Raw genomic sequence first — 72,089 nt, 5'->3', positions numbered from 1 at the left:
AAATATTTTGGTGGAAATCGGCTTAATCGTCTAGAAGCCTTAGTATTTTTGTGTATTTTATTCATTGAAGCTTTGCTGTGCTTTGCGGCATTGATGAAAAGCTGGAATTCCATGGACTATTTCACGGACTATTTATCACGTAGGGAGATAAGGGTAATTGTGGAGTTAATAATTTATTATTAACTTTTGATAACATTTCAACGTGGCGCGACGTGACGTGACGCGACGTGACGCGACGTGACGTGACGTGACGTGACGTGACGCGACGCGTGTGTTAGACAAAAGCCCCAAAAGATCGGTGATTTCTGTTGATATCAGCAATAAAACTATATAAAACGGCAATCTTTATCCGATACTTCCAAAATACTGAATTCAACTTGTGAGCGTGATACGCACACAGATTCCAGACATGACGAATTTTACGCGCTCACACATAACGCGGATGTGCGCTGGCGTTCGCGTATACGCTTACTGCAAAAGTGTGGATTCATCACGGATTAACAACGGTTGGCTGCTGTACAAAAGTATAGAAAGAGTTGTTGAAATTGAAATTACTCACCTATTCTCGAGCGTTATATCTGGTGTCCATATGGATGTAATTGGCGCATTAAAGGTGTCAATACCGTCGTAATCTTCGGGATCCCATCTAAGATATTCGTCAATCCATACCTGAGTGATGCATTGTAAAAAAATATGGACCTTTAAACATTTTCGGGTAGACCTGAGATCACGGTTATTTGATGTGATCATTTATTAACTTTTCGCACAAAACATTATAAATGTTCAATTCTAGACCTGGACAATATCAACAACTATCACACTAATACCGTATGTTCACATATTTCCATCTCTTTTTAACACAACTTTTCATTTTTTTCAACTTTTTCATCTTTTCCTGCTTTTTGTGGTATTTTTTTATTCTATAACTGTATATTTGTGTGCAAATTGAGGGCGCTATTTACGTATATTTAAAAAATTTAATTTAGCCAAATAATATACGGTAGATAATTTCTAGCATTTTATGATAAAAAGTATTTTGAAAGTTTCGTTGCTATTTGTTACTCTTTTTCTGACGTTTTAATGACATTATTCCAGTGTCTACCCCTTGTAAAGATGAAAATACGATTTTTAAATCTTAAAAGATAAATAGCGCCATATGTGTTCATCTTTTCTTTAAAATGACGTAGTTTTACATGCTATCAAACAACCGTGTGATGTCGTCATGCCGTGGCGAATATAAGACAATCAAATTAAGGACAATCAGGGCACAGCGTCACCATCAGGTCAATAACTAAATTTGTACAGACGCTATCACGTGGAAATGCAAACGCACCATCAAGCGCTAGATTAAAAATAAATTGTTGAGATATCTATCCCATTCCATTTAATTAAGATAGACGTAATCCTATTGACCAGGATAATTGAAGATTGCACTCTCTCATTTTAGCCACAGACCGCAGACAGTTTAATTCATACAATACATACAAGAGCTTATGACTTAAAAAGACCGCCACTTGATGATACTTGTATTCATAGCATGTTGAAGAATAGCGCCTAATTTGCATAAATCCAAAATGGCTGCTTTGCAGGGGTAAAAAGTTTTACCAAAAATGTCAAGTATTCATTTCTCATTTTCATAATTTATCTTATACGTCTTCAATTTTCTTTTTTCTCTGACACTCCCTCTTTTTCTCTTCGTTTTAATCATTTTTATAATGCTATTTAATGTTTAATTCTTAGTCATTGTGAGTGGCCTAGTTCGTAGACACATAATCTGATTGGACAATCGCATGATTTCTGGTGCCGTCTATCAGGCCGTAGACAACCCTTTAACGTCATCATGAGTGTTGATAACGCGTAACACGCTTGTAGAAGTGAGCGTGTGTATCGCGTTGTATGCGTCGACTGGTGCGGAATACTCGCATGCGCTAGCAGTACGCGCAACAGAATACGTGAAGTTGTAAACAAGTTTCGTTCATTTTTTAAATGGGGGTTTATAAGATGGTAATTTATAAAATAATATTTAACTGACTAAGAATGAGAATAAACGATAGGGATTTTTGTTTTTACTATCCTCTACCTATGATAGACGACAGGCAGGTCCAATATTTTTATCATACCGGCTGCGCCGGCATCCACTACTCAAAATATTAGACCTGCCTGTCGTCTATCGCACGGTAGAGGATAGTAAAAGCAAAAATTCCTATAATCGTTTATTCTCTTATTCACGTACCGCTTTTAAAGACGTTCCAACTGACAAGGTCTGCTCTCGTGTGTCCTAATGAAAAAAGTAAGAAATGTTGTTGTTATGTTTTTGGTGTTAAAATTTCGCTTCAATAACAAAACTACTTTTTTGTATTCTTCTTCTGATGAAACCCCATGGATGTGGGATGATATATCAAGAGAACTGTTTAAAATCTCTGTTTACTATTTTTGATATTTTCCATTACGTTTCACTACCTGAAGAGAATTGATCAAAAAATGAAACAACCGTTTTTATTTTAAAAACTAACATTACCAAGGCTAGAAGGCTTCGAATTAACAGTCTGTAGGTCACATTTGTTGTTGTTTTAGCATCAATCACAGGTCGGATATCCTTCACATATTTCTGGAAGAGATGGTGATGTAGGTCCGCTAATGTTTTGTTTCGGACACAGCATGCTAGATAAAGAGAGAATGTTGAAAGACAGTAATTACCAACAGGTAGCATGTTTATTTTATAATTTATTATATGTGACCCGACATAAAAACTGTAGTATGTAGTATGTTGATTTTGCCTCAATTTTGATATTTCCCTCATTCCGCCTCATTTACTCATGTTGGGTCACAATTTGCAAAAATCTTGAAAAAAGTTAGGCCATGCTGCAAGTCCGCCCCACCCCTCCGGCTCTTTAAGTAATGATTCTTGCAAATAAAAGTTACAAAACGATCGTCACATGGTCAGACACTGTTTGACGATTTCTTCTTTGTCGAAGCAGTGAACATGCTGAAGTATAGATTCCGCGGTCAAAAAGTACAGGTCGTAAATAATCCCTGTAAAACGTCGACATTGAGCATATTTGATTTATTTTCAGCCAATATGTGTCCAAGATATGTTTCTTTGATGCATATCAAAACTGAGATGGTTTCGACAAAATTATGTGCAGAAAAATGATTTTAAATCTGTTTTAGCGGACTAATCGCAAATATCACATATCAAATATTGAACAAGTAGTGCCAAGATTTTTCATTTCAAAACTCGGCTAACACTGCCCTCCCCCTTCGGTGCCCAAGACTTTGAGAAAAACAAAATTGTATTGGATATTAAAAGAAGCGTTTTGCCATGCTTTGTAGCTAAAATAAGGATACATTTTTGTTCATCATACAGATAATCCACAGTGGAGAGTTATCGAGTATTGAAAGCCTATTTTTGACAGGTTTCTTCTCCAAACTTGTCGCGGTGATAATTTCATAGTGCCAAATTCGGCAGCTTTGTTGCGGATTATGTACATGATAGCGTAAAATTGAACTGCGTTGAGTCATACTAGGCATATTGTAAACACGATAGATGACGCTTGTTTATCTGAGTGGCATAGCTCTATACTCAGCGACGAAGCGTCATATGACCCCCCACCGAAATGACAATTTAAATTGAAAATAAATAGCAGTTCGAAATCGGAACTAAACCTAGTATAAAATTTGACCCAATATGAGGAAATGAGGTGAATTGCCGCAATCACCATTTTGCTATGTGACCCGATATAAGTAAATGAGACGGAATGCGCAAAAAGTCATTTTGATACACAAAAATGTGTGTGTTTATATATATAAGCACGAATGTGAAACAAGGTCAAAATTGATCAAATTTGGCAGCAAAATGATCTTTAATCATTCATAACTTTTGATAGGAATACTGTTGTATGATGGTTGATTTTGGTATCAAAATGTTCATTATTTAATACAGATTACAAAAATATGAATATCGCAATTTTGATATTTCCCTCATTCCGCCTCATTTACTCATGCTGGGTCACATATGGTTAATTAATTACTTAGTTTAGACGCCTTTTGGCATACCGGTGCCCATTCTGGACAATGTTTTGTTTTATATCAGACCCTTGAGATGTATATAGTGTCTTCTGTCGCTGAATAGTTTGTTTCCAAACCATGTTAAGTACACAAACACATGTTTCTGATTTACCTGTGCAATATTGCAATGGGTTGTGACGCTATAGGTATAGTAATTTCAGTCGGATGCACGATTACAAAGCAAACAGTGGATGCATGGGAATTAACAATACTGAGTGAGGCCTTTGCTTCTGAAATGAGAACAATAGTCTGCAGCATTGTTGTGGTAAATAATGACTTGTTGATGGTACAACTCATTGTTGCTAATGTCAAACTTGTCATAGTAATTGTGATTTTATCACACAAGTAAATGAGAAACATGTGGTTTGGACTTAACATGGTTTGGAAACAAGCTCTTGATTTGCACAGTGTTATCGTTTTTATTTACATGAACACGAAAGTACTTTGAATGCACTATGCTTGGTACGATACATTTAGTCAACTGTATGATCAGTGCCTGTCGTGTCAATCGATAGAGTGATAGAGCTTGGACCATATTATACATGGTGCCTCTCTAGGCAGTGGCGGCACCATGATTGTTATTCGGGGGGGGGGGGTGGGCATGTGGGGTAGAGTTAATTTTAGGGGGCAAAATCGACAAATTTTGCCCAAAATTGCCGCAAAAAGTGGAAATTTGCGTAATTTGGGGTTTTTGTCTCAAATGTTGGGGGTGGGGTGTGGGCAAAAAAATATATTGTGGGGTTTCCACCTTGCCCCCCCCCTAGCGCCGCCACTGTCTATAGGGTCTTACCATTTGAAAACAGCTGCAGTAATATCAGTAAAATGACCTTAGCTACGCGTACGCTGTCCATTCTCATTTGTACAATGTGCTATCAGAGCTGCTGTCCACTTTTACTAAAAATATAAAGAGTGATATGACACAGATGTTTTTAAAAATCCCTAGGGTTTACCAGGAAATTGAAATGAATTGCCAATTAGATTATTAACATTGTCTTCAAATTATGAGCAGGAACGCTGTTTGTCCGCAATCAATTCGCTTCTTTGATAGAAAAGCGGAAACAATACTACCGTGTATTTTCAAAGTGGAAAATAATACTATGTTTTCAAGCGGGGTGACCACGTTCTGGCATAAGCCTTTTGGTTCGCTCCCCATGATATTCCTGCTTTAAAAATCCAATTGTATTATAATTTTCATGGTAATAAATGATGATGTAGGGCCTACACACACTGGCTATAAAGGTTTTGCAACATCGCTGATAAAAGAAGAATTCGACAGACTCTAAGGTGAACATTCATCCAATATCTTGTTGATTTAACATTAACATTCGTCGTTCATAACAGACCATGCGGTCTGGGCGCGAGACTAAGAATCTAGAGCTATCTATATAAATTGCGTTAATGGGGTTAATTGTTTTAATTAAATTGATGACGAGCACACTTCAAACAAGTGAAATATGCAATTATAATTATTAAAATGATTTATAGATATGGTTTCAGACCTCACTGACCATGAGCACTGATAGTGGAACGAATACAATGGGGAAAATGGGATCCGGCGCTATACAAAAGTGCATAAAATGTCCAGATGCCTTTAGAATGGAAATGTAAAATTTTTGGTAGCAAATGACGCAATTGGTTTCTGCAACGTATCAGAAAATTGGTTATTGAAGATGGTTGCACGAAAGTGTTGCTGGAAGAAAAATAACAGTCAAAGATGGCCGACGTCTTAGAAGGCTCTTAAATTGAGATTGCAATAATATAACAAGGTCACGAGGTTACTCAATAAAGGATATAATGATATGTAAACACATAATGAACACATAACAATGGTTTGGGGGGTTCGAGCCAATTAGGTTCCTCGGGTAGCCACGCGACCTTTCCTTTATCAAAGTCTTTCATAACTTGAAGAACATTTGTTTTCTAAGGCTGTTGATTTCTTCCACCAAATACATCCATGAATCATTCTTCCACCACCGTTTACCTGATGCATTGCAGAAAGCAACAGTCCGTCCTAACATTCGTCGTTCGTAACAGACCATGCAGTCTGGGCGCAAAACTTGGAATTCACTATGTTTACGCAATATCCTGTAACTTCTATTGGAAACGTCCTATTTCTAAAATCTAAAATTCCCAGGAAATCTAAATATATGAAGATGCTGGAAGGTAAAACAGTACTACCAATAATAATGCTCTTCATACCTAGAAAACTTTCCAGATATAAATCATTCAGGGACACCCTGTAGTCATTAGGGATTTAAAAAAAATGATGATATTGATTACATGATGATATTGATACATAGCATGCATACTATCAGGTAGCATGTTATGTTCCTATATACATGATATACCAGCCGTAAACTATTAAAATATATAGTTTATAGTCCATTTGGCTTCCACAAGAAAGGGACGTTACTTTGCCGGCGTTACTCCGCACGTGTACGGATGTACCACCTTTGATTGCGCGTGTAAGAACTCCAGTTGTTTGAGTCAACGTTCGCGAGTTTTTACTACGCGCATTGGAGCAAACAATGACGTCGCTCTCTCGACAACACCGATTTTGATCTACAATTTAAAAGGACGAATACTTACACCACAGAGTTACCACACTTACTTGTGTTTATGTGATGTATTCATAGATAAGTTGCTGAGTAGCTGCACAAGCAATCCAAATACGTCAAAACGACCTCTTAAAACAAAATCACCATGTTCTTCTATTATGAAATGATACATCCAACTGGCTTAGTGAGCAGCGAAGTACGTTGCAAGGAAGCACTTTTATGTTATCGATCGATGATTTCTAACCATGTTACAAGAGATCATTACATACAGTGCGCGCAAAAAAACACCTTATTTTTTCAACATTCTGTTTACACAATTAAACTACAATACGGGTCACTGAAATACGCAAGATAATGTAATATGAAGAGATCAGTTCCAAAAAGGCTCAAAATGCGCTTTTGGTCAAAAAGAGTTATTGGTACCAATGTAAAGTGTTACATCATTAGTTTCATGGAATCAAAACCTTTTTTTATTTTTCAATAGGCACTCAATCCCATTACAGGTTGTGCCTCGAGCTTGATTTTTTTTCCTAAAAGGCGCTAACTCCATTTCAGTTTGTTCCAAAAAGTTACTAAATCCAACTGAACAATCACTGTATCACTGAACAATCAGTAGGCCGTTACAGACTATAATTGCATAGGACTATTCTCCTGTTGACCAACAAGGCAACTATTGATCAAAATTATAAAAAAAACCCATAAGTATAGCACTTCAAATGTAAATACACCAGTACACACCCAGTAACCACAAACAACAATTTTGGGGCAACATGGAATGATTTGACAGAATTCTCGTTGACAATTTTCTGACAAAAATTCGCAGATTTTTTTCCCATTTTCAAGTTTTAGGTGAATAAATATCTTTGCATTGTTGCAAATAAGGACATTTTGTAATCAGTTTGCTGTAAAAAATATTACCAGTGCCTTACATATTGTGTGGTCTGTATACTATGTTTTATACAGTGCGCCAACAACGCCTATGCAATTAGCGGATGGAGTCTGATATGCGTAGTCGTATAGACATTACTAATACCACCACTTTAATGGCTCGGAATGTTTGTTTGATAAGAAAATCAGTGGTTTAGAGGACAAAAAATCATCGCATTATTTCTGTATTTTATCAACTTTCACTGATCGGAGTACAAAATAAACTTCATAATGATAAAAAAAATGCGAACAATTACCCATGCCTTATTTAATTAAATAATTAAATTAGCCTATATTTGAAGCCATGATTTCTCAAAACTATTTGCGCATCGGAAGGGATAGTGATCATACCTGGCACCCATTATCACATTAATAACATGTCAACATACTTTACGTTATTTTGGCCGGCCTGAGCTATATATTCCTGTCAAGAACCGGAACATAAGAAGTCGTCTATTTTAGTTCCGTTGGTTTCATCTATCATATTGGTATTGTGCCTGGCCAGTTTCAATGCCTTTGCAACGTCGGAGAATAAAGTACACAAGCCTGAACTCGCTTCATAATTAGAGTTGGCATTGGCAATATGATTTGAAGATCGATCTATTATGCTAATACTCACCCGTACTTTTGGCAGGTTACATAACAGACCCTAGAAAAGACCTTTTCTAGGGTCTGTGATCACAGGTAGTCTGATCTCAATGTTTCTGTTTAGGCAGGGGCTATTTAAATGTGCTTTTTAACGTACGTACGTTCGTGCAGTGAAATTTGTGCAATGACTCCGTGCTTAAGAGATGGAATATAGAGGCTTAGTAGAGCCTTTCGTCCGGTCACTTTCAAATAAAGTCAAAAGAAACTGGAAAGAAGAAGAACATGGGAAATGAGAGAAATAGGAAGAGAAATTTTAAAATACGGTTTAGGAAATTTACGACAGGGCGTCAAATCAATGTGCCCTTTTTAGAGGAGCCCCCCCACCTCCTTGGATCCGCACCCTTACTTAGACTTATTTGCTCAATATTTTGAAGAAAATAAATGTTATTTACAATAAAAGTTATGGTATTATCAATTAATTGGATATTGAGGTATCGGCCTTTAAAAATATTATTGACAAAGTTGGGAGTAGGAATTACTTTGAAAAATGTCTCAAAAAATACAAGATGCCAGTTATATTCCGGTCTAAAACTATCAGACAATCTTTTTAACATTAATAACATCACAAAATTGTGCAAACTTACCCCGGGCAGATTTTTGGTCATTTCTCTATTTACGGCCCTACCCAAAAGTATCTCCTTTTGACATGACACGTCACATATTTAGTTTATTTATTTTTAGTTTACGAACTTTTATGGTAAGATTTATTGGGCAAATTAGTGAGGGATTTTCCTCACATTTCATTAGAGAGAAATGTCAGAAACAATCGCTGTAGGAGATTTGTTATACATACATATACAATATTTTTCCGTATAGTTTTAGTCCCAGCGAGTTTCAAGCCTTACTGTTACATTCTGATTTGGTTATTGTTTTACAATGACATAGCCAACATCTATGTTTTCTGGTCCGTCAGCAATTCTTCCAAAAATATGCAATTATGTCTTGTTGTGTCGTCCTTCGGGTAGTGGAGGTCATGTTTACTTTTCAACCTGATCAAGGTTGCTATGAGACCCATTAAATGAGGAACCTTGATTAAAATTTATGTGCTTAAAAATTGCGTTATATGTACAAAAAAAGTGTAAAACTCAATTTTAATGTTGTTATTTTTAATACATTCTAACAATGTTCATGATTCATCCGTTAGTACTACTAGATCCTCTCTCAAAATGAATATTGAAATTGCACAGAAATTCAATCAAGCAATTAGCATTAATGCATTTTAACCATAATTAATATGCCACGACGCATAAAGAGTTGTGCAGATGCTATATGTAGAGTACTTAGAATGCAGTGCTTAAGGGCGAATTTCTCGACGGGTGGCTTAGCAATTGGCTTGTCTAGCCTCAAGGCTTAAGAGGTCGTAAGACCAGGCTTAACTGAAAACGTATTTCCCGAAGCACGGCTACCATAGCCTCGAGGCTTCGTTAGCCCGTGGGCCAGGCTTGTAGGATTAGCCCCAGGCTTCAGTAAAATTTGCATTTCTCGAAATCAGTCTTCTGTAGCCGTAGTCTACGCAAGCCTGTTAGACCAGGCTTACAGCGGCTTTTCTTGGCCCTGCCTCAGAGCAGGTCTTAGGTCGTTAGCCTTGGTCTATTTCAATTTACAAATTATTTAAATTGTAACGCAAAGTTTATCTTTCATATTTTTGACGGTCTTTCAATTAACATGAGTAAACAGTCGCGTAACTAGGGGGAGCGGGGAGCTCTTGCCCCCCCATGAAAAAGGTAAATTAGGCCTACTTCTGAGAGTTAATTAACCTCATTATTTGGTCATTTTAACCTTAAAAACTCAATTTTCAAGGTTAAATAAATTGCATTTATCCCACCTTTGTACCATTGGCCTATATGTCACCAGCTTTAATACCTTAAATATGGCATTTGTACCATAATTTTTTTTCAATCCCCCCCCCCCCCCCCCCCATGTAAAAAAGAAATCTACGCCAATGTTCCGGGGACACATTCCAAGCAGATCCCATAACTCCTCAGACCCACTCCACCCCTTACAAACCCAAACAGCATGAACGGTGCCTGCCCCTCATTTATTATGTTTGCCCCCGCTTGGCTTTCCCCCACCCCACCCCCAAATGAAAATGTCTAGTTACGCCACTGTGGGTAAGTAATTGTTCGATTTAGTTGAACATTTCAGCATTTTATTTTAGTGTTCATTTGAGTTAGTTGAATTTTTTTAAGTAGCTGTTGTTATCATAAGACCTACTCATTTTGAATGATGGTTTTTTAACAACGAATATAATTTAAAAAAAATTCTTTCATGATCATCATGATCATCATGATCATCATGATCATGATCATCATCATCATCATCATCATCATCATCATCATCATCATCATCATCATCATCATCAAGACCTATGATACCACCTGTCCCTATCCAAGCCTTAATAGTTTGATACTCGTACTTTTCATAAGTAGGCCTATTACAATATTATTTTGGAGTGCCTATATTATACCAGGCTGGACATCAATTTAATACAATAGAAGAAGGACAAAATTGGTAAAGATATAGTAAATATTTGACACGAAACAATAATGCATGCAGTATTAAAACTGAATTTACGGATAAGATGCATATAATATTGTTATATCTTCTGCTTAAATAATTATAAATATTGTACCAACAGATAACTTCATGTGAGATCTGAGAAGACTACTGATATCAGCAGTAGATAGCACGTTGGTTGCTTTCCTTTTTAGGGGAATCACAGATTCCTTTCCTTTTTGGGATGCAAAGAAAGAATCACGAGTATAAAGCATAGACGTATCATTCATACAAGTTGGACTCATAAAAAGTCAAGTGGAAATAAAATAATACATAAAAGACACAAAAACAGACACAATATTCTTGCATCAAGTTGTGTACGGTATAAGCCCAAGCACAAGACCGCGGGTCCAGGCTAGTCCATACAGGACCAACGCAATATGTAGCACTATTATCAACGCCGTCAGGCGTTGGTCCTTATAGATTGGTGCTCTACCCCCAGCAGCGCAATCGAATTACCATAAGCAGTGACTTGAACCAACCCAGTTAATGACAACGTAATAACTCCAAATATGGTTGGTAACCACGCCCATCATTTAACCGCATCTGTTATGTAACTGGGACGAGTACGCTAGTCATCTCAATCGATTGATTTTGAGATTGCATGGATCAAAACACTTCACACTTTTGAAGTAGCTGGGTTTCGATAGACCAGCAGTGTAGGCCTAAACTGTGATATCATATTAATTTATTTTGTAAAATCAGTGTTATTTTATTAGTCTGGTTCTATTTTGGAAATGTGCTTATTTAAGCATCAAGCGGCAAGTTCGCGTAAAAGCTGGCAACCACATTGTTTTGTTTCATTCGGGTATGCTGAATTCAAAACTTTTGTCAACCATTGGAACTCCGTGACCCTCAAAAAAGACCCTCAAACACCCTACATGCTCATAGTCATATAGGGGGCAAACATTAAACATGCTCCAAATTCACTAAAAACATGTCAAATTATTTGTCTAGGTCCAAGGATTACAAAAGTAAAACATATTTGCACGTAGGACATATAGTTACCAAGTTTTGAGGCTTGACAGGTCCAAGGTTAATTTGCATGCTAGGGGTGAAAAAGTAAAAGTCACTCCGATTTTCGAAAAATGGATGCAAACTGTTCTTCAAGTTCAAGGGATTCTTTGATTAATCACTCAATCGTTGTTTCATTCAACCAACATCCGCCCAATAAGTATTCAACAAACAATCAATAAAACAATCAGAATCATTTAATGAATTATTTGATATGGAGGTCATCCAATCAATCAATATAATATAATAATATAATATAATAGAATCACAATAAATTAATAGTCAGTCTGATGAAATTAAATTTGAACTACTCATCAAGCATCAATCAATAATCATTCGTTCGATCAATCGATCAATTATTAACAAATTACATTGTAGTCTCGCAATTAATGTACCGTATCTTGGTGTTAAAATATCAATCAATCAAGTAATCGAGTCAAGCAACCACTCAATTTATAATCAGTCTCTCAATTGTCTCTTCATGGTCTTACACTAGGATCCACAACATGCTCATCTATAATTAATAAGGGCACAATTCTTTAACCCCAATACATTTGTATAGTCATTGAATGACCTTTGAAAATTTGGATACAAAACTCATACTCTGAAACTTGAGGTCAAATTTGCACTATTGAGTATTTAATTGAGGTTATTGAACTATGTCATTAGGATGAGGCCATTGTGGTCCATAGTGTTTGATCTGGCAATCTCAATCAGTCAGCCAAATAGTTATTGACCGCTCATAACTTCATCAATCTCAAATTAATCAGTCTCTCAATCAACCAATCTACCAATCATTCATTCTATAATTCAATTACAAATTGCATTCGTTTATAATTCATATGCATGATATTCATTCATTAGTGACTGATTAAGCATCAATAATCATTAATACTCTGGTTCTGATATGATTAGTCTTTGATCTAAAATCTCTAAACAAAAAAAGTAAGCAAGCAAAAATGAAAGAAATCATAATTTCTCGATATAAGCTATATAAGCCTGATCAATGGCAATATATAAATCAATCAACGAAAATAAAATAAATAAATGAATAATTAATGAACACACATTAATAATAAAACATAAATGATGATACATGAAATAAATGTAATTATAATTATAGGCCCGTATTAAATAATGAAAGAAAGAAAGAGAGAAGGAAAGAAAGAAAGAAGGAAAGAAAGAAAGAACTTGCTGAACTTCTTTTTTTTTCAAGAAAAGGAATTAAAGTAAATAAATGAGTGAAACCCAAAGTTTTTATGAAGCGTGTGTCCTCCAATTCTATATTTTTCTTAAACATGTTAAACGAATAGGCCAACTATCCCAATTAATAGAGGTTGCGCATATGACGTATCATACCGTAAATATGGCGGTATACTCAAACCCATTCAACAAAAGCATGATTGCAATCTACCGAGACAGTTCGTCTCACACACATAACAAATGCACTACGATCAAATAGGTTTATGACAACATTTGATTGAATGGACTGCACTGCAATCAATAATTTCAAGCACAACCTTTATACAAAAATAGTAAGGAATCGAGGTTAACCAGGAATATTAAATGTAGTGATGACAAAAGGAATTGATTGTGTGCAACCTACAGGTCAGTGAACTGAGGGTAAGAAGAAAACCGAGTATTATAACAGGATTAACACATGCAACTGAAGAGGGTTAATAATCAATTTTGTTACGCAATACTGGTGTCAATCCCAAGCTGGAAGCTAGTGTTCTGGTAGCAGGTAGGCAAGCCACACCTACTGACAGCTATTGATGATATTTAGTCAATCGGATTGGCTGAATATCATTAGTAGCTGTCAGTAGGCGTGGTTAATCAGTTTGAGATTTCCCTCGACTTTCCAGGTCAGGATATGTCTAATCTAGAAGGACCCACGCCTGACGGCGTGGACTATCGTACTAAATGGAGCGTGGTCCTCCTTGAAGGACTAGTCCAGGCTAGTCTTTGTGCCGGGAACATTGCGATAATGAGACGGCAACCTTGTTAGTACGGTAAACCGTGAGGACCACAGCCTATGTACATCTACCTCCAACAGCCTATACAATTAATTGCAATTCTGGGTAAAAACCACATGTGCCTGCTAACGGTCAAAAAAATTTTATTGCATGAGGTGAAAGGGCTTTGGTAGTAGGTTACAAAAAGTCACATCAAAATTCCTCCGGAGCTTGTTGCCATAGCAACGGCAGTTTTATGATTTTCGTGATTTTTGCTTATTTTGGGGTGAAAATAAGGGAAAATATGTACTTTTCTGAATTGCTCCTGACTTTAAATTTGAGGTCACATTAAAAAAGCAACCTTACCACCATAAAGTATTCTCTTTGTGCTTTCCCCAGATGCAAAAAATATTTCAATAATATTTCTCCATGTGCAATTTTAGGGCTAGGCAATATTGCCAATTAAGCACTTTTGAAAAAATGCAATTTTTACCCTATCTTTGAAGTCTAAAAACCAATTTTGCTTGAGCACCCAGAATTATTTCCTCTTTGATGGTACTTGAGCAGACATTGCCCCTTTCAAATTTGGTAAAAAATCTCTGGGGCTATTTGACCTGTAAAGCCAGTGTTGCCAGAAAGTTTGATAATTTTCAAAAAATGCATTTTTCGAAATAATGCATTTTTCTACATATTTACTCATGTAACCTTTAATACCACCAACTTAATTGAAATATTTGCACACTTTGCACACATGATTAGACACACACTGCAACGGAAGCAACACTTTACGGATGGGGACAAGTCCTGTCCTGCAAAAACCGGTATTGCCAGAAAATCTTACTTCATTAATCCAAATTTCCAATTTGTGCATTTTACAATATTATGTATTCGGTTAGGTTTATACTATCAATGTTAGTTGAATATAATGTGCATTTAAACATCATCTGATACAATACATGTTCAGACACATGGGCAAGTTTCTCGCCAGGTGGCTTAGTAAGCCTTAGGCTTAGGCGACCTTGAGGATACTATAGGCTAAAGCCTAGTTTTGACCCAAAATAGTAATTTTTACATGGACATTTATTTGAAATATGACAAATGCATCTTGGAAAGTGTATCAGTTTATTAAGATGGATGTTAAATCAAAAAAGTGACCTATGATTTTGACCTATGACCTCTTGTAATTCATAAGTAGGCCTAAAATGCCGGTTTTCAATGACATTGTTCATTTTGGGTAAAAATGGACCCTTTTTACCAATTTTTTAGCAATTTTTTGCATTACAAAAGTTTTAAATTACACTTAACTTTATTGATAAATAGGGCTTCTTTAATTTTAGGCTATTGAGAGAATTCAACAAGTATGCAGTTTCCATGGCAACGACCATTAATGCTCATTTTTAAGCAAATATCTGTGAAATAGAGCTAATTTCCCAGTAAAATTAGTAAAAAATTGGCGTAAAAGGCCGTTTCTTTGTAAACTGGCATCTCTTTGAATTCTCCTAATAGCTTAAAATGTTATGCCAATCAAACAATATTTTAGGCTTTATGATAATCCTGTTAATGAGAATACACGAAACTGCTGATTCTTGATTACGAATCCACAAGGCATAGCCGAGTGAACTTGTATCAAGGAATAACAGTTTCAAGTGTATTCGCTGATTTAAACCATTGCTTTATACTAACAATACGCTCTAAAACTGTGGATTCTTGCATAGAAACGTGTCAAGTGTTCATTCGTAGAAAATAATCTTCAGTAATGAATAGACGTCATAGCAATGGTTTAAGTACATTTTCCAGACATAATTTGTGTGATCTAGCCTGTAAATATATCAGATATTTTGTGTAATCTATTATGAGAATGATGAGTTTTAAACCTGACTCAACAGGCTTTCGTAGACTACATCTACGCAATTTTTAGCGAAACATGGCACACAAGGCTAACAAAGAATCGAGGCTATATTGTAGATGAATCCAATTTCATGCATTCCTACACCTCAATGGCAGCCATAGCTGGCCATAGCTGCCCCCTTAGGTCTATCCCACCTGAAATGTGAAATGATGTGGCCTTGGCAGTGGCGGATCCAGGGCAGTCAGAGGGGGGATTTGAGAAAAAATAGAGAACAATGTACGAAATGGAGTGGCCCTCCCGTCACACTCGGGCCCTGCATATTGGCGGGCCCGCAGTAATTTTCACATGCTTTTAGGACGAGGACCCGCCTTCAAGCAATGCCTAAAATAATCGCCTTTCCTCCCTTTTCTCTTCTCTTTTTCCCCTTCCCCTTTCTCTTCTCTTCTCTCCTTTTTTTTTTGGAAGGGGGGGGCGGCCGGAATGAGGGGGCCGGGCCCACTGCCCCTCCCCCAAATCTGCGCCGGGGTCTTGGCGGGGGTATGAAACTGCTCTTCCCTTCCACCCAATGATCATACCATGATACTTTTGAAATGGCAATTTTTAACCAAATTGATAGCATATAGGCCTACACATACAGATAGAAAATTATCTTGAGGATTGTGTTAGAAACAAGGGGAAATCGGGAAAATAGGGAGTGTTTTTAATGACCCACTAGCTTCTTCACCAGTTGGATTATTATTTGCATTGTAAACATGGTAAATATTGTCTGCACGGTTGTTTCGATGTGATGTTACCTTTCCACCCTGGACAAGTATATCTTCAACAGGTCCTGTATCAACGTAAAAGTAGAAGTCAAATTGATGGTATCAGAACGGATGTCTTAATTTAGGAGAGAAATTCAATAAGGGTGTCAAACAATGCAAATGTCAATATTGATGCCCCTATCAACTTCCCCATGGGAGTTTGAAGTTTATATTATTGTGCGTATCATTAATTTTACATGGCTACGTTTTCAAACAAATGCACGCATGTTTGACGAACTCAAAAATTACGGGTAAGCCTGTGGGTAAATTAATTGTCATATAATCTGGCAATACCATCATTGCCTAAGTTTCAAAACCTGTTTGTGATGGTGGTTAAAAAGGGTCCATTTTTGCCCAAAATGACCAAAATCATTAAAAACCTACATTTTAGGCCTACTTATGAATTCCAAGAGGTCATAGGTAAAAATAGGTCACAGAAAAATATTGTGATTTACTTTTTTGATCCAAACGTCCATCTTAGTAAGCTGATACACTTTTTAAGGTGCATATATCATTTTCCAAAAAATTTCTATGTAAAAATTACTATTGTGGGTCAAAAGTAGGCTTAGTATCCTCTAGGTCGCCAAAGCCTAATTTACTAAGCCACCTGTCGAGAAACTCGCCCATGTGTCTGAACCTGTATTGTATCAGATGATGTTTAAATGCACATTATATTCAACTAACATTGATACTATAAAATTAATTGAATAAATAATTGTAAACTGCACAAATTGGAAATTTGGATTAATAAAATATGATTTTCTGGCAATATCGGTTTTTGCAGGACAGGACTTGAACCCAGCCTCAAAGTGTTGCTTCCGTTGCAGTGTGTGTCTAATCATGTATGCAAAGTGTGCACATATTTCAATTAAGTTGGTGGTATTAAAGGTTACATGAGTAAATATGTAGAAAATGCATTATTTTGAAAAATGCATTTTTTGAAAATTATCAAACTTTCTGGCAACACTGGCTTTACAGGTCAAATAGCCCCAGAGATTTTTACCAATTTGGAAGGGCAATGTCTGCCCAAGTACCAACAAAGAGGAAATAATTCTGGGTGCTCAAGCAAAATTAGTTTTTAGACTTCAAAGATAGGGTAAAAATTGCCTTTTTTCAAAAGTGCTAAATTGGCAATGTTGCCCAGCCCTAAAATTGCACATGGGGAAATATTATTGAATTTTTTTTTTCATCTGGGGAAAGCACAAAGACAATACGTTATGGTGGTAAGGTTACTTTTTTAATGTGACCTCAAATTTAAAGTCAGGAGCAATTCAAAAAAGTACATATTTTCCCTTATTTTCACCCCAAAATAAGCAAAAATCACGAAAATCATAAAAACTGCCGTTGCTATGGCAACAAGCTCCGGAGGATTTTTTGATGTGACTTTTTGTAACCTACTACCAAAGCCCTTTCACCTCATGCAATAAAAATTTTTTGACCGTTAGCAGGCACATGTGGTTTTTACCCAGCATTGCAATTAAGTCGCTGGTTGAAAGGGACGAGGTTGTCAAGCGTTAAGCCTACAAGGCCACTAAGACTAGGTTGAATTTGCGTTGAAGAAATCCGGCTAGAGTTAAGACTCGGGCTTCGAGAGCGGGCTAGGCTTAGTAGCCTCAAGGCCACCTTAAGACTACGGCTTAATAAGACTCCTGTCGGGAAACTCGCCCTAAGTGTCTATGTCGGAGAGAAACAGAAAATGGCACAATCTGGGTCGATTTATATTTATTGATGTACTGGATGACATAGTTTTACATACCAGAAGACTTTGAGGCTATATTGGTCTGTTCCAAACAATAAATGAGAGATTCGGGCGGTGTAACGAGTTGGCTAAAAAATATTTCATATGATGAAATTGTTTTTGAATTGTCTAAACAGATTTATGTCAAGCCTGCTGAAGTGTTTCTAGACACAATACAATTCATATTAAGTATAGAGGCCATGCAGCCAAAAGTGCTCTACTTAACAATTTCGTAGGACAGATTTTTAGGCAAATCATGTATCAAAATGAAAATCTTGTCTGCTTTGTAATTTGTAACCAGCGAATTCTATTCCATTTTCATGGCAACGGTTGCGCCTTTTTTTAGTGTTTTTGTCCAGTTTTTAAAAAAATTATTTTGTTGAAAAATGACTTATGCATCATGGAAAGTTTATGATTGTTTGAGATGGATGTTTGGATCAAAAAAATTAATCACAACATTTTTCTGTGACCTTTGGTTTTTACCTATGACCTCTTAAATTAAAAAATAGGCATAAAATGCCTGTTTTTAGTGATTTTGGACATTTAGCCAAAAATGTCTTTATTTACAAAAGTTTATATGCAATACTTCTTTAATTTTAAGGTATAGGGAAATTTATAGAGAATTCAGTTTGCATGGGAACAACCATTTACACCTATATTTGGGCAATTTTCGTGGCTTTTTTCGTATATGCATAATATGTATAGCGTGACTCCATATGTGATTACGTGTAGTGTAAACTGTATAGTATCCTACGATTATTGTAATTTGACTTTTTACAATGAGGCTATTTGCCTACTACAAGGACACTTTTTATGCCAGTAAGAGAAGTGTGACAAACACCTCCACACGCAAACATTCCTTCGTTTCTAATTATAAGTTTTGGTTTATCTTTTGTTCAGAAACCAAAAATCAAGCGATTAAAAAGTGGAACAGATCCAGTCTGCAATCACTACACTATTGTGCTGGGAGGACACAGTAGGGTATATAACTGTTGTGACGATAATTCAGTCAATAATTGATTATTGATCATAGTGCGGAAAGCTATGGCAACCATTCATCAAGTGAACGTTTTTATATCCGATTCTGTGCATCAATTGCACTGAGTGAAGCAAGGATTTGTTTCTCCGTTAATAAAGTCTTCACTCCTTGCTAGCCCTGCGACTGATGTAGACCTACTCAACTTTGGTTCATGATGAATAGTTAGACTGGTAACATGATGACGATTATAATGTCATCATGTCTTGCACGTGATTCATATTCAATTTTACTTATGCGATGTAACTCTGGTAAGACTTTATATTAATACATACATTATGTATTTTGATCACTTTAACGTAAATTCCTAATAAATTGTTATACTTAATTTCTGTTTCATCTGATTCATTCCGTGATAGTCATTCCCGTTTCCGTTCATTCCCTCATCCCTTGGGACTCCAAATCTGGTACCTCGCTCTCCTCTCCCATGACTAATTCCCCAATTTAAAATTCATAACATAACCATAATTGTATAATGGTATATTGTGCTAAGCATAATTATTATCGGATATCTATCACCGAGGGCAGTAGTTGATACTCTATCAAATCCGATGCAGTTTTACTTCAGAGAAGTCTGTCGTAAGTGGCATACTTTCATTTCACAGTATAATCACCCGAGGCCTATATTATGCGCGTATATTGAGGAGGGCTTTGTTTCTTTGTATGCAACATAAACGATGCATGGTGGTGAGATGATATGATTATGAATTAGCTTATTGTCCCCGGTATTAAAGCACAACCCATACCAAGGCACCCTCTACCCCACCTATACAATGTATTACCTCCACTTCCCTAAGTGTCTTCCTCTCCTCCTCCTCGCCTCCCGCTACATTCGATATCTTAATTTTATGCTAACAAATTATGCTAAGGTTAAACCAATGGTTTTAAAAGGTTTGTTTTCAAAGAGGTCCTTGTGAAATTGGAAACAAATACATTACAACAATATAAATACAACTACTGTATGTTATATCAACCTTTATTCAGGAATGCAAACTACAAAATATAAGCAATGCAAGAATACAAGGAAGAACAAAAACCAGGACAAAATCTGGACAAGATGACCAAATTAATGCAGGGTGACATATTATACATTAGCAAAAATACACAAGAATATACAAACAAGCAGAACAACACACCAGGAATACCAAGCAGGACTGAAAGAACCCAACAAAATGGCAGAGCGGCGGGTGCGATCACAAACTTATGTGGGGCTGATCTTCGGAGCCCCAGGCCGGCTCCTGCCTAGCATTCCAGATCGTGTAACTAGACAGGAGGGCCATTTTGCTGAGTTCTTTCATGAATTTCTTGGACGGTTTGGCTCTGCCTACAAAAGAAAATATCTCGACAATGCGTCCAACATTTTCCTGGGTAATGAGCCCACGTGATCCGACTTCAAAACATGTCAAATCACAAGTAAACCCATTATCTGAAATATCGAACACAAGGTCAAGGTATATACTTCGTTTGTTTTCGCTCATGGGCTTTTGATATGTTGGTTTCAAATGACACAGTTAACTCAACAAGATGGATGGAATTGTCCTGCTTATTTTGGATGACAATGTCAGGCTTGAGTTTAGAAACAATGACATTAACTGGTAGGGTACAATTACAAAAAACATGAAAGGATGATAATAAAAAGATAAGTATGACATGTTTAACCCAATCATTTTAAAAGGCTTGTTTTTCAAAGTGGTCCTTGTGAAATTGGAAACAAATACATTAAAACACAATAAAATATCAATAAAAATACAACTACTTACAAGATAAAATTAACAAAACCAAAATCTCTGTTTGTCTATTAAGTGTGCAAATGCTGGATAAAACGGAATCAAGAACAACAAAATCAGTAGCAGTCAACATACTTTTATGTAAAATGTATGAAGCGTGTTTGGAATCAGTATTATTTTAGAGAGATCGCATTTAGTGCATCAATAATAATTGAGTAACATCGATATAATTACATACCCAACAACAGCAGCATCAAAACACCAAAGTGTGCTGAACTTACGTGTATCACACTTAAGGATATACTATGTATTGTTGGTCGAAGCAGCAGAAAAAAAAGTAGTTCACAGCATCTTGCGAATCGTAGTGAGCTTTAGCCAAAATTGCTATGCTCAATTTATAGCGAGCGTGTAGAAGAATTCAAATATCACAGATATACTTTTGTAGGTCCTGTGGTTCTTGAGTTATGTGGTAAAGAGGGCTGAAACAATAACAACACTTTTGTAAAACGTACATAACTCATTAACAACAATAAATTATTAAGCAAGTTTTCAAAGTATATGATTTGTAGAATGACCTTTTGCAAGACATGAAAGTATTATTTTTCAATAATATATTGATTCAGAAAATGAAAATCGGCATTTTTGGCTGCTTCGACCAACAATACCTCGTATCCATCTAATCAAGTGTAAATGATGTTAAAATATCTTAAGTCCAATTATATACAGGACGCACTGTGTCTACAGCAGGTAAATAATTATTTTAGTACAGGCATAGCGGAATCACGTGTATCGTCTATCAAGTATTGCAGTTACAAAATAGAGTTGACTTTTCAATTCGCTCCTAATCAATGATAACTATACTATTGTTAGTAACGACCAAACAAAATTAAATCCTATTGTTGAGGGGGACAATAAAATAAGCAGTGCCTCACTGTCTCTATAGAATTCCTAAACGATAGACCGTATGGTTGCAATTAGATGCAACCATGCGGTCTGATTTGAACCGCTCGCTCTCTTGTCCTCTCTAGGTGAGCCGAGTTTTCCATGTAGAGTAGTGTATCTGCTAATTCACATGATAGATCTTTGAAAATAATATAAGAAAATGATAAAAAAAAATCCTGTTATCGTGCGAAAACCAAATATCCTATTCATATTGGTTTCTCTAAATTAACGCTACTGTAAGGCTTGCACTTTGAGAGAATATGGTAAGCTCCAGTCTGCGCATTGAAAACATAGCCTGCGCATTGGAACCCCCCCCCCCCGGTTTTTCAGAAGTCATTAACATTTTTATGCGTAGCCACATATATCGTACTGGAGTGGAATGTAGAAAAAAACACCAGGAACCAAATCCACTGCTGGTATTTTAATTATGTTCATATACATTTTATTTTCCTTTCTGTGTGAAAGTTGTGTTCCAAAATGCGGTCAGGAAAGGGTTAGCTTAGGTTGGGTTCCATATGCTACCCTCTTGAACAACGGGAGTGCAGGATACCTGAAAGACTTTTAAGTGCCAAGTGCAAAATATAATGTAAAAATATTGAAACAAGCCTTTAATTTGGCCAATCTGTTTCCAGCTCATTCAAAATATCATTATACTCATCGACACTTCCCTGAACAATAAGAACACCGAGGTAAAATGTGCAGACAATGGTAAACAGGCTGAATAAATACAAAAGTAAGCGGTCTATTATCATAGATAAACGCCGCCACTGAAGATGTTCTGATGTTTCTACATTCTTTATCATGATATTGTCCGTCATGTATTTTAATAACTCTACAGTTTCACAAGATTTTTGTCGTTCTTGACCAACAGAATCTCCATTGCCTGTACTGGTATCAACTTTTCCATTCTCAAGAATATCATGCCCATTAGCGTCATGATTTTCAGGGAAAGACCTACTTACGAAGTCTGCCGCGAGGTTGACGTGGCTTTGATACGAATAGGTAGATAGACACAGAAGTCGGGGAATTATTTCCAGAAACACTCGTTTCATCCATCTTGGCATCGGTTGGGATATACCACTCACGTGCATGACGACACCAGTTGAAACCACAGAAATACATACCATGGCAATCATGCATATGAAATAGGTACCTATCAAATAAATATATCATAAAATATGATAACGCTGGTAATATTACATGACAACGGCTGTAGTGTCATTTTCAGATTTGCTTGAAAATGTGGAATGTGGAGATGGGTGAAATAAACTCACCTGCAAATTTTATTTTTTTTCCAAAAGAGCGTTTTTGACCTACGTAATTTTTTGTGATTGGAAATCCCCATAGACTTTGTATACGGCATGTTTTTGGCATGTTGCCAAGTTCATCAATTCAGCATAATTTTTGTTTAAATGTGATTTTCTCTATTTTATACCCACTGCATAAATTTATTTTATTGCAAAAATGCTACTTGATAAAGGATATCATTTTTTTCCAAGATATTGGTCTGAACAAAGGAGATAATAAATGGTAATGTTAGTACTTTTTTAAATTGTCTTGACTTTTTCCAGAAGCACTTTTAAGTGTTTCTGGAAAAAGCATTACCTAAATTCTACAATTTTTTTAGCTAACTATAGGTCCAATTTCAACAAACAAGGTGTCATATGAAAGGTAATCAAATCAGCTTTTTTCAGTTAAGTGTTTCTATTTCAAGTTATAGGTGTTTCTAAATTTCCCTAAAATCAAAAATGTAGAAAATATTTATCTAATAAATTAAACACTTTATCCAAAAAAGCTTGCGAGAGAATTTAGATATATTAAGCTTATACACTATCCCTGAAACTTTGTAAACCATAGCATACTCCATGTAGGCAAACAAATATAATGTGGAAAAATTTAGGTAAGTTTAATAAAATAAAAAAATACATAAGAAATGGTAGAATTTTTATTAAAATAGATGAATTGAAGACATATCTTTAGTTTGTTCTAAATTTTAAATGAATACACAATTCCAATTAGCTATTGTGGCTATTTTGCTGCAAGCTTGATTAGCCGTTCATACTACCTTGTATTTCCATAATTTGCATATTTTGATTATGAGTTGGCACATTTTTGTAGTAATTTTTAAATTTATTAATTGTTATCATACCGATTACGGGTGAATCATCAGAGGTCGGTGGCATATTCTCGGCGATCAACTGTTGAAACACGACCAAAGCCAACAAATTGGTGATAGACAGCGTGAGCTTCTCTCCGCAATCAGGTGGCAGATAAAATACCAGCAGCGACAGAATAGACAGGAATAGACATGGCAACACCATATAGAAAAGGTAGAAAGCTGCGTGTCGTTTAAATACAAGCCGATATTGTATTTCTGGGTACGGCTCTGGACAGCAAAGATATGTCGTTACTATACGTCTAGAACGGACAGCTACCATATCCCATACACCGTTTTTTGCATACCTATTGAAGAAGAAAGAGACAAACAGAATTCCTGATTTTCAACAAAAAAAAGACATTACTCGTATTCAGAATTCAATTCGATATTTGCTACAAATAATACTGTTTACACGTTCATACTAGAGCCCTAAGGAATATGAAACTGATTTACCTATTCTGTGAGGCATCGGCGCTCCTTTCTGGTTCCAAGTTGATGCCAAATCCATCGTAAGACCAGGAGAGGAATAACATTTCACATACTTGGGTGTCAAATGGGAACCACCGAACCCTAACGTTGCATGAATTCATGTATATGACTGGAGCATACCAGATAATTGTACCGTCTGAGAAAAATCAGAGCTCTCGTACCGGGCTTCGTCCTCTCAAAGCCAATATCGGCACTGCAAAATACAAAAATGGAACGGATCGTGTCAGATAACTTTGGCAATCTATTATATATTTATGTGAGATGTACGATTTTACAACATTTTAACGTATTGAAAACAACGTTCAAATATCTACTTTCATTAGACACATTAACAGCTAAACATGGCAAGTTTATAATATATGCCCAATACAATTCACCTCTAAACTTTTTCTAGCTGTCCGCGATTTCACATGTTGGACAACAACGTCGTATAAAACGCACGTGTAATATGTAGAAATATGCTGATTTTACGACATGTTAAATATCATGCAACGTGCCTAATTTTCAGAAGGAAAAAGTCTCATTTTGAAAGTAGAGTCTTGATATTGGATGTAGTGGTCCTTAACCTACCAAAATATGTGTTTTTGAGCAACTATAATATTTTGGGAGCACAAAAATGCAATTAAGATTAAGCAGCATGTTAACCTTGGTTTTTAGTCAAAATCAAAAGCGTGCTGTTTGACTCGATGACCATTAAATTTTTAACCACTATGCCCTCTATCGACCAGATCAAATATTACAACCACCTTGTTTTCCTTCATGACGAATGAGCACAATCCAGTTTGGAACCGAGACTAGCAATATTTAACACCGTTTTCAACGTAGAACGCACGGGCCGACGTACATGCTACGCACCACGCGTGTAACATCGCAATCTCTCTAATTAAATTAAAGGCACTCACTTATCACTGAGCGTTATATCTGGTGTCCATATTGATGTAATTGGTACATTGAAGGTGTCAATTCCATCGTAATCGTCAGGATTCCATCTAAGAAATTCGTCTTCCCAAGCCTAAATGGTAGAAAGCAGAACAGAGCAAAAAAAAAAAGAACTTCCTATTAGTAAACTAATTAATTTCACACCCCTTGTTTGAAGCACATAATGTGCCATTTTAAATGAAATCCCATATGACTGAAAGAACACTGAGGAACTAACGGCATCAATGCTTACTCTCTGCTTGGAGAAAACCCTCAACACCCTCTATACAAAAACACCCACGAATATTGAACACTGTCATTCGTTTCCTTTCCATAAAATATGTATATTATATTTTTCAATAATTTCAATAATGTTCCATCCTCTTGACCTTTCTTTGGCAGCCGCGTTTCATTTATACAAATTGATTTTTGGTGTGTTTATATTCTGTTGGTGAGGGTGTGAAGTGTACTTACATGTTATTATATAATGAAATTAAAACAAATATCCAAGAACGCCAACAAAATCATGTTGCTTTCTAATAGACATGTGGCATTCTTCAATCGACTTACCGCTTTTAAATATGTTCCTACTGTGAAGGTCTGTTCCCTGGTATTCTATTTGGAGAAGTCGGAAAGAACAGTAATGGTCAATATGGAAAAATATTTAATTGATTTATAGACTATTCTTCTTATTGGCATGCTATAGATGGGGTAAAATCACGTAAAAATCCAAACCGAGGTTCAATTTTTATCACGTGTCTCTTTACAATCATAGGGTTTTCTTCATAAAAAGACCTGATTTAAATTTGTCATGGAATTCGTTTTATTTTACAAATGCTATATAATAATAAGAAGAAGAAGAATCTATGCTTTTGGAATTTCTTACTGTTATCGCTTTATGAAGTGGAAAAAGAAGCAGCAACAAGACCAAGACGGAGAACGGAGAAGATGGGGACAATGTGGAATATGATAAGGCGTACACAGAGGCGTACATAACATTGTAATGATTGCTTTGATTAGTAAAGTTACCAATTCGAGAAGGCTTCTAAATGCTATTCTGTAGGTAACATTTGTGATTGTTGTAGAGTTCATCACAGGTCTAACATCTTTCACGTAGTTCTGGAATAGATGGCGGTGTAGGTCCATGATTGTCTTATTTTTATCACAGTATACTAGTACGGGAGAAACAACAAATAAACAACAACATTATCAGTTGCGTGTCCCAAATAAAGCAACGAGACAAGATTAATATAGCAAACTTGCATATAAACCTAAATACAAAATCAATGGATTTATATATTTTACAATGCCGTATGTACTTATCCGCACGGTTGTTTGATGTGATCATTTATGATTTTTTCTAACAAAACATTATTATAATGTTCAATTCCAGACATAAATAATACCAACAGCTATCACACTAATAAATTGTATGCACATAATATTTTGTAGCAATTTTAAAAATAGATTTTCGTTTATATAACAAATTATTTATCCTTTTCTGCTCTTTTGTGGTTATTTTGATGCTATAGACTGTAAATCTGTGTGCAATTTGAGGGGGCTATTTACATTATTTTAAATTTAAATCAGCCAAGTAATATGAGTTATACCTTACATTCCATGACATAAAGTTTTTTGAAAATTCCCTTGTCATTTGTTTGTATGCTTGCTAATGTTCTAATACCATTTTACAAGTGTTTAACCCTTTTTTGATAAATTGCGCCATTATTGTTCAACTTTTCTTAAAAATGACTTACACAGTTTTACATGCCATCAAACAACCGTGTCCGGCAGTTTAGTTGTTACATTCTATGTTCAGGACAATTGATATATAATCATTTCAACTTTTCCAGCGAAGTCCTCTATCAAGCTAAGTCCACTCATGACTTAAACTTACATATCATTTGCGTACATATCCTTGCACAGATGGCACATTTCAAAACGGTACAGCTTTCACTCAATCACTTACTTTCCTCAGCTTTGTGATTAAGGTGTAACAACATTGTAACAACGTCGAACAACGTTATAGTATTACCAAGGGCAGCTATCCATTTACAAGCATATAGCATAGGGGTATAGAAATCCATAAGGGAATGTTGACGTATATTATTTGACATTATATGCTCTGTAAATTTATTTTCTACCACACAGATTGCCTAATAGGCCCTAACTGCTCAAGAAAAACGATTACAGTGTGACAGTTTTGCTTGTGCGTGAACATAATGAAAAGCTTCTATCCGTATACACTCAAACTTGCTTGTACAAAAACTACAAACAAGAAATTAAGTACTCCTCAGATTTCACCCTGAAACCTGAAAAAATCCGTTCTTACAGAATCAGACAGAACTGGGCGCCAACATGCTACTTGCATTCGATCTATTAAATGTTTTGGGGCTCTGAAGCACGGACGGAATTTAACAGGTGTTTAAATTAGTTTTTAATTGAGTAGAGTAGAATCTTATATTGCCCATCGACGGCATTTTGGTACAGGACACATGTTGAATGGGTTTGTTTAGAACCAGACAGAAACTCTGTAACTACATGTAGTTTCATGTAGGTGTCCAGTTCCGTCTGATTTTGACATTTTATTCCACACACTATTAGAATTTTATGGTCTTACCATTTGAGGAAAGCTGCGATAGTATGAGTAGAACAGAAGTAATGCCCACAAACGTTCTCTCCATTCTTCTTCTCGTATTCTCATTTACTTTTCTTAATGTCTTCAAATGCGCTTAAATAAGTGTCCTGAAACGAGACAATCCAACAAGTTTAGCCAGTCGAGATAAAAAAGTTGGTCTTTGAAAAAAAATAGAAACATAATGATTAAAGATATCAGGCGCCTTGGCTAGTCAAGAGTGTCAACGTGATATTGAACAATGATTTTGACATCTTCAATACCACATACCACTGATTTTCCTTACTATCTCAAATGCACGATTTTGTTGTTTATACTTTAAACTAAAAAAGAATATGGCAGCAATAATTATACTTGTTAAACCCTAATCCTACCATGAGTGTGGGAATCAATCAGCCCATAATAGAATTCCCTCGTGCATAAATAATCGCTATATTATATCATACGCGATATTGTTGTGTTTACACATTCCGATTTAGGGTCGGCTTTTAAATGTTGGTGTAGCTGGTGTAGCTCTGCTTTGCGTAGCTACCCGATGAGACTGGTGTAAAGTAAATTGATTGAAGTTGTGTCACCGTAAGGCACAACATTTTTTGGTCCCATACCCGGTCCCATAGCGCTATCTGTGCCCGAAGAGGTACCGATGACACTTTTTATCGTACCCTGAATATGTGTACAGTGCAGTTGTCTTTTATTTAAATGAAAAACAATAACACTATGTAACTCTTAATTATTATGCTTGATACAATTATATCTCCAGGGAGCGATGTTAAGAGTCATCGGTACCTAGCCGGGCACCGATAGTTCTATAGGACCAAATTGAACGTGGTGCCTTACCATCCGACGAAATACTATAGATAGGAGTATTTATTTGGTAGGAGAAGCGGACCCGGCGATGTGAACGATAATATTGTTGAAACCAGGTGTAAGTTGATGAAGTTGATACTTTTTCTTGAATCTGGCATGAGCAGTAATTCACGTACTGGTTTCACTCATTAATGTAGGTTGATAAGTCAAAAAATGGAGGACATAAATTGTCACCAATGATTCAATACTACATTAATAATGATTATCCAATTTGCTAATGTTTCATCATAATAGTCATGATAATGTATGCCATTTTAAATTATATAGAAATTGAGGTGAAATGGATGTGGGTCATATTAAAATATGACCTGCATATATTTCACCTCAATTCTATATTAAATGTGAAATTCAAACAAATAAATATCAAGAGGTATTGAGGCATGGGAATTAAAGGAACTTGATGATTTGAATATAAAATGGAGTAGGATAAAGTACACTGATCAATATTCTTTTTGTTTGAAGGAAAGCGGACATACTCGTTTCATAATATATGTATATTAATTTACACTTGCTTTGTTTCTTACTGTTTTTTTACTCAACTATAGTTAAAGAGCATAAATAAAAAAGCTCATTAATATTGTAAGGTTTGGGTATTACCTTCATGTAAGCATCACGAAATTGTTACATTCAAACTCTAAACTCTAACCCTAAACCCAAAAAAAACTAAACCTTAAAATTCCTGAATACTGCTTACATGACGGCACGTTGAACCGATTTTGGCCAATCTTTTGCTAAAAATGGCTACGGTTCTTTTATGTTGCAGAGTTTTGAAACCTGCGAGGAAACCTGGTCAAAGTGTTACAATGTTTTGACATACCTCTACTATAGATTTGCCTCTACTCATGCTGGTTTGTCCTTGGTGCTCACTGCACACTTAACTATATATATCTGGATATGCAATAATTATTATGCTATGAATTATACCATATTTGGTGACTTGGTCGCTAATATCCTTCACAAACAATTCTACATTTGTTATGCGTACGTGAAAGCAAAATTATCCTACTCTTAAACCGTTGGGGTACCACAAAGTACCCCGCTGTAAGTATGTTGTTCTGCAATTTAGAACTGCTAACCGTCTATTTTGAATCGGGCTGTCAGCCTTGTATTTTCACCAGTATTTTACGTCACGTGTCGCGTGTCCTATACCACCTGAGAAACACGTAGTATGACAGTATGTCGATATTCGAACACCAAAATTATCAGTTAGAACCTTGCTGATCCCGTGAAGGAACCAATAACCGACCTCTTTACCAAAGGGCTGTTAACATTATACGAAGAAAAATAAAAAAGGTTGAGCTTACCATTAGTTTATTCCCAGAAGCACAATCCAATTGGTTTGTTTTACATTTTTAAATCAAATTACGAGATTATTCCGCTTCAGGAAATGCACTTCTAATTCTGATTTCCACTAGCATTCTAACAACAGCTTTTATTATAATGGTGGTATATTGCACGGGAAATCTTGGGCGATTCCTAAGTATTTTTATTGATAAAATAACTAGATACTTTCAATTAATGCGACTATATTGGTCAATTGCGCATTATGTCATGACGATGAACCTTTATTGCTATATTATACTCATTATTATTAGAGAGAGCATATAATGCTTTAGAATTCGTTCTTTTATCTTATCAATTAACCTAATAATAAAGTGATTAAAAACTAAATTAATAGCCATACTCATGATACGGTATGGCATTATATTAATAACACGCTCGTATTATAATATCCTACGCATCATATCTGTATAGCTATTCCGATTCACTTACTATTACAATATTCATGAGCGTATACAGAACTCCAGCAACAGGGGGGGGGGTTCTTGGTGAGCTAAAAAGGATCATGAAATGTAAGATATAAATATAACATCACATGAACACAGGTATTTCGCTTCTCTTTGTCTATAATTTCTCTGTATACGCTAATGTTGTCGTGGTTAATCTTAGATTCCATAGTTACAATGAAGCTTAATGGAAGCGTCAATGAAAATTGTATTGTATGGTTTATCCTTTTTACAAACGCATAATTTGATATAGCACGCATTAAGAGGTATCCGTTGAAAGACATTATACTTGTTTGATTGATTTGTTAAAAAATAATATGGCCAAAAGAGGCTAAAATCTGAATACATTGGGGAATTTTCCAGAATATTCACATAATTTTCTAGAATATTCATGTTGAGAAACAAGTCCCCAGATATTTCCAGAATGTCCCTTTAACTTGGAGAAAATATTGGCCGTTGAAGCTGATGGTGTTGTACTTGAGTACCAGTTCTTAAAGCATAACCTTAATTGTCGTTGTATATAGCCACCATTCTCCGACTTAGTGAACTGGTACAACAGCTTCAACTTTAAGGCCCGGTCACACTATGACGAATAGGGGTGAACGGCAAGCGACGATAAGCTGCGAATTGCAATTTTGAATTTACCGTCACTCATCGTGTGTTGCCGTTAGTTGTCGCTGACGAATCCGTTAGCGACCGCAGACGGCCGAAATTATTCGTCGCGTTCGTCGGCAAATTTTCAGCATGTTGAAAATTTTGTGACGACAAAAAAAGTAGTTGTGATTCCGTTCAAATTTCGTTGGAGACCGCAACCCTCATTTCTGTGACGTTTCCATACCGTGCGAAGCCGTCTCTAGTCGTTTTGAGGTCGTCACAATTTCGTTGGTAGTCGTTGTCAACGACCATTGACGAAAAATCAACGGCAAGTGACGTCACATCTCGAACCCTGACGACACGTTGCGGCAAGTAACGAAATTGTAACGATCTTGGTGCGACAGTGACTTGCGAATTTTGTCCGATGAGTGACGGATATTGACTGTTGATGGCGGGTCGTTTGCGAGTACCTGCGGCATTGAAACGGTGGTCTGCGATGGGTTACGATTTTTAAACGATGGTCTTAACTTAAAAACTTAACTAACACAATTTATAATGCGCCTTTTCCTGTGGCTACAAAGCGCAACAAGCATATTAAAAAGAACAGCAAACATGATCAAATACAGAAATCAACATTATGGAAAAAGATATGTCTTGAGCATAGTTTTGAATGATTCAAGAGTAGCAGCATTTCTGATATGAACCGGTAAGGTGTTCCACAAACGTGGAGCTGCCACTGAAAAAGCTCAATCCCCAGCACCCTTCTTAGAACGAGGCACAAGGAAGGAAATACTATCTGCCGAGCGGGTCTTCATTGCACTCTGGGATGATCTTTTCACAGTGAGGCAGTTAGTTAAGTACTGGTCCACGATTTTAACATTTTTGTGCGATTTTTAACATTTTTTGTCGTCTGTTCGATTTCAATAGACTGTCCGGCATGATGCAATTTTAAAGTTCATATAAAAAGAAATATCGATAATAATCAAAAATGTTAATATTTCTGATTATTATTGATATTGATATTGATGTTAATATTTTTTATTATTATTGATATTGATATTTTATTATTATTGATATTGATATTAATATTTTGGATTATTATTGATACTGATATTAACATTTTTGATTATTATTGATATTGATGATAATATTTCTGATCATTATTGATATATTGATATTGATATTTTTGATTATTATTGATATTGATATAATAGTTTGGATTATTATTGATATTGATTTGTATATTTTGATTATTATTGATATTTATATATATTTTTTATTATTATCGATATGTGTAATATTTTTTTAAAATTATTATTGATGTTGATATTAATATCTTTGATTATAATAATTGATATTGATGTTAATATATTTGATTATTATTGATATAGATATTAATAGTTTAGATTATTATTGACATTGATTTTACTATTTTTGATTATTATTGATATTTATATTATTTTTTTTTTTGTTATTTATAGGTGTAATATTTTTGATTATTATTGATATTGATTGTGGGATAGGCTTTTACGGCGGGAATTCATAACAATTGGTGGGTTTTTAGCGGGCTGCCGTCGGACAAGTTTAGAACTGTCAAGCTTTCGTCAGGAGTAGCTCTGACTGCTTCAGGACAAAGTACCTAACAATGAGACATGTAGATCGCCCCTTGCCTACTGATGACTCTGAAAAGAGCCGTTCACTGAAGACTGCCCCTTGTCAACAGAGAACAAGGAGATCTCGCCTATCTGCTAATATACAAGTTTTGGTGGCTCTGAAAAGAGCCGTTTACTGAAGACTGCCCTTGACAAGGGACAGTCTTCATTGAACGGCTCTTTTTAGAGCCACCAAAACCTTTAAATTTAGCAGATAGGCAAGGTCTACTTGTTTCTGTAGACAAGAGACAGTCTTCGGTGAACGGCTCTTTTCAGAGCCATCAAACCTTTAAAATCAGCAGATAGGCGAGGTCTGCTTGTTTCTGTAGACAAGGGGCAGTATTCGGTGAACGGCTCTCTTCAGAGCCATAAAATAATGTATATTAGCAGATAGGCGAGATCTCCTTGTTCTTTGTTGACAAGGGGCAGTCTTTTCAAAGGCTCTTTTCAGAGTCATCAGTAGGCAAGCGACTGTCTACATGTCTCATTCTTAAGTACTTTGTCCTGAGGAAGTCAGAGCTACACTAATTGTAATTGATATCAATTTTACTATTTTTTATTATTATTATTGATATGTGTAATATTTTTGATTATTATTGATATTGATGTTAATATTTTTGATTATTATTGATATAGATATTAATAGTTTGGATTATTATTTATATTGATTTTAATATTTTTGATTATTGTTCATTATTGATGTTAATATTTTTGATTATCATTGATATTGATATTTTTGAGTGGGTGATCAGAACGTTGTGAATAGTGGAAACGCAAAAGTGGACTATACGACCGGCATACACACAGGATTTGATGTCGGCCGCTGAGTCACGTCATCATCGCCGCAATCCACCGTCAGCTGCCGTTCCTTGCCGCAAGCAAATCCGCTGTCAGCCGTCCGACATCGTTGCTTGTTGTCGGGCTCCGTCAAGACATCGTCACTCGCCGCCCAGACAACGTCCGGTTTTGGTCGCAAGTCTCCGTTTCCTGCCGCAGCCTTTCGTCCCTTGCCATCGTGTTGTCGCTGAAGGTCGTTCCCACTCGTCAGCGAATCTTGTTTTTCCTCTTTTTGTCGTCGCTTTGCCGTCAACATTTTGTGATTTTCACGTTCGTCACCTTTCGTTGCTTATCGTCCGTCATAGTGTGACCGGGCCTTTAACGGTCAGTATTTTCTCTAAGTAAAAGGGGTTGCTATGGGCTCCAGATACGGCCTTGGTTTTACCTGTATTCATATTGGTTACCTTGAGGAGAAACTGTTCTGTGCATACAAGAGACCGGTTCCTGGTCTCTACAGAAGGTACATCGACGACATTGTTGGAGTCATGAATGGACCTCGTGAATCTCTGGAGGAATTTATTCAATGTATGTGCTCCTTTTCTACGTCGTACATCCCTTAAATTCACCTGGACAATATCAGATACATCCGTCAACTTCTTGGATCTCACCATTAGCACGGACTCTGGCAGGCCTGCTACCACGGTTTATTACCAACCCTCAGACTCGCACAGCTTTCTTTTGTATTCTTCCAGTCACCCCAACAAATGCAAGCAATCCATTCCTTATGCCCGGTTTAGACGCCTTCGCCGTATCTGCAGTAATGACAGTGAGCAAATTGGATGAAATGTCCACGTTCTTCCAAAGACGCAACTACCCTTCCAACATCATTAACTCATCTGCAGAACGCGTTCGTCAAACAGATAGAGACACATCACTGGAACCATCTGCTTCTAAAGAAGATAATATGGACAGATCCTTCTAGTCATGAACTATCATCCTAGCAATATTCCCATCTGGAACATCATCTTCGGGAACTCAAACCCATTCAAGCACCAGGCGGTGAATGGCATGATAGAGCCGGCAACTTGTGAAACCGCCCGGCCGGCATTTTCCATATACTTAGTTAGTTTTGTGGGGTTCATTATGGAACCCCAACGGTTTTAGCATGTATTTATATTATTTATTAACATAGGCCTATTTGTTTGTGATATTTCAAGCGTTTTAAAATTTCAAAATAATCCCATTCAATTACACGGTTGACGATGAACATTTACTGAATTTAGAGAATGCAATGCGACCACCACCTGCCCAGCACCAAAGATATCTTCAGTATGAGTCCCCTTACGGCATACCGTCGCGAACGAAACATCAGAAATCATGCGATTCGTGCCTCAGGCCCTCTACCCACACCTGTCACCAATCCTGGTAAGAGATCACGGTGTAAGTGCTGCACCTATATACGGTCCCTCATGTCACGGGACCTGGCGGCGTCAAACGCCACACCACATCGCCTCCAGATTCACCTGTACATCTGAGAACTTAATTTTCAAACAATGCCACACGGTCTATATTGGTAAAACCAAAACTCCTCTGTCTGTTTGCTTTTCCGCACATCGAAGGAATTTGGAGAACAATAAACCTGGTAAACCAGTAGGCGCACATTCTAACAGCCAGAACCACAGTTTTGGAAGATGTTAGCATCGCTGGTATATTATCCACCACTGGCAAGGAACGTCATACAGCTGAACAATCTCGTATCCACAAACTACAGACTATTAAGCCGCAAGGACTCAATACCAAAATTAAATTACAATTGGCTCTCTTGTTAACATTGCATATTTTACACCGTAATCTGTTTTGCATTTATTTGTGTATTTGACACCATGGAACCTATATTTTGTATATATCACTTAACTTGTAACTGTGTATGTTTCTTCCTCTGTAGGGTCTTTACTCGAAATATTAGTTCTTTTCGGCTTTTCGTCGGCCAAATCTAAAACCAGGCAAAAGCTCATTAACTTTGTTCTTTCTAATTATAGGACCACGATTTGGACTGCCAGGAAATGGTGCCAAACCAATCAGTCGGTTAACATTAGACAAATGTTTAGAGCATTAATTGATAGGCGCATGGAGCTTGAATTTATGACTCACGTCTGGAACAATAACACTGAGGACTTGTTTGACAATTTTGGAGTGAGTGAGGCCCTAGTCAAGCCCACCACCGCAGGCTATATGCTTACATTCTTCTGATTTTTGCCTCAGAGAGGTAAACGTTGTTGTTTATCTCCTTCTTATGTGATCCTTATTTACATGATACCTTTATATGTCGTAAACATAGTTTTTATAAGCTGTAAACATAGTTTTTTAATAATGACTTTGTAAATATTGTATATGTGTTGCAAATAGGGCATTCCGGTAGTGAATGTCCTTTAATAAAAAAGAAAAAAATAGACTTTTAACACTCTACACTTTTAGCACTGCTGCCAAAACCCATAGGCAACTGGACTTTAACGAAATGACCGTGAGAGGTAATGTTGCCGACTGATTATGTTTTTATGGTTCATATCAATATTTTAATTATTACATGGTCAAATGTCAACTTTGTCTACAAACATCATCCTTGCAAAAGAAAATGACTTCTTTAATAACTCGGTCACCCACCTTTCCACAGTATTTTTGTGGGACACGTGAAATCATTTTGATTTTTTGATTTGGGGGGGGGGAAATTTTCGTAGAATACGTATAAATTGTTAGGTCTTTTGGGAAACTTAATGTATATCTTCAATACAAAGAGAAAAAGGTTCAAATGATGGTCTGTTTTTCATCCCAGCTGCATAGGCTTTATGTATACACATATAGTTTACTTTGAGGACTTTATTAAATGTCAAAAATGTATTATTTTTAATAATTTAACACGTAATTTCTATTATATCGTGAATTTAAAAAAATCACAATATTTTGATATCAAAAAGATATTCGATTTTAGTAGGTATGTCACAGTGGCTGCTCCATTATTCTGCCACACTGTGCATGCAAGCATAACAGTAAATTGAAAAGCGCGCGCATCAAAGTTGTTCAATTTTGGCACACATCCATGTTAATTTCCTCATTTATGCTATTTATCCGAATTACAGAAAAAATGAAAATTCTATTCCAGATAGAATGTCAAACTTTGTATTTTTTGTATTATATTAAAGTAATTAACTGCCGATTCTTTATTCAACATCATAAAAGGTTCATACTTGACAAATCTATGATGAATGAAAAGACTTTCATTAAATATTGAAAAAAAAACCAAAATTACTCATGCCTAATTTACATAATAATATCATGAATACATAATTAGCTGTAATTAGCTAATTTGCATATTTTTTTGTTATCAATTGAAATATCATTGTACGGTTTTCTATTGGCATCAAGTGTGTTGGATGTGCTCTTCAACCCCGCGAAAATACTGTACAAGGTTGGGTCTCCCCTTGTCTGCACACCAAAGGGGGTGATCTGCAAAAAAAAAACAGCTGGTAACCATGGTACTGTTGAATTATGTTCATATTGTACATTCAAACAAACAATTGATACACTTTATACAGGCTGCATTAAAACCATTGTTCTTGATACACGAGTCATTTAAAAAAATATTAAAAATAATATTTAAAAGGGCATTTCGTGATCCACAGCCTCCCCCTCCCCGCCAACTTTTCTCAAAAAGTTTTTCGTGGATATCTACTGACAAATGTCATACACATAGGATGCCAGGATAACGAAATACTCCTTTAAATAAGAATCATCAATGCTACTTGATCTCTTGATTTTGTTGGAATTTGCAGTAACATTTTGGAGATATTATCCTTTGCCAGGAAGGTGATACCCCGAATTGAGACAACATAAAGGATTTAATTCTTGTGTAAAATTAACGAGTTAAGTTATAGAGTCCAGAGCATGTGTGGAAGCTGTGTTCCAAAATACTGCCAGCTTAGGTTGGGTTCCATAACCTATCCCCTGAAACAAGAGTACAGGATACCTTGAAACACCTTTAAGTGACAAGTGCAAATGTAAAGATATTTATATATTTATTTTATTTCCATAAAAATCAAGAACATTACATCAAAAAATAAACAAACACGATACATATGGATGAAAAGGCTGGAAGACTAAAAAGGCCTGAAAGTTAGCCTTTCCCTGAAATCAAATGAAATTAGCAAAACAAATCAACTTTACAAAACATAACCATAAGACAAGACAAGGGAAGGGGACGTGGTCACAAAAAAAGATTAACTATATTCATGATATTTAGAGAGAAGTGTTTTTAATTGATTGTGGAAATGTTTGCCAGATTTTGAAGCTTTCAGATTTTTATCTAAAGAATTCCAAAGAATGGGACCTCTTGTCTTAGACTTTCTTTATTTTTGGTCTTTTAGTCATGTATATCAGAACATTTATTAAAATAATTATCAAATGAACAGGGTAGCCCATTTATGGAGTACCTTACCTAATTCCAGTATGTACATATCTTCAATTTTCAATACGTTATAGTTTGCAAAAAATGGCACTGTATGGTCTCTATAGTGACTGCTTGCCACCGTTCTTATAGCCCATTTTTGAATTTTTACAATTTTATTTAAGTAAGCTTTACATGTATTCCCCCATAAAAGTATTCCATATTCAGGTAAGGCAATATTAACGTGCAATAAAGTGTATATAAAATACGATTTGGAACAAAAATTTTCAGGTTTTTCATGATACCGACATTTCTTGATATAGTATTATCAAGAATTTCACTCCATTTAACGTCGGATAGTTTTGTTTTAAATTGAGCAATATTCTTACTATTATGATTTCTTTTATATTAGAATGAAAGTTCATCTGTGTTGGTAGTAGACATAATTTAGTGGTTTAAACCTTTGATCACAACACAGTCGACACTCCGACTTTCATCAGCAGACTGGCAAGTGGTTTTGCCGTATATAAAGGGTACTTCCGAGGCGCTTTGTTTTGGCAAGAGCGAGCTTCAAGCCTAACCAAACGCTAAGACAACTGCTTGTTTCCCCCAAAAGACAAAACCTACAAGAATGACATAGCAGGGCCGGTTTGTTTCATCTCATGCCAAGTACAAACTCGTAAGGGTCAATGTTCCGAATCTTATATCGGCGAGACTGAAAGATCCCTTCGCACTAGATTTTTGGAACACCGTCGCCCCAGCTCTACCACGACTGGGGTTTCCCCAACACATCCACATCGAGTATCCCGGCCATACCATAGACTTGGACAACGTTCAAATTCTGGACAAGGAACCCAGATATTTTGAGCGTGGTGTGAAGAGTGAACCAGCCATCGCTGTACAGAGACGGGGACCGATACAAGCTACCTATAGTCTACGAGCCGATTTGGGGGTCAAGTGTCCGAAAAGTCGCTGACCTCTAAGTTGGGTTGCCAGTCTGCTGATGAAAGTCGACGTGTCGAATGAAACTGCCAGGTACGCAAATTTCTGTCTTGTGATCAAAGGTTTAAACCACTAAATTATTTGTTTTATATATTCAAGAAATTGAAGCAATCTTTTATTGTGGCCAATCTTCTTCCAGCTCATTCAAAATATCATTATACTCATCGACACTTCCCTGAACAATAAGAACGCCGAGGTAGAATGTGCAAACAATAGTAAAAACACTAAACAGGTACAAGAGCATACGGTATATTATCATAGATAAACGCCGCCACTGAAGATGCTCTGATGTTTCAATATTCTTTATCATAGTATTGTCCTTCATGTATTTCAATAACTCTACAGTTTCACAAGATGCTTGTCGTTCCTGACCAATAGAATATCCATTGTCTGTACTGGTAGCAACTTTTCCGTTCTCAAGAATAACATGCCCATCAGCGTCATGAATTTCAGAGATAGACTTACTTGTGAATGTTGCTAGGTTGATGTGGCTTTGATACGTATAGGTAGAAAGACACAGAACTCGAGGAATTATTTCCAGAAAGAGTCGTTTCATCCATTTTGGCATCGGTTGAGATATAGCACTCACGTGCATGACGACACCAGTTGCAAGAACGGAAATACATGCCATGGCAATCATGCATATGAAATAGGCACCTATTAAATAAAAAATATCATAAGAAATAATAACGCCGGTAATAAAAAAAACAATGGGCTATATTTTAATATGCACGGTAACACCATATAGAAAAAGTAGAAAGTGGGGTATCGTTTGAATACAAGTCGATATTGTATTTCTGGGTAGGGCTCTGGACAGCAAAGGTATGTCGTTACTATACGTCTAGAACGGACAGCAACCATGTCCCATACACCGTTATGTGCATACCTATTGAAGAAGAAAGAGACAAAGCATGTTAAGTGAGAGCAGACTAAGGATCACCACGCTTTTCATAAGTTGTTTTTCACCGTGATACACCCCATTCTCATTCTGAATCAAAATTGTATTCAATGTTTTCTCGATCAGCAACATGATGATAAACGGTCCCTTTTATAGACCGTTTTCCCTTCTTCCCATCTTCATATTCCAGGGGGTATGAGTGTCGCAAAACACAGAGTTAAGTTTATTACATTTTGGAATACGGACATTTCGACTGATCACTGACAATGGCGCATGATACCTATCGGGGCTAAAAGCAACATTTCTATGCGTTATTGACATGATGTCGTCTGGGAAAAAAGTTTCCTGTTATTGAAACCTAACTTTGTACACATTTTATAGACCTAGAGGTGAAAAACTAATGACGGGACAAACACGCATTGATATACGGTCGGCGCCCGTTTCACTTTTGAAAATAAAACGTAAACATGTGATGTGGGCGAGATGGCCGAGTGGTAAAGCGTTGCGCTGCCGGCCGGGAGATACGATCGACGAGGGTTCGAGCCTTGGGCTTGCCTTGGGTGAAAATTCTCTTCCCTCCCAAAAAGTTCCTATATGGACAGGAATCCTTCAATTCAGTTCAGAAATTTAATTTCAGAATTTAATTGAAGAATTTCTTCTCGTCCCCATACACTGCTTATCACGTGCAGTTATAGGCAGTGTATGTGCTTCGTCCGTGATTCGGAAGTCACGTAAAGCCGTTGGTCCCGTGTACAGGAAGAGTTAAACCCTGTGCACGTTAAGTGTCAGAGCTATTCGAAAAGAGAAGGGGGACCATCCCCGGTTCTGATATCTGCAATCAATCCTAGGTTCCAGGATCGTGCATAGGTTAAAAAAAACGGTGCACGTTAAGCCCGTGCGTAATACTCAACCATTTGAGGTAAAGCACGTATATAGGAAGAAGAAGAAGAAACAATAATCTCTTACACAGATGTTCTGCATCGCTCCGTAACTGCATCACTTGTGTATTCAATAATTACATAATTAGTAACATCGATGGCCTTTACAATAATCCGCATATGGAATCAGTATGCCCATATTAAGACTAAATAATAATTGCAAAGACCCTCAGATGTATACGATCCAAGAAGCGAAAAAGGTCTGTAGCAATTCGTCTTGACAAGTTTTACAATGTCCAGTATATCATGGACAAAGGCAATATGACCCAGATAGTGAATCCGCGACACCAGAGGAACTTAATAATCAGTCAAGTGTTCCAGAAAGTGATTTTATAGCCCAGGTTGTTGATAACATGTGACATTTTTGGGCCCTATAGTAAAAACGTTGCTGAAATGGGACGGATGTGTTTAAGGAATATGAAGCGTAAAGACAAATGATGTACCTATTCTGTGAGGCATCGGCGCTCCTTTTTGGTTCCAAGTTGATGCCGAATCCATCGTATGACCAGGAGAGGAACAACATTTCACAGACTTGGGTATCAAATGGGAACCAACGGACCCTAACGTTGCACGAATTCATGTATATGACTGGAGCATACCAGATTATCGTACCGTCTGAGGAAATTAGAGCTCTCGTATCGGGCTTCGTTCTCTCAAAGCCAATATCGGCACTGTAAAATACAAAAATGAATCAAATCTTAACATACTATAGGGTGTATAACATACAGGGTGTCCCAGAAAAAATTACCGAGTGAATAAAATTGAACGTAAGTCGAGAAATAGATATCAAAATCAAAAAAATTAAATGTAGCGTATAGCCTATTTTATTGTGCATCACATATAAAAAACTTTATTTGATTCGGTTGACTGGTTGCAAAGATATTAATGATTACATATTGCGCGCATCAATGCAGTTCATTCCAAGTTTGATCAACCGGCGCTTTTTCATACTCGCTCACCGCTTCCTAAAGTTTGTGTATCCCATTAAATTTAGTTTACATTATCTATTTAATAAACCTACGGTGTTATGTTATTCATGCTTTCACTGAAAATGAACAACAGTTTGTCTGAGAAAACTTTGATTTCTGCAATTAGAAGCATTCCAACTTTAATTCTTTTGGTTGTGCAAATAGGCATATGTTATATTTTAACTTTCCAAATAACATTAATTTGAGCCAAGAATGACAATGATCAAGTGCTTACAGCTTTATGTGTGATTTTTGATACCATGTAACAGTAATGTTGAAGTTTTAAAAGGTTTAAACTTTCTATTACAATTTCTTGGAAATATTCCAAAAACATCTGTGTGAGAATATTTTAAGCCAGCTGGAATTCCTTATGCGATAATTCTTTATGCAACATTTATATCAACTTTAACGAAAAAAGATATTAACAACTAACGATCATCATCTTACATGCAAGCTTTCATTTTCAATATCGTGCAGGTTTTCAAATTTGAACAAAACCTAATTATTGGTTTTGCCAGAAACAGATTGTTTACAAAGAATGAAAAGGATTTCACAGAACAAAATATAAAGTCCATTGACAGTTAACCACTAGTGTGCATTGTGATTGTGTTGAATGATCTTTCTGTCAAACTTGGAATGAAGTAAATTGACGGAAGCGTTATGTAATCGCTCCTTTCTACGCAATCAGTCAACCGATTCAAACGAAATTAAAGTATAAGATGCAAAATAAGATCAGCTGCACGTTGATGTTTAAATTTCTGGATTCTAATGTCTATTTCTCGACTTACGTCCAAATTTATTCACCCGGTAATTTTTATGGGACACCCTGTATTGACGGATCGTGATGGATAACTTTGGCAATCTATTATGTGAAATGCACGAGTTTACAGTAGTTTAACGTTTTTGTAAATACCTTTGAAATGTCTACTTTTATTAGACACGCGAAATACTGAACATTAATGGCAAGTTGATAATATATGCCCAGAAAAAATTACCGGGCGAACAAATTTGAACGTAAGTCGAGAAATAGACATCAGAATCTAAAAATCTAAACATCAGCGTGTAGCCCATCTTATTCTGCATCTTATACGTCAATTTCGCTGGAATCGTTTGACTGATCGCGAAGAAATGAGCGATTACATAACACATGTGTCAATTCACTTCATTCCAAGTTTGAAAGAACGATCGTTCGACATAATGCACACTAGTTGTTAACTATCAATGGGCTCCAAATTTTCTTCTGTGAAATCCTCGGTTTTTTTTAAACAATCTGTTTCTTGCAAAACATTTAATTAGGTTTTGTTCAAATTTGAAAACCTGCATGATATTGAAAATGAAAGCTTGCATATAAGATGATGCTCGGTACTTGTAAATATATATTTTTCGTTAATGTTGCATAAATAATTATTGCATATAGAATTCCAGCTGGCTTAAAAAATTCTCACACACATTAATGTTTTTGGAATATTTCCAAGAAATTGTAATGCAAAGTTTAAATCTTTTAAAACTTAAACAGTAATGATGTTGCATGGTATCAAAAATCACACGTAAAGCTGTAAGCACTTGATCATTGTTATTCTTGTCTCAAATGTTCTTTGGAAAGTTAAAATATAACATATTTGAACAACATAAAGAATTGAAGTTGGAAAGCTTCCAATTGCAGAAATCAAAGTTTTACGGACAAACTGTTATTCATCTTCAGTGAAAGCATGAATGACATAACACCGTCCGATTATAAAATAGATAATATGGATTAAATTTAATGATCAAACTTGGAATGAACTGAATTGATGCACACATTATGTAATCGTTCATTTCTTCGCAACCAGTCAACCGGATCAAATAGAATTTTTGTATGTGATTCGCAACAAAATAAGCTATGCGCTACATTTTAAATTTTTGATTCTGATGCCTATTTCTCGACTTACGTTCAATTTGATTTGCTCGGTAATTATTTCTGGGACACCCTGTACAATTCACATACTCAACGTTTTCCCGATGTCCGTTTCTTGATACATTTGCGATCGACACTATGTAAATCATCCTGGCTTGGACATCCGTCACTACGTAAAACACCCGATTATTATCGTAATATCAGAACGAAAGTGCACTCTATTTATATTATTATTATTAGTATACCGTAAAACCTCGTCTACAAGCATATAGAGTGATTTTGATGAAGGCTATATTAAAACAAAGCAGCCATAGATATCCCAATGTAATAGATGGGTCTTACAATAGTACTTGTTTGTATATACCTATATCGGTAATTAATTTGCTAAAACTTCATAATGTTCTAATTTTGTTGGATGGATGGCGCCTGGATTAAATTAGCTTTCATCAAAAGCACTCTACATGCTTGTAAACGAGGTTTTACGGTATGATTTATAATTATAATAATATAATAATAATTCTGGGTCAACCGGATATACATAATTATTAAAAAATTAAAGGCACTCACTTATCACTGAGCGTTATATCTGGTGTCCATATCGATGTAATTGGTACATTGAAGGTGTCAATTCCATCGTAATCATCAGGATTCCATCTAAGAAATTCGTCTTCCCATGTCTAAACGGTATAAATAAGATAAGTTATAATTTTCCAATAAGCAAAATACAATAAGCACCTATGTTTAAGGGGGTACTACACCCATGTGGTAAATTTGTGACTATTTTTGCATTTTTCTCAAAAAATAATTACACACTGGTAACAAAAGTTATGTATATTATTGGAGCAAGGAATCCAATTACTATACTGAAATTTCAGTGACTCGAGACAAGCGGTTCAGTATTATATGATAGGAAACGAGGTACATCCTAGCGGTCCCTTATTTTGATCATAAATAACAAACCGCTTGTCTTGGGTCACTGAAATTCCAGTGTAGTAATTGGATCCCTTGCCCCTATAATATACATAACTTTTGTTACCACTGTGTTATTAGTTTTTGAGAAAAATGCAAAAATAGACACAAATTTATCGAGGGGTGTAGTACCCCCTTAAGCATGTGGCACATTTATAGAGCATTTATTTTGGTAGAACAAGGTCCTATTAGTGAGCACGTGAATGACATACCCCATATGTTTGAAGCACACAATGTGCGAATTTTAAGAAAAACTAAACGTTCGATATTTGGATACAAGCCTAAAACTAAATGCAAACTAAGATACTAGCGCCATCAGTGGCTATTCTCTTCATAGATGTAAATCCTAACGTTAAAAAGCACCCTCTATACAAAATCACCACGAATATTACCAGCACCAGCATTTGCACATTACAGGGTGTCCCTTAAAGAACTGCATCATCGGGAACTGATTTTGTGGTACTTTAGCGCATAAACCAAACGTAACTAAATAACTGATGATGTTACGGAACATATCAGCTATCACATAAGTCGAATTTTAAGCATTTCCACGGAGACAATATCTATCAATGACTGCAGACGCATCATGCGCTGATGCTGCGCAGTGATCAGGCCATCTTAATGTTTAATCCTAATAGTTCGTCTCAAATGCCTTCCCAAGTTAAAACCCTAATAGGGATTGCGGTTTTAATTAATTATTTTGTATTTTTTTACTTTAATTTTGTATATCCGTGGCAAGGATAAACCCTCTGTTTAAATCTTTCGGGGGGTGGTTGGGGGGTGTTGGGGGGTTGAACAGACGTGAGATTTAGTGGATCGAAAAAAACTGAAATTTACTAAATCCAGCGGGAATAATGCGAAAAAAACGGGCGATTTTACTGATGCACGCGGGGGTTTGAGACGAATTATTGAATCAAAATGGCCTTAGCACTCTGACTATACTATATAGATCATCGATTGATATTTGAATCCTGGAAAGGCTTGAAAATGAGGGATCGAGTTTCGTAAAATTTCAAGAAAGGTATGGTCAATTGTCAAAATTCAAAAAGTATGTGATAGCTGATTTATTCTTAATTCAACCACACTAAATATTTAGTTATGTTTAGTTAAAATACCCAAACAATTACGTTTCTGACGATACAGTTCTTTCAGGGACACCCTGTATGTTTTTCAAATGTATTTGTTACTTGGCACTCCGGGATTCGAACCTGGGACCCCTCGGGTGCCCGCACAAGATCACTGATTTGTCATTACAACAAGACGAGCAATAGACGAGTGACAAACTCTAATGAGCTCTCCATACCTCAGTAAACATCAAAAGAAAAGTATATTTATAACCTGGCTAAATGAGGTGTGTTAACGATGGTCTGGAGAATTAACTCAGCTAGAGACTTGATGAATATACGATGAAAATACAAAGTTGATGTTCCTTTTATATTTATTTAGTGATCCTCCTTCTTAAACTTCCAAAACTTAACTAACTCAAAAAACCCATTTCTTAACCCACATCACTTACATCCAACTTAACCATTCAATCATCATGCAGGAACAATCACCTTCCTAGAACTCATCTCTATTGTTTTACTATGATACATTCACCTTGCTTGTACTATATATCGTATTATGCGGGCTACAATTATGTAGGCCTATTAATCCTATTATTTTCTTCTTCACATGCTATGTAGGCAAACTTTTTATATTGTCCATTAAATATATCATTTGTATTGTTTACATGGTTTATGCATTAAGATGTTTCATATTATGATATTATGTAGGCCCATTTAACCTATTATTATACTGCTTTCATGCTATGTTATGCTAACTTGTTATATCGTCCTTTAAAAAATTCATGAACACGATGAAAGTAACATTGTTCTCTGGACGTCATAATCACTTGGGACGTCATAATCACTCTGGACGTCATAATCACAATTCCTAATTACTAAAAGAATGTCGTAGTTATGCCAGGTAAGTCATGAGAACCAAAGTTTGCTGGCCATCATGATTATTACTCATCCATCAAAAAGAGACTCGTCAGTTAACAACCTGATAATTTTGGATTATTCTGAAATATACATTTTGTAATTTGGACTTTGCTTTCTCATTTGACACCCTGTTCATGAAAATTTAACAAGAATTTACCAAGATATGTGCCTCCAAAGATTCAAACCCCCAAATCAGAAGTTGCAATTTCAACGATTTCAATAGGAACGCATCATTGTATTGCACACAAGTACACCACGGGCCAATCAATAAAGCACACAATGCAACAGGCAAAATATTAAATCGTTGTTGTCATAGTGGTGCCATGCGTGACTATTCTCAATATAAACCGCTGCACGCGTAGTGATTTTCTTTGTAAAGGTGGGCTTACACGATGAAATTTCCATTGCAAGGCCCATTACTTAGTGGGTGAGATTATGTGCTCACTGACCATGAAGCTGTGCAATTGATCAAAATAGACGAAGCAATGTTCGGCCTTGCAATTCCTTGAGCGTGGCCATAGGTTTGGGATATACTCAAAACATAAGTAGTGGTTAATGATTTTCGTATTAATATCAAAATGGCTCATGTGTTGTCCTGAAAGCAAAATATTTCCATCCTCTCCTGTATATCTATACAATTTTCCATAAATAAAAGGCTAAGGAAAACTAAGATCAAAAGGGCTAAACACCACTACCAACAACAACATAGGCCTACAAGTGTATTATAATGTAGCATGTGCACACATTTATCATGTTGTGGATGGTGAATAAAGCTGGTCCCTACACATTCCCAAATGAATGCAGTGACCAGCCGGTGTTCACTCAGCTGATTGGCTGAAGGAAGTTAGATTGCATGCAACAACCTTGAAAGTAGAGCATGTCTCTACCTTTTTGCCTGTTGCTCGGGGGATTAATTTGCCTGATGCTTGGGGGATTAATTCCTTGCAAATCCAAAATACATGGAGCAATCTTTTTCCAAGGTCTGTGCAACAGGCAATTGCATGGAAAATTGCATCGTGTAAGCCGGCCTTAAGATTTGATAGAGTTAGGGTCAATAGACATGTGGCATTCTTTAATCAACTTACCGCTTTTAAATACGTTCCTACTGTGAAGGTCTGTTCTCTGGTATTCTATTTGGAGAAGTCAGAAACAACAGTTATGGTCAATATGGCTAAAATATAAAATTTATTTATACACTATTCTTCTAATTGGGAGGCTTCAGTCGAAGATGGGTAAATAGCCTTGATATCGATAATCACGTAAAATACAACTAAACCGAGGTCCTATTCCGCTCTCTTTGTAATCATGTGATATCCTATTAAAAAACACGTGATAACAAACTCAATCACGACCATACATAATAAAAGGCCTATTGTTGAGGGGGGACAATACTGTCTCTATAGAATTCTTGAACGATAGACCGTATGGTTGCAATGTGATGATTGAAACCGCTCGCGCTCTTGTCCATTCTAGGTGAGCAGAGTTTTCCATGTCGTAGAGTGGTGTATCTGATAATTCATACGATAGATCTTTGAGAATAATATTAGAAAATTATGAAAATATCCTGTTATCGTGCAAAAACCAACTATCCTGTTAATATTGGTTTCTATAAAACCCTACTGTAAGGCTTGCACTTTGAAAGAATATGGTAAGCTCCATGTCTGCGCATTGAAAACCTAGCCTGCGCATTGAAACCAAAAAACAAATCGGTTTTATTGAAGTCATTAACATTTTTATGCGTAGCCACATATATCGTGTGGAATGGACTGTAGAAAAATAGATAAAAAGCAAAACACCAGGAACCATATGGACTGCTGGTATTTTAATAATGTTCATATACATTCAAACAAATAATTGATAACATTTAAAGAAATAAGTGAATATAAGTTTTGAATAAAATCTTGCACCTTTTACTTTTACAACTTGCTTTGTTGCGTCTGATACCATGGTGACGCTGATTGCTCCGCTGTCTATGTTGGCGAAGCACAATTGGTCTTGAAAGCCAGAATCAACCAACACAGGAGGCCTAGTTCCAACGAGACTCAGAACTCTGCTGCTGATTATACATCCACCTTTAAGACACGGGTCATGACATTGACATCGAGAACGCGGTGATTTTTGAAAGAGGGCCGTGGTACAGGAGAGGTATCGAGGAAGCCATCTGGGAGAGAGTAGAGCAGCCGTCACTAAACAAGAAAGGGGGAGTGAGATACAACTTACCTCATCTCAACCGAGCCATCAAGAAGATCCCAAGTCGTCTTCAAGTATCCTAATGACCAATCCAGTGGTATGACGTAACGTAGCAAGACATTATTAACCGATTATGGTTTACTGATGACGTCGTGTGATCGTGTGACAGGTGTGGCCCTACATCGTAACATCTTATGACCTCATGCTGTCAATCACATGACGTCATCAGTGAGGAATATACCGATTGTAGACAAGATATCATCACAGCATCACCATCTGCAGGAGACGCTAGTCGAACTAGTGAAAACTTTCCAGGTGAGCGAAAAATAGTGTAGTGTTGAAGTTCAAACTTTAATTCATTTTATTTACCACTACATATGAATATCCACTCGTATATTTTATATCTTGTGTGCAATTAACACCAGCAAGTTAGGTTACATAGTCCAGAATAAGTAAGTAATGTGTTGTTAAAAATGAGGTCAATTTTGTTCATTTATACGTTCATCCAACAAAATGTTTAGTCTGTGATTTATGAAATTTTATTTATTACCCTTTCTGTGTGAAAGTTGTGTTCCAAAATACTGTCAGTAATGATTTAGCTTAGGTTGGATTCCATATGTTACCCTCTTAAACAATGGGAGTGCAGGATATCAGACACACTTTTTAAGTGTCAAGTGCAGAATATAATGTAAAGAAATTGAAACAATCCTTTAATTTTGCCAATCTGTTTCCAGCTCATTCAAAATATCATTATACTCTTCGACACTTCCCTGAACAATAAAAACACCGAGGTAAAATGTGCAGACAATAGTAAACAGGCTGAATAAATACAACAGTAAGCGGTCTATTATCATAGATAAACGCCGCCATTGAAGATGCTCTGGTGTTTCTACATTCTTTATCATGATAGTGTCCGTAATGTATTTCAATAACTCTACAGTCTCACAAGATGCTTGTCGTTCCTGACCAACAGAATCTCCATTGCCTGTGCTGTTATCAACTTTTCCATTCTCAATAATATCATGCCCACCTGCGTGATGATTTTCAGTGACAGACCTACTTACGAAGTCTGCCGCTAGGTTGACGTGGCTTTACTACGAATAGGTAGATAGACACAGAAGTCTGGGAATTATTTCCAGAAACACTCGTTTCATCCATCTTGGCATTGGTTGCGTTATACCACTCACGTGCATGACAACACCAGTTGAAATCACAGAAATACATACCATGGCAATCATGCATAGGAAATAGGTACCTATCAAATAAAAATATCATAACAAATGATGACGCTAGAAATAAAACCTGACTGGCTATATTAAACTGTGTATCCGTAATTTGTATATTTTGATTATGAGTTGGCAAAGTTTTACAGTCATTTTTTATATTCTAAATTATCATACCGATTACGGGTGAGTCGTCAGAGCTCGGTGGTATATTCTCGGCGATCAACTGTTGAAACACGACCAAAGCCAACAAATTGGTGATAGATAGCGTGAGCTTCTCTCCGCAATCAGGAGGCAGGTAAAATACTAGTAGCGACAGAATAGAGAGGAATAGACACGGTAACACCATATAGAAAAGGTAGAAAGTGGGGTATCGTTTGAATACAAGTCGATATTGTATTTCTGGGTATGGCTCTGGACAGCAAAGGTATGTCGTTACTACACGTCTGGAACGGACAGCCACCATGTCCCATACACCGTTATGTGCATACCTATTGAAGAAGAAAGAGAAAATCAGAATTCAGTGAGAGCAGACTAATAAAACTGCGGGGCTCCAACCGGTACCATCACTCAGTCTGATCCCCACTTTGTATACGTTGTTTGTCACCGTGACGGTCGCTTGAGACACCACGTTTTCATGCAGGAATTTCTATATAGTACTCAGTCAAGCTTTCCAGAATGTGACCTTAGCCTAGGCTAAACCCTTCAGTCTTTCAACAACTACGCACGGTCATAGGGTTGCGCTGTTGGTGAAGGCAACGTGAAGGATTGTCGAAAAAAAAGGCGGATCCATTAGAGGCCAGAAGGATTCAGCTAACCTTAGCACGAGGTTATTGACAACATGCGGCATTTTAGGGCCCATGATGCAGTCATGGTCCATGGCAAAGGCGATTCGACCTTTGTGGCATTAAACCCAGTTAACAGGAAATTAATCCAGTAAATCGATTCAGTAAAGCAAATAAGCTCATGCATTCGATCACTAACGGCAACAAGCTTCGGTCGATTACCCCAGCTGCAGCGTGTGTAAACTCTAATTTGCATAGAGGCTGTACGTGAAATTATTGATTGGCTCCTCCAAACAAAGGATTTGAACCGGTGCACGTAATCATGGCGCAGTGCAGTCCATTCAATCAAATGTTGTCATCAACCTATTTGATCGCAGTGCATTGTTATGTGTGTGAGACGAACTGTCGCGGTTGATTGCAATCAAACAAACGATGTCTTATGTATTACTTTGTTCCGTGATGAAAATCGTGATGTTTTATTCAATCACTCTTGAAAAATGTATTTCTTTTGTAGGCCTATTACTTTGTTTTGTGATGAAAATCGTGATGTTTTATTTCATCACGCTTTAAAACAAACGATTTCTCATGTATTACTTTGTTTCGTGATGACAATTTTGATGTTTTATTTCATCACTCACGAAAAATTGATTTCTTATGTATTACTTTGTTTCGGGATGAAAATCGTGATGTTTTATTTCATCATCACGCTCTAAAACAAACGATTTCTTATGCATTATATTTGTTTTGTGATGAAAATCGTGATGTTTTATTTCATCACGCTCTAAACAATAATTATAGTTACATGCATTTCAAGAAAAAAATCTTATTAAAACGGTAGGCCCTATGTTGTTTAGAAAAAATGTAGAAAGTGATGATGATGATGATGTCGATGATGATGATGATGATGATGATGATGATGATGATGATGTCTCCAAAAGTGTCCCGGTTTGTTTTTCTTGCCCTAAATCGTGCGTATCTATTAATAAGGCACTTCAATAATCAATAATCAGTCCCGCGACTGCCTTCACAGCTCCACTAACTAGCTACTAACTTGGGTTATGGGCCCTGATTTTCATGTTCACTGTCACTTACTCATCAGCGCTGTACGACCCTTTGTCAATTACCTACAGTACCAAATTTCGGCATACTATTTAAAAACTCATCATGATGATCGAACAGAGCGTACTTTAAATCTAGCTTGTACCGTTTTCGTGTGGCATTCTTCAGAAGTGAGCGGTCCGTTTACCAAAATTTTCGGTCAAATCTCCATTCAATTAACACGGGAGTTGGCTAGCTATGCCTTGCCCCCACTCACTATTTTACCAAAGTACGAATATTTCTGAACATCTAACCTAGCTGTAATTTTAGGTCATGTTAGAGAAATATATTTGCTAGAAGTTTTTGAGAGTACTTTTAATATTGGCCGGTTATTTTTCACACATTGACGTTAACTAGGCAAATGCCTATCCTTATAACGTGGCACGATTTGTAGAGGTCACGGCTCAATGGTGAGAGCACTGTGTATTGTGTATAGGAAAACGGACAGTAACTGCAGTATGCCTATAGTAAAAACGTTGCTGATATGGGACGGACATGTTTAAGGAATATGATGCGCAAAAGAAAAATGATTTACCTCTCCTGTGAGGCATCGGCGCTTCTTTCTGGTTCCAAGTTGATGCCGAATCCATCGTAAGACCAGGAAAGGAACAACATTTCACATACTTGGGTGTCAAATGGGAACCATCGAACTCGAATGTTGCATGAATTCATGTATATGACTGGAGCATACCAGATTATTGTACCGTCTGAGAAAATCAGAGCTCTTGTACCGGGCTTTGCCCTCTCGAAGCCAATATCGGCACTGCAAAATACAAAAATGGAACAAATCTGAAAATACCGTCGAGTGTATTACATATTGACAGATCGAGAAGGATGATAACTTTGGCAATCTGTTATATATGTGAGATGTACGATTTTACAACCTTTTAATGTTTTGAAAGTAAGTTTTAAGTGTCTACTTTTATTAGACACATGAACTGCTGAACATGGGAAGTTTATAAACTATGCCCAATACAACTATTCAACGCTTCCCCAATGTCCATTTCTTGATACATTTGCGATTGATATCCGTCACTATGTAAAATACCCCGGTTTTGACATCCGTCACCTATGTAATAAACAACTCCCGATTATTACGTAACTTTATCGTAATATCTGAACAAACTTGCAATGTAGTTAGGTTATCAATACGGTAACATGTATTAAGCGAATGAAGAATATTATTGTAGATGATATATAATTATAATAATTCCGGGACAACCGGACATACATAATTAATTAATTTAAAGGCACTCACTTATCACTGAGCGTTATATCTGGTATCCATATCGATGTAATTGGCACATTGAATGTGTCAATTCCATCATATTCGTCAGGATTCCATCTAAGGAATTCGTCTTCCCAGGCCTAAATGGTATAAAGAAGATAATTTATCATTTTCCACAAAACAAAATACGAGTGGTACCTCTGATTTTAAGGATTGATGCACACATATAGTGCATCTATTTAGGAGAACATGGTCATATTAGTAAACTAGTGAATAACATAAAGCCTAAAACTGAATTCAACATAAGATACTAGCGCCATCAGTGGCTACTCTCTTCATAGATGTAAATAAGTAAGTGTAAAGTATATCTATACAAAACACAACAAATATTAAACACCTCATTTGTGTCCATAAAATGGGCACATTATGTTTTTCAAATGTAGTAGCGCAATAATTCAATAATGGAACCTTGTCCAATAGCTTAAATGGTTCATCTGTTTGACCTTTCCTTTAAGGGATGGAATAAGCGATTTGAGTGTTTCGACAGTACTTTTTAGGGGACATGAGAGCACATCAGACGTTTCGAATTGCATTCTGAATACCAAGCATGTATATCTGATATGAAATAATTTTAATTTTTTGAAAACCACGATATAATACAAATTTTATGACAAAGTATAAAAATTGATATTTTTCAAATTTTTGATATAACAGTCCTCGAAGTAAATTTTGTAAATCTAATGATATATTCTTAAAGTGGATGTAGCTGGGAGGAAAAGCCGACGTTCATTTGAAAGTTTTGACCTTTCATGTTGAAGATATGGATTTTTTTCCCAAAAAGCCTTTTTTTTTTTGGTGTTTTGGGAAAAAATCCATATCTTCAATACGAAAGGTCAAATTTTTCAATTGATCGTCGGCTTTTTATCCCACCTACATACACTTTAAGTATAAATCATCAGATTTATAAAGTTTACTTCGAGTACTGCTAAATATCAAAAATATCAATTTTTAATGATTTGCCATAAAATGTGTATTACATTGCGAATTTCAAAAATCAAAATTATTTGATATCAGAAGGCCATTCTTCGTATTCAGAATGCAATTCGATGTGCCCAAACGTTCATACCCCTTCCCTTAAAGACGCATCTATGTTTCACATCAACGTTTTATTGTTACGATTTGTTTTGTGGGGTGTATCCTTGTGGTGGAGGGTTTGGGGCATATTTACGCATTATATGCGCCATGTCAAAAACAGACACTTTGGGGCAGGTTATCAATTTTGAGGTTTTTACATACACCTCTTGATAAATTTGTGAATATTTTTGCAAAATATTATAGGGGCAAGGAATCCAGTTACTACACTGGATTTTCAGTGACTCAAGATAAGCGGTACCTTATTTATGATAAGAAAAGAGGTATCGCTAAAATGTACCTCATTATTTGACATGAAGCACTTGTCTTGAATCACTGTAGTCACTTAAGTTATGGTATTATAAAATTTGAAATTGAGAAATCGGCCTTTAAAAATATTATTGACAATGTTGAGAGTGGGAATTACCTTGAAAAATGTCTCAAAAAAATACAAGATGCCAGTTATATTCCGGTATGAAACTCTCAGACAATACTTTAAACATTAATAACATCACAAATTCGCAACAAACCAAAATTGTGAAAAATTTTTTTTGGCTATTTCTTCATTTACGATCCTGCCCAAAAGTGTCTGCTTTCGACATAAATTTACATATATAGACGTGTGGCATTCTTCGATCGACCTACCGCTTTTAAAAACGTTCCTACTGTGAAGGTCTGTTCTCTGGTATTCTATTTGGAAAAATCATAAACAACAGAAACGGTCAATATTATTTTTTTTATATATTTATAGACCATTCTTCTGATTGGCACGCTTTAGCCGTTGATGGGGCAGAAAGCCATGATCTCGTTAAAATCATGTGATATCCTTCATAAAATCACGTAATAAAATCTCAGCATTTAACAAAATCAATATCGTTTTCAAAAACAAGAAAGTCTCCACCACAGGAAAACGTCCAGTATTTTTTCTGTATAACAGCGAACTAAATTTATGATAACTATCGACGTTTTCCAAAACTCTTGAACAAAATTTTGATGCTCTCCAGAGATCTTACTCCAACGGCTACTAAACTTTACATGGCCTGACAGAATATCCAATATGCAACTCTATATTAAATAAACGAAAAGAAACACATTGGAGCAAGAAAATAAAGAAACGCCCGGCTATCATGGCTAGGACATCTACTGAGACTGCCAGAAGACAGACACATCAGCCATAAAATCCATGGCAGAATATCTGCGCAAAATAAAAACCTAGAGCAAAGCCAAAAACTGCTTGGAAGTCTTTGATCCAAAAAGAACTGAAACAACTAAATGATACTGTAATGTCACACAGGCTTCAAATCGCATCTGTGGTACGAATTTTATTGATGGCGCCATGTCGACAGACGAATAGCGTACCTGATGATAATGATGATGATGGTGATGATGGGCTTCGTTTTAATTTACGAGATTATTGATGCCAATGCTATTTACCACATCTAAGGCTGAATTGCCAATTATAAGAATAATCTATATATACTTTTGGAATTTATCATTTTTATCGAGTATAAAGTTTAAAAGGGGTCTTTTTAACTTTTCAGTTTTCGGTTTCGGTTTCAGATCGAGTCTTTTTTTTCGAGTCTTTTGTTGCTCACTAAAATGTTGAAGGAAGTAAATTTTTGTTTTTGGTTTGTTAATTTCTGACATGAAAACTTGGTTGGTGCTAATCCAGACAAGTGTCTACATTGTCCGGTCTTAATTCGCGATAAGTTGTACGGCTTCAATTGACTTGCATTCGGAGTATAGGCACTTCCGCATAGGCGGGTCGTGAAAATAGTCTGGCATCAAAATAAATACTAACCATGTTGCCAAGTTGTAAGCAAGAGTCGGTCATATTGAGAGAGATTGAAATTGCCAAATATCTCCCAAAAGGGCATTGAAGTGGCGATAAGGTAATCGTTTTGCCTTAGAATTGCCTTAGAGCGAAGGTATTTTATTTTAATCATTTGTAACAATAGCAATTGCTAATCGGATGATTTGTTGGGCCCATATGCGAGACTTAAATTTATTTTAAATGTTTATTTTTGTCAGTCATTGAGAGGGGGAGATGGAATTACTAGAAAGAGAAGAACACGAGAGGAGAGAGAAGGGCCGGGACGGAGATGAGAGACTTATTCGGAAAGGGGTGGTGAGGAAGCAAAATAGGGAGATATACATTAATACGAAAAATTCAAGAGGGAAGGGCGACAGGCCCTTAGCTAGGATTTATCGGGGTGCGATCGGCTCAATACCTGGTTCTTGTGTAATGGCGCTAATTTTCAACGTTTTTACAGATCATTCTGATTGTGTCTCATTAATGTGAACTAGTTTAACAACACCGAAGGATATTCCCCAATATGCTTTAGAGGACAATGACCACTAAAAACACCCGTGTTCTATAATCTTTCCCTTTCCAGCCTTAATGACAGCAGGTATCCACCTCTATTGAAATAAGCTGATTAGTACTTCAAACTTAGCAATGAATTCAAGTTACATATCAACTCACATAATCACATTTTCGTTTCTGAACAATAGACTAGCAGAAACTGAAAAGATAACAAGAACCAAACATAGATATGAAGAAAGTTGGAGAACGGAGAAGAAGGAACAATATGAATTATGACTAGGTTTGTTTAACTTTGTAATGATTGCTTTGATTACTTACCAAATCGAGAAGGTTTCTAAATACTAGTCTGTAGGTAACAGTGGTGATTGTTGTAGAGTTCATCACAGGTCTAACATCCTTCACGTAGTTTTGGAAAAGATGGCGGTGTAGGTCCATCATTGTCTTATTTTCATCACAGTATACTAGTACGAGAGAAAAACCAAATATACAACAATAACAGTAGCGCATCCCATATAACGCAACGAGACAAGATAATTGAAATAAACCTAAATGCAAAGTCAATTGATTTATACATTTTACAATAAGTTCTGTTACACTAAAAGTTCTGGACAATTGATGTATCCTGATTTAAACTTTTCCAGCGAAAACCTCTACTAAGCTAAGTCCACTCATGACTTGAACTTATAAACATCTCAAAAAACGTAATTACCCCCTTTAAATATAAATGGCCATTGTAGCAATTGACTTATTATTGACGTCACAGCGTACATTTAAATCATTGTAACCCAAGTAACCTAAGATTTGAAAGTTGCAGTAAATTCTATTGATTTGTTTTCAGTATAATTAGGCATATCACCCCAAAAATAAGCGCAGCAGAAACACGTTATTTAATGTTTCTACATGAATGAGCTTTATTAAAGAATCAAAAATCAAAAACGGAATTGAAATCGGTCAATGCATTGTGATGTAGTGTCAATTTTAAGATGCTCGTAAATGGAATTAAAACCTGCCACAAATGGCTATAATGACAAAATTGGCACATTTCGAGATTTTGAAGGTTTATTTGGACCCTTGCTTGAAAAAGCAGCGTTAATTTAAGTATCACAGGTTAAATGCCTATCTTTCCGTACTTCGTTAAAGAAAACAAAATTTAAAAATCTATCATTGAATAATTATAATAAATTAACCAAATATACTATTTTAGCTATTTCAGCCAATCTGCAGACAAATTAAAGGTGAAAAAATGACTAAGTTCAGCTAATTAATATGCAAAATTGATGCCAATAGAAAACCGTACATGATATCAGGGTGCGGGTTTTTTTTGCACACATATGTATACAAAGTTATTTCAATTGATAACAAAAAATACACAAAAAGTAATTAATTATGCAAATTAGCTAATTACAGCTAATTATGTATTCATGATATTATTATGTAAATTAGGCATGACTAGTTTTGGTTTTTCAATATTTAATGAAAGTCTATCCATTCACCATAAATTTGTCTAGTATGAACCTGTTATGATGTTGAATAAAGAAACTGCAGTTAATTACTTAAATATAAGACAAAAAAATACAAAGTTTGACATTTTGACGATGTCTGGAATAGAATTCTCATTTTTTGCTGTAAACATGGCATGTGTCACCATTTCTCAAAGCTAAATCCGAAAAGTACAAATAAAAATTCATTTGCAATGAGACTTTAAATTAACATTTTGTTATCTGGATTAACAGGGGAAGACAAATGGTAAAAAGAACAGCCATTCTACTGTATCGCGTATACAAAAATAGTATGGCCTTGGACACACACAATGGCTTAGAGCTATTGTGGTTTGGAAAATTACTCCCTAAAAATTTCTTTGATAATGTTTTGTTTTTAATTAGTTTTACTCAAGGCAAGGGAAGTGCTTCATTCGTTGTCGACGGACATAATTTACATGCTAAGAAAGATTAATATTTCAGCTAAATGGTGGTAGGTCCCTTTATTTCAATAGGCCTATATTTACTGATTTATGAGCGATCTTCAAAAATCCATAAAAACAGGCAGTAGCTCTTAAACAAAACAATATTTAATTTTTGCGGACCCGATGGTAGCCTCGGAAAGTCTTCACACACCATATATTAAAAATTCAAACATTTTGGATAAATGAAGCATTATGAGGAAATTCATTTTTTGACATGATGTTTTCTAAAATTGGTCAACTTTGAAGCGCGCGCTTTTCAATTCACTGTTATGCTTGCATGTACAGTGTGGCAGAATTATTCTGCAGCCACTGTGACATACCTAGTATAATGGAAGGAAATCTGTGTAATGATATCCGAGTGTTTTTGTATTATTGTAAGTGCAACTTTCAAATCTGAACATCACTACATTAATGATTGGTGTTTTATTGTTTTTGGGGCTATCGTATCAAATTAAGTGTCAAAATGCGCAGAAATAAATTCTACTATTTTGCAGCCCGGTTTTGAATAATGGCCATTATTAAAAGGGGGTAATTACTTTTTTTGAGATGTTTATATCATTTGTGTACACATCATTGCACAGATGGCAACTTTCAAACCGGTGCTGCATTCACCCAATCACTTTACTTTCCTCATTAGCCATAGTGATTAAGATGCATCAACATTGTAACAACGTTGAACAACGTTATAGTGTTACCAGGGTCAGCTATCCATTTGTACAAAAATATAGCATAGAGGTATGTTCACGTATGTTCACGTATGTTCCATGTTAACGTATACATTGCGTGCTGTGCAAATTTATTTTCTACCACACAGATTGCCGAATAGGCCTTAACTACACATGAAGAACGGTCACAGGGTGACAGTTTTGCTTTGAGTGTGAAAATAATGAAAATCTCCCTCCCAGATATGTGATGCGATAAAGCAAAATCAGTCGGAATATATTTATACATTTTCAGTTTGTTATAGTATAGGAAAAAGCAGTTACAAAGCTGCATTTTGCAGAAAACCCCATTGAAATTGAACAACCAGTTCCAAAGATATGAGCAATTAAAGAGTTTTCAAAACAACAGGAAACAAAATTGTTTGGCTATATCTCAAAATCAATAGAGTGATACTCAGATTCCCATGAAACCTAAAAATAACAACCTCAGACAGAACTGGGCGCCGACGTGCTGCTTGAATTCGGTCCGATATTATCATTTGCCTCTGAATCACGGACGGAATTTCTTTTACCTTACCATCGATTGCATTTTGGTACAGGACACATGTAGGTGTCCAGTTCCGTATGGTCTTGACAGAACAGCGCACATTTTATTCCGCGATTAACTATTAACATTTTATGGTCTTACCATTTGACGAAAGCTGCGATAGTATGAGTACAACAGAAGTGATGTCCATTAACGATCTCTCCATTCTTCTTCTCATCTTCTCATTTGCTTTTCAAAATGTCTTCAAATGCACGTAAATAAGTGTCCTGCAACAAAACAATCAAACACATTAGCCAGTCGAGATAAAAAGCAATTACTCTTGGAAAAAATTAAACTATTTAAACATATTATTAAAGATATCAGACATTTTGGTCGGTCAAAGGTGACACCGTGATATATTATAGTGATACAATATGTATATCTTCCATACCACTTTTTCTTAATATCTCAAATACATGATTTTGTTATTTCTAATTCAAACTAAAAAAGAATATTATCATTATCATTATTATTATTATTATTATTATTATTATTATTATTATTATTATTATTATTATTATTATTATTATTATTATTATTATTATTATTATTATTATTATTATTATTATTATTATTATTATTATTATTATTATACCCTGAGACGGGTCTTGTCTTAAACCCGTACGTTTGCAAATATAATGTTATAAAATATCGGAGATATATAGGCCCCAAACTATTCACGCCATTGTACACATGCAGCAAGATCTGAAACATGTTAAACTCGCTTGACCGGCAACCAATGCAGCTCGCGTAAAAGTGGTGAAGAGCTGGTGCGCCTACCAACACAGAAAATGAGTCGCGCAACACGGTTTTGGAGTCTTTGAAGACGCCCAACATTATAACGAGATATACCACCTAACAAAGAATTGCCGTAATCAAGCCGAGAAAGGACTAAAGATCTCACTGCATGTGCACAGGTGTCCTGGTCAATAAAACGTCGGATGCGGGAAATATTGCGCAGATGGTAATTGATAGTGCGACATAAAGCATTAACCTGCAAATCCATATTGAGATGGTGATCAAAGGTTATACCTAAATTCCTAATAGATGGAGAGGGATCAATCACCGATTCACCGATCTTCAGATTTACACAGAGTGCCGAATTGATTTGCCTTGGCGAAGAGATGATGAAAAGCTCCGTTTTCGTGTCATTGAGCTTCAATTTGTTTTTCAACATCAATGTTTGACTTCGGCAATGCAATTTGCTAGGTTAAGCTGCGCTGCCTCAAAATCACCCTCAATATGGCAGCCAGAATTATGCTTGTTAAAACCCTCTAAATCAGGAGCGTGGGAACCAATTACCCTACACACAATTCACCCCAATACCTATTAATAATGATAATGTAAAGTTCAAACAAATATATCAAGGGGGTATCGGGGCATGGAAATGATAGGAAATGATTTAAACATATTTTAATTGAGATTAATTGAGTAGACTGATCAATATTCTTTTAGTTTGAAGGAAAACAGACATACTGTTTTCATAATACATGTATATTATTTACACTTGCTTTGTTGCTTACTGTTTTTTATCAATAATCAAGTATAGTTAACGAGCATAAATAACTGAAAGGCTCATTATAGTTGAAGACCAATTAAAAGACTAGTTTGCGTATGACGTTTTGTCAACAAGACCAAAACTGCCGCACTATGCAAGTCACCAACAAATCAGTCCGAGCCTTTGCCCTTATCAGGCCGAGCCGTCAGACGCAAACTAGTATTTTTAATTTGGTCTTTAATTTATATGTAAGTTTTTGGTGTTACCTTCATACAAGCATCGCGAAATATTTATATCCTTAGGTCCGTATGCACAAAAGAGTTACACTGGGTGTAAAGTTAGACCGGGTCTAAGTGGAATTAAGTGCCAGGAGAAAGGACATTTTTCCGTTACATTTTACAAATTATTTTGTTTTATTTTTGAACATTGCACTTAAATTTTTAGAATTTGCCAACTACTCTAGGAATGAAACAAGAGTAAAGGACCATAGCGCCCTCTTTGATGATTGGCTGCATGTCACTTTCGCTCTGTAAATGTTTCATCAAATTTGATATTTTAAAGACGTTTTTGTGTATTTTTCGTCAATATAGGAATTGCGTGAGTACATTTTATAATGGATAACAGAACTTGATTGAATTTTTGGAATCAGCAATTGTGCTATTTTGTCTTATTTTTGAATCTCAACGATCAGCGTTATATCTTGTGTATTATACAAATGCAGAATTTGGAAGCAACTCTCTAACATAGTGCATTGACAGTGTATTGTACTTTAACTTTTTCACACTATCCGTCGTTTTATCTTTTCAGTTTCTGTTTCCGTATCCGTAATAGTTTTTGTAAGTTATTGTTATTCTGAAGTGGTAGTCTCCCAGGTATGACCAATCTTTTATTCTAGCCTTTTGTTAGTTACTGAAAATTTGAAGCTCGTGAATTTCAGTTTTCGTTTTGGTAAGTTATATTGATTTTTTACATAAAACCTTGAGATGTGCGGTTGGGTGCCAATCTAGACAAAAGAAGAGTCTAAATTTTACGGTCCTAAATTCGCGGTAAATTGTACGGCTTCAATTGACTTGTGTTTGGTGTATATGTACTTACGCCTAGACGTAAGTGGATCGTAAAAAAAGTCTTGCATTGAAATATATACTGACCATGTTGCCAAGTTATAAGCAATGAGTCTTTCATATTGGCGATGAAAGGAGCGTCTAAAATAGTCAAATATCTCCCAATGTGGCGCGTACAAGTGGTGATTTGGTAATCATGTTTTATATTGAAATGCAATACAAAAGAATTTGCATTGGAGCAAAGATAATGTATTCTATTCATGGCAAGCTAATCTGATAATTGGTTGGGCCTATATGCAAGACTCCGGTTTATTTTAAATGTTTATTTTGGCAGAGCTTATTTTCAGTAAGGGATCATACTGATAAATTTCGCGAGGGGGAGGGAGGGAGGGAGGGAGATACTAAGTTGAGACTGAACAAGCGAGAGTGGGAGGGGGTGAGGAAGAAAGAGAGGAGAGGGAGAGACGGAAAGGCTAGAAAGAGAAAGCTCGAGAGGAGAGAGTAGGGACCGGGGAGGGAGTGGGGAGCCTGATCATGGGGGGGGGGGGGGGGGGGGGAGGAAGCAAAATAGGGAGATAGACATTGATACGAGGGAAGGGCGACACTCTGGCCCTGCACAAGTGCAATGGGGCGCGACAGGCTCATAAGCGGATCTTTTGTGATTGAAGGGCTTATTTTCAACGTTTTTACAGAAAAAGTGGACCTTTTCATTCGGATTTGCATTTTGTCATAATAATGTGAATCAATTTATCACTGTCAAACACGAGAGGGCGCTAGACCATTAAAACAGCGGTCGTACACCGGTGTTCATTTATCTCCAGCCTTTATGTGCTTTATTGACACAGGCAATTACCTCTATTGAAATAAGCTGATTGGTACTTCAGAGTTAACAATGAAGTCAGATTACAGTAAACTTACTGAATCCCTTGCGTTTTCGTATCTGAACAATAGAGTTACGGAAACTGAAAAGATAAAAAGACCCTATGCCTCCACGAATATACAGTGAGGATATCCTACTTAATCTGAACAAAAGGTGTGATCAACAACATTGTTATAATATTGAACCATCTATCTGGACTACGTTGAGCAACCTTGGTATTGCCAGAAAAACAAGACGAGGTTGCCGTGGAGGAAAGGGGAAAGGACGCAAAATCGAAGTTCATATCACGCCCAAGCCATTTGATTTGAAACCACCAACATCTAAGCTGGAACTAAATTTCACTTAGACCTGGTCTAACTTTAGACCGGGTCTATCTCTTTTGTGCATACGGACTTTAACCCTTAGCCTAACCCAAACCCTGAACTCTAATCCTAAACCCTAAAACCAAACCTTAGAATTATTGAATAATGCTTACATGAAAGTACGTAGAACCAATTTTGGCCAATATTTTGCTTAAATGTCCACGGTACTTTTATGTTACAGAGTTTCGAAATCTGGTCAAAGTGTTAGGATGTTTTGACATACCTGTACGCACCCCAGTTATCATTGGTGCCTACTGAACACCTGCCTATATCTAGATATGCAATAAATATTATGCTATGAATTATACCATAAATTATTTGGTGACTTTGTTGAATTGCCTCCATTGAGGTAGGCCTAATACCAACGGAGTGACACTCGTTTATGACCCCTCTATTGTTTTTTTCTCATTTGTGTACAGCGAAGCGCATATTACCAATTCCCGCATTCAATCAATGTTGCATTAAATTAGTATCACCACCCGGCGTACATGAAAAAACAAAAAAAGGACCATTTTGAATACGAGGAATGCTCTTCTGATATCAAATAATTTTGATTTTTTTTTAAATTCGCGATATAATACACATTTATGGCAAATTAATAAAAATGTATATTTTTGAAATTTAACCGCCCTCGAAGTAAATTGTATGAATTGTAAAGCCGTCCATCATATGAATTTAAAAAATTCCTTTAAAAGGAACAGGGCGGGCAAATGAAAAAATGAAAGAATGAGCAAGTCTTCACAATTAAAAACAGGGTAAATATGTCACAACATCGATTTCCAATGGGGGAATAACACAAAACGTATAAACAAAGTTAAAAGAGTTTTTAACTTTATACGTTTATAAGTTTGTTATTCCCCCATTGGAGGTTGTGTCATATTTTCCCTGATTTTAATCTTATCTATTGCTTATCCTTTGTTCTCTGCTGGTCAGTTGGAACAGATTTTCCCTGTTTTTATATTAACCCTTCACATCATAACATAAGACGTTTTATGTTAACATTTTATATAAAACATTGTTATAAAACTTTTGTAGATAATAGTTATTTAAAACATTTTCGTAATCATACCTATTACATAATTCGATATTATTTTTTAACTTTGTAACTTTATTATGATTAACATAACTGTATTTCAAAGCGTCAAACTATATCATTATTTTGTCCCAACAAAAATAATTCAGGGAATAAAATATTCATTCATATGTTTATTTATTTTATTCAACCTGGGCCATTTCTACTGGTGCACATGCATTCTAATAATTTGGCTATAATACCTTAGATATAATACCTTATACAAGCATCAGCAAGCACAATTTGTCACAAGATTTGAAAAGTAAATAGCCTATGTACACACTGAACACAATGCCCAGCAAACACAAAACGTTTTCGACATCATTCGCAAAAGGTTATAAAAGGTTGTCAGAAAATGTTTAAATGTCGGGTTATATAAAGGGTATATTAAGAGTATAAAACGTTTTCATAACCTTAAAAAACATTTTTGACAATCTACTGCTCAGCAAACAAAAATGTTTTACAGAAAACGTTTAAATGTCGGGTTATATAAAGGGTATAAAAACATTTTAATAACATTCCAAAAACATTCTTGAAACATGATACAAAACATTCTAAACAGAATGATATTTTGGGGTTGAAAAAATATTTTGCGAAAAATGTTTGCCCAAAATATTTTCAATAACGTTTTAAAAACGTTTTCATAACCTTTATATAACCCGACACTTAAATGTTATTAAAAGGTTTTGAAAAAAAACATTTTAAGAACATTTCTGTGTTTGCTGGGTTCAAATATTTTAACATAACGTTATTTAAGTATTGACACAATATTTAGCAAGAATGTTTGCAAAAATAGTTTACAATAACATTTTTTGAAAACATTTAAAAATATTGTTGTAGCGTGTTTTCATACAAAACGTTTTAAAACATTATCATGACCTTTATATAACCCGACATTTTAATGTTATTAAAACGTTTTTACCTAAACCAAAAGCCAAAATATAACTTATTTAAAACGCTTGCTGCAATTTCCAAATAGTATTTCTATTACGTAAATAATTATTTTTGTTATTTCTTTTAATACAAACACATTACTGCCTATGACGACTTTATCGTATTACTTACATATCAAAATCAAGTAATAATTACAAAACTCGCCGTATACTATCACCTCTGTGGGTGTTTGGGATATAACCGGCACGAATATTTTCTCAACACTGTGGCATGTGAAAAAGTAGGTCAATAGTCAGAGAATATAGGGCGGGTGCGGCACGCCGCACCCGCCCAAAAATTTGACCTTCTGTGTTGAAGATATAGATTTGTCCCCAAAACGCCAACAAATTTAGGTCTTTCGGGAAAAATGTATATTCCATAATAAGAGATAAACACTTTCAATTGTTGGTCGGCTTTTTATCCCAAGTACATACCATTATAAAATTAACTTTGGGGACTGTTTAATATCACAAATATTTAAGATATCAAATTTTGATAATATGCCATAAAATTTGTATTATATCGCGAATTTCAAAAATCAAAATTATTTGATATCAGAAGGAAATTCCCCGTATCCAGGATGCAATTCGATAAAAATTGCGTTTTGGGGAAAAAATCAAGCTCTTCAATACGAAACATCCAAATTTTAAAATGATTGTCGGCTTTTCCTCCCAGTTACATACACTTAAAGTAAATATACTTAGATTTATAAATTTTACTTCGAGGACTGTTAAATGTCAAAAATACCAATTTTTGATAATTTGCCATAAAATTTGTATTATATTCTAAAAATCAGAATTATTTGATATCAGAAGGACATTCTTCGTATTTAGAATTCAATTCGATATGTCTGATGTGCTCTTATGTCCAACAAAAAATATTGTGCAAGCGTTCATACCCAGCCTTTAAGGTGCTGAACTGAATTATTTTATTTTATCCATATTCAAAAATAAACTGACACGCACAAAATGAATTCACTACTCTCTAAATCCTAAGATTTAAAAATAAGTCTAAGAGACTTATTAAAATGACAAAACTTTTGAAAGACTTAAAATTCAAATCTTTATTAGAGTATAATTTAAATCCATTAGATTTGAATTTTAGGTCTTTTCAAAGTTGCCTTAATGCATTTCTTCGTAAATTTGATCTCAAGTTTTGGAATATGAGTTTGTATACCCAAATGTACAAGATGGCATTTTTGAGATCCCAGTGATTAGGAAATAAAACAATTATAACCAAAGAAAGCAAAGTAAAAAGCATGACAATTTTGACAGCCTGTAAACATTCACATGTACCACCCTGTATCAAAATGATTGGTACCCATCAATTTTCATGTTTATTGAAAGGTCTGCCTCTTTTTTCCAAAATGCAGCACTGGATACTATTAAAATTATCAGAAAATTATAATTTTTTACTTTCAATTAATCTACAAATTGTTTGGATCTTATGTTGAAGTTTGCAGATGTGTCAGACTCATCCATTACCAATGAAGACTCATTTTGATACAGCTTGTATCCATACTACTGTAAGCTGTAAACATTACAATATTTGATGCCTGTAACTCGTGACTAAGAAATGCTTGAAATATGACGTATGACAGTACCGTATGTCGACAATATTATCAGTTAGAACCTTGCTGATCTCACGAAGGAGCAACTAACCGTCATTTCTTTCCAAAGGGCTATTAACTTTATAAGAAAAGAAATTAAAACATGATTTGAGCTTACCATTAGTTTATTCCCAGCAGCACAATCCTGGTTTGTTTTACATTTTTTTAAATCAAATTACGATATTATTCCGCTTCAGAAAATGTAATGCAAATCCTGATTTCCACTAGCATTCTAACAACATCATTTACTATAATGGTCGTATAATGCAGCCGAAAACTATTACTATAGTAATGAATACAATAAATAGGTACTTTCAATTAATGCCGCTATATTGGCCAAATCCACATTATGTCATGACGTTGAACCTTAATTACTATATTATACTCATTATTATTGGATAGTGAGCATAATTATAATGCTTTAGAATTCGTTACTTTATCTTATCAATTAACCTAAAAACAGAGTAATTAACTAAATTAATAGCCATACTCATGATACGATACGGCATAATATTCATAATATTATAATATCCTGCACATCATATCAGAATCTAGCTATTCCTATTCAGATACTATTATACTATTCATGATCGTATACAGAAATCCTGGGGCGAATTTCTTGGTGAGCCAATGAAAGGATCATGGAATGTGTAATGACATAGTGAAGCTTAAATGGTTAATTATGCTTTAAATTGGAAAACATTCCTGCGAAGCGGGCCTACGTTTGATTTTTGTAAAGCTGGTGTGGTCAAATGTGAGATTAATCTCACCAACATTACATGACCACAGACATTTCTCTTCTCTTTTTCTCCCATTACTTGTCACTTTTGTGATATACCCTGGGGTGCACGCCCGTTTAAAAAGGGCTGCATACTCTAATGCTGTTGTGGTTAATCTTAGATTCCATAGTTACAATGAAGCTTAATGGAAGCGTCAATAAAAAAAAATAACATTCCTTTTTTTTTCAAGGTTTGATATAGCACGCATTAAGAGGTATCCGTTGAAAGACATTATACTTGATCGATTGATTTGTTACAAATAATATGGCCAAAAGAGCTTAAAATCTGAACCTGAGATCTGCCGAATTTTCCAGAATATTCACATAATTTTCTGGAATATTCATGTTGAGAAATCCACCCCCAGCTATTTTCAGAATGTTCCACTTGGAGAAAATATTGGCCGTTGAAGCTGAAGCTCGTGTACTTGAGTACCAGTTCTTAAGCATTACCTTAATCGTCGCACTAATAAGAGTCCTTCCACAGCCACCATTCTCCGACTTAGTGAACTGGTACTCAAGTACAACAGCTTCAGCTTCAACGGCCAATATTTTCTCCAAGTTAAAGGGGTTGCTATGGGCTCCAGACTCGGCCCTGGTTTTACCTGTATTCATGTTGGTTACCTTGAGGAGAAACTGTTCCGTGCATAAGGGACCGGTTCCTAGTCTCTACAGAAGGTACATCGACGACATTGTTGGAATTTATTCAATTTATGTGCTCCTTTTCAACATCTCTTAAATTCACCTGGACACTATCAGATACATCCGTCAACTTCTTGGATCTCACCATTAACATCGACTCTGACAGGCTTGCTACCACGGTTTATTATCAACCCACAGACTCGCACAGCTTTCTTTTGTATTCTTCCAACCGTCCCTACAAATGCAAGCAATACATTCCTTGTGCCCAGTTTAGACGCCTTCGCCGTATCTGCAGTAATAACACCACATCACCTCCAGATCATCCACCTGTACATCTGAGAACTTGATTTATGCCCCTTTTTAACAATGCCACACGGTCTATATTGGTAAAACCAAAACTCCTCTGTCTGTTCGCTTTTCCGCACATCGTAGGTCGAGAACAATGAACCTGGTAAGCATGTAGCCGCACATTTTGACAGCCAGAACCACAGTTTGGAAGATGTTAGCATCACCGGTATATTATCCACCACTGGCAACACAGACAAGGAACGTTATACAGCTGAACAATCTATTACCAATAAACTACAGACTATTAAACCGCAAGAACTCAATACCAAGTTTCATCTTTTAAATTACAATTGGCTCTCTTGTAAACATTCCATGTTTTTACACCATAATCTGTTTTGCATATGTTTGTGTATTTGACACCATGGAACCTATATTTTGTATATATATCAAATAATTTGTAATTTTGTATGTTTCTTCCTCTGTACCTGAAGAAGAGTCTTTACCCGAAATATTGTACTTTTAACACTCTACACTTTCAGCACTGGTGCCACACCCATAGGCAACTGGACTTTAACGAAATGACCGTGAGGGGAAATGTTGCAGACTGATTATGTTTTTAAGGTTCATATCAATATTTACAATTATTACATGGTCAAATGTCACCTTTGTCTACGAACGTCATCCTTGCAAAAATGACTTCTTTAATGACTCGGTCACCCACCTTTGCACAGTATTGTTATGGGACATGTGAAATCATTTTGATATTTTTGTGTGGAAATGTTCGTAGAATACAAACAAAAAAATAATGTATTTTGGGAAACTTAATGTTTATCTTCGATACAAAAGAGGAAAATGTTCAAATGATGGTCTGCTTTTCATCCCAGCTACATACGCTTTATGTGTACACATAATCACGATTATTTGATATCAAAAGGATATTCGATTTCAGTCTCCTTAAATCCGCCATGTTAGGCCATGTTAGGCTAATACACTACATTATGAGCGACATAATGTAAACTAATGGAAAGCACATTTTCTGTCAAACAGTTATTTTTACATCATCTCCCGACACACCCCAATTAATATTTACCCCCTTGCGGTTTATACAGATCCCTTTGCAGACCAGTTTTGGAATTTTGGGGAAAATATTCCATATTAAATATCAAGTATGTAACAACAGCAACATCGAAAACAACATAGTGTACTGAATCTATGTGTATCACACTTAAATACACTAAGCCAAAAAAGAAACTTATAATTTTTCACAAGGTTGTATCTTAAAATCCTGTCCATCAAAATTAACCAAAATGACACACATGATTGCCTCAATACTCCACTCTAAACACATGTCAATAACCAAGCAGTTGTCCTATTGGCACTCAGCAAACGAAATCTGTGAGAACGGCATCTTGAATCACAGGTCACAAACTCACCAGGATCATCATGTCACATGTCCAAGCAAATAATGAAGTCCTTTAGTAACGGGTATGTCCACCGTGCGCTTGCACGCATGCTGTGCACCTGCTTCTCATGCTTCCAACCAAGTTCCTGATGATATCCTGGGGAAGATTGCCCCATGCTTCCCGTTACTAAAGGACTTCATTATTTGTTTGGACATGTGACATGATGATCCTGGTAAGTTTGTTTTGACTCTCTTTAATGTTTTTAACTTAATGTTGTTAAAATTGTTGGCTGTGACCTGTGATTCAAGATCATTCTCACATATTTCTTTTGCTGGGTACCAATAGGGCTGTGAATGTGGTCCTGGAAGTTGTTCCATATCAGTGCATTTTGCGGTTGTGTCAGTTGGCCAACTGATTGGTTGCTGACATGTGTTTTGAGTAGAGTATTGAGGCAATCCTGTGTGTAATTTTAATTAATTTTGATAGACAGGATTTTAAGATATGACCTTGTGAAAAATTATAAGTTTCTTTTTTGGCTTAGTGTAAATCTATTTCATTATTTCATTTTTAAGTGTCAACTTTTGAACACACTACTTTTCACTGGATTTTCAACCCACTGACGCGTAAAGGGCTCGGAAAGCAAAATCGTGGGACCTGAGAGCATATCAGACACACACCAAATTGCATTCTGAATACGAGGAATGTCCTTCTGATATCAAATAATGTTGATATTTGGAAATTCCGGAAATAATAAAAATGTTATGACAAATTATTAAAAAATTATGTTTTTGACATTTCACAGTCCTTGAAGTAATTTTGATAAATCCAATGATTTGTACTTTAAGTGTATGTATCTGGGATAAAAAAAAAAACGACGATCAATTGAAAATGTTCACCTTTCGTATTTATGATAATATTGAAAATGAGGACCTTTCGTATTGATGACGTGGATTTTTCTTTCAAAAACACCACAAACAAAATTAGGTCTTTTGGGGGAAAATGTCTATCTTCAATATAACAGGTCAACATTTTCATATGATGGACGACTTTTCATCACAGCTACATACACTTTAAGTACATATTATTAGATTTAAAAAATTACTTCGAATCAAAAATATCCATTTTTAGTAATTTGTTATCAAGCTATATTATTACCGAGAATTGTATTATATTGAGAATTCAACATATCAAAATTATTTGATATCAGAAAGCCATTCCTCGTATTCATAATGCAATTTGGTACGGTGTGTTTGATGTGCTCTTCAACCCCGCGAAAATACTGTACAAAGGTTGGGTCTCCCCTTGTCTGCACACCAAAGGGGATGATCTGAAAAATAAAGGCTGGAAATCATGGTGCTGTTGAATTATGTTCATATCGTACATTCAAACAAACAATTGATACACTTTATACAGGCTGCATTAAAACCATTGTTCTTGATACATGAGTCATTTTAAAGAAAATATTAAAAATAATAAATCGATTTAAAAGGGCACTTCGTGATCCACAGCCACAGCCCCCGCCAACTTTTGTCAAAAAAGTTTTTCGTGGATATCTACTGACAAATGTCATAAAAAGAGGATGCC

At 35.9% G+C, this 72,089-nt stretch overlaps 2 protein-coding genes and 2 long non-coding RNA genes across 4 annotated transcripts in view; all 4 read right to left on the bottom strand.

Annotated features, from left to right (window-relative positions):
- The window catches only part of LOC140137161 (uncharacterized), a 6,469-nt gene extending 4,190 nt beyond the window's left edge, over positions 1 to 2,279 (bottom strand). Inside the window, exons 1-2 of the long non-coding RNA XR_011856807.1 lie at positions 2,234 to 2,279; positions 560 to 669 (exon numbers count right to left, since the gene is read on the bottom strand). This is a non-coding gene — a long non-coding RNA (uncharacterized lncRNA). The remainder of the gene's footprint in view (positions 1 to 559; positions 670 to 2,233) is intronic.
- Positions 2,280 to 22,144: 19,865 nt separating this feature from the next.
- Positions 22,145 to 25,474, bottom strand: LOC140137152 (neuronal acetylcholine receptor subunit alpha-9-like). The gene is made up of 4 exons (XM_072158807.1): positions 25,371 to 25,474; positions 24,433 to 24,661; positions 23,971 to 24,284; positions 22,145 to 22,974 (listed from the first exon to the last, which is right to left on the bottom strand). The coding sequence occupies exons 2-4, from the start codon at positions 24,567 to 24,569 to the stop codon at positions 22,430 to 22,432; spliced, it is 996 nt and encodes a 331-aa protein (XP_072014908.1). The 5' UTR covers positions 24,570 to 24,661; positions 25,371 to 25,474; the 3' UTR covers positions 22,145 to 22,429.
- Positions 25,475 to 25,955: 481 nt separating this feature from the next.
- Positions 25,956 to 28,080, bottom strand: LOC140137145 (uncharacterized). The gene is made up of 3 exons (XR_011856806.1): positions 28,007 to 28,080; positions 26,416 to 26,558; positions 25,956 to 26,001 (listed from the first exon to the last, which is right to left on the bottom strand). It is a non-coding gene; the product is annotated as an uncharacterized lncRNA (long non-coding RNA).
- Positions 28,081 to 39,253: 11,173 nt separating this feature from the next.
- Positions 39,254 to 67,552, bottom strand: LOC140143538 (neuronal acetylcholine receptor subunit beta-3-like). The gene is made up of 8 exons (XM_072165370.1): positions 67,516 to 67,552; positions 60,085 to 60,209; positions 57,090 to 57,232; positions 55,091 to 55,135; positions 53,345 to 53,454; positions 52,622 to 52,849; positions 50,381 to 50,694; positions 39,254 to 39,795 (listed from the first exon to the last, which is right to left on the bottom strand). The coding sequence occupies exons 2-8, from the start codon at positions 60,158 to 60,160 to the stop codon at positions 39,254 to 39,256; spliced, it is 1,458 nt and encodes a 485-aa protein (XP_072021471.1). The 5' UTR covers positions 60,161 to 60,209; positions 67,516 to 67,552.
- Positions 67,553 to 72,089: the final 4,537 nt, after the last annotated feature.

This window comes from Amphiura filiformis, chromosome 2, assembly GCF_039555335.1.
Source record: "Amphiura filiformis chromosome 2, Afil_fr2py, whole genome shotgun sequence".
Classification (NCBI taxonomy): Eukaryota; Metazoa; Echinodermata; class Ophiuroidea; order Amphilepidida; family Amphiuridae; genus Amphiura; species Amphiura filiformis.
Note: the sequence above shows the minus strand (reverse complement) of the source record. Positions and strands in the feature narration are given on the sequence as shown.

What these genes read in the sequence shown, in the direction of transcription:
- LOC140137152 (XM_072158807.1), bottom strand. Translation starts at nt 24,569, where the DNA reads ATGAATTCATGCAACGTTAGGGTTCGGTGGTTCCCATTTGACACCCAA. An exon ending in GCCGATGCCTCACAGAATAG is followed by an intron (nt 24,285 to 24,432) that starts GTAAATCAGTTT and finishes CTTCTTCAATAG; the next exon opens with GTATGCAAAAAACGGTGTAT. An exon ending in TGATGATTCACCCGTAATCG is followed by an intron (nt 22,975 to 23,970) that starts GTATGATAACAA and finishes TTTATTTGATAG; the next exon opens with GTACCTATTTCATATGCATG.
- LOC140143538 (XM_072165370.1), bottom strand. Translation starts at nt 60,160, where the DNA reads ATGAGAAGAAGAATGGAGAGATCGTTAATGGACATCACTTCTGTTGTA. An exon ending in TTAGAAACCTTCTCGATTTG is followed by an intron (nt 55,136 to 57,089) that starts GTAAGTAATCAA and finishes TTTTCCAAATAG; the next exon opens with AATACCAGAGAACAGACCTT. An exon ending in TGACGACTCACCCGTAATCG is followed by an intron (nt 39,796 to 50,380) that starts GTATGATAATTT and finishes TTTATTTAATAG; the next exon opens with GTGCCTATTTCATATGCATG.